A 69360-nucleotide genomic window follows, 5' to 3' on the forward strand; every position below is an offset into this window, starting at 1 on the left:
TTTAGGCTTTCTATGTCAGTTCTTTCGCCCAGAGACATGGGATTTTCCTTACAGCCTTGCAAGCAGCTTATGCTTCTATCATTTCCACCTCACCCCAAGTTCCAGGGCAGAGCAAAGGAGGGCACACGGGTGATGCCACGGGCACACTGAGTTTGTGCCAAAGCCGAAGAACTTAGTTAGCACAGGCAGCCTCAGTCTTTCCTAGCGGCCTCTGCGCAAATCTGACCAAGACTTGCCTTAGAGGGAGACGGGATCTTTACAATACTGGACAGCAAGCAAACCTGCCTTTCTGCTCTGGAGAGAGATGCAGTCTCTGTCTTCTAAGGCTGTTTGCTAAAAACCACCTTGAAGGGGTAATTCAGAACAAAAATATCATCAATGCCTCCGCTGGAAGGACATGCAAAAATGCAAAGGTGCCAAGAACTGTGTGCCAACAGGGACCCCAACCCAAGTTGGGAATGTTTTTGGAAGAGGGCAGGGGCGGTACAGGGAGGCGGTAATGCCTGTATCCCAGCCAGCAAGATGGGTTTTGCACCATGGTAATAACAACAACACGTATTTATTGAGGGACTACTACATTCCACATCCTGTTTTAATGCTTTAGCTGTTTTAACTCTTTTGGTCCCTCATACGTGAGAGGATCTAACAGGTAATCAACAGACCCCATTGCTTTCAGAATACTATGGATGTATGTACGCAGATAGATCAATATATATGGAGACATATCTGTCTACATAACATTTGGGGGGAGGGAGATCTCTGCGTGTATTTTGAGACGAGTTCAAACCAAGGGCCCTTGTTGATAAAATACAAAACCCTTGGGTTGAAAATAATGAAAGCAGCTGCTCTTAGCTAAATGTGTTTCCTTCCCTTTTTTTTTTTTTTTGAGGGAGGGCAGTTATGAGACGAGTTTCCTCTAATTCGATAGGATAATTGTTTCTGAAAAACACTGTAAAGTAACATCACTGTTTGTAACTTTTAGCAACGTTTTGCTAAGTAGTTTTCTTTCATGCCCAGAATTCTGTGCCGCTTCCTCTCAAGTAGGAAGAGGAAATGGTGGGTGGTGTGGCGGTGATAGCAACTTGACCTCAAGCAAAGCTGAATTTCGTCAGGAGGATGGAAGTGGTGAGGGGCCTCGTTGAGAGATCTTCTGGGTGACAAGCACCGGGGAGCCGTGTTTCTGGTTTGGGGGCAACTATCCTTTTTTTTTTTTTTTTAAATAAAACATCTCTTTAAAATTTCATATTCTCCCCAAGGATCCACCCAGGTCTCCAAATCTGTCCATTTACAAAGGTTGTCCATTTGTGTAGGTGGTTCGCTAATGCCCTTTTCCTTTCTTTTATTCATTGAACAAATATTTATTGTGCCTCTCCTATCCACCAGGCCTCTACTGATCACTAGAGCTGCTACAGGGGACAAACCAAAGCTTCTGCACATTCCAGCCTTCATTCCAGCTGAGGGGGATGGGAAACCAGGGCCAGGGAGAGGTGGGGTGAGTGAGGCACTCTCCTTGAATACAAAATATAAGGAGGCCACCAAAACCTTCTTAATCAAGATACATTGTATTTCGAGGCAATGTTTTAAAAAATCACAACCAGTGCAAAGAAGTCCAGGTTGAAGAAGATGCCAAAATTTAGGTTTATAACATGAGGTCAGAAAAAAAAAATAAAATAACATGAGGTCAGTGGCATAAGTGCAATGAAGAAATTCAACCACGGTGGTGGTAGTGGATGGAGGAATGGGGGGGGGTGCTCTTTTACTGGGAGAGGTCAGGGAAGAAGCTCTACGGAGACGCCCCCCACCCCTCCTGCCTGGAGCAGATGCTGAGTCACTCAAGGGAGGCAATCTGGAAACCAGTGGGAAAAGAGTGTTCCTGGAGATGGGGCGCCTGGGTGGCTCAGTGGATTAAGCCGCTGCCTTCGGCTCAGGTCATGATCTCAGGGTCCTGGGATCGAGCCCCGCATCGGGCTCTCTGCTCTGCAGGGAGCCTGCTTCCTCCTCTCTCTCTGCCTGCCTCTCTGCCTACTTGTGACCTCTCTCTCTGTCAAATAAATAAATAAAATCTTTAAAAAAAAAAAAAAAAAAAGAGTGTTCCTGGAGAAGCAACAGCAAGGCAAGTACCCAGAAGTGGAAATGAACCTGGAGCTCTCAAGGGAGAGTAGGGGCCAATGTGGCTGGAACCAAGAGAGGAAAGGGAACATGGGTGATGTCAGCTGGGATGGGTAGCCAAAGGCCAGTTCATGAAAGGCCTGTGTATTCCTGAAATACGTTTAATGTTCCCCTAAACCTGAAAATCAAAAGTAATTGCCTTTGGTCTTGAATTATGTCAGGGTGAACTACTTCAAGCTTTCCACTTTATTTGACTTTAACCCTCTTTGGGACATCCTCAGAAGTGTAACTGTACGTGATGGTTGTGATACTCTCGAAGAATCTTAACACACAGCCTTTTGTCATTTTTTCATGCTAACTCTTAAAATGAATCTGCTTGTCTGTCTTGTCCAGACAGAATCGTAAACTCCAGCTATGGGAGAGCACATGGGCGCACTCACCAGAAATCAAACCCTCAAGGTTCAGGAGACTGAAACATTTGGGAAAGATTGTAACAGGCAGTGAGAACGCTTAAAGTACTTGTTCTTAGCCTGAGCCTCAGCAGGGAAAGCATGAAATACACAGATGTGTGAACTGTAGCAAAATTTTCTATGCACTACTGGGTATTTATGCACTACAGAGTATTACTCTAGAGAGTAAGTCCCAAGTTTTCATCAAATTCTCTATCAGGTCCAATGACACCAAAGAGGTTAAGAAATACTGGTTTTTGCCAGAGGATGATGGTTTTCTCTTTCCTGGTTTTAGTCCTCTCCTGTCCTTTAAATCCACAGTTCGACTGGGGTGAAGTTATCACCAAAGATCCTTGCAAGGGAATATCCTGCATCAGTTCATTCTGCAAAAACAGTGGAAAGTAACAGCAGCTAATGACATCAGTGTGTCTACCATGCCTGGAACAAAACAGCTCAAGTCACGGAGCTGACACTCAGCCAGCTCTCGACACAAATTAGTTGCTGTTGATGATATTAACTCTACAAACCTTAAGCTGTTGTATTGTCTGCAGCACAGAGTAGCCTAAAAACCAATACTCTAAATGAGGACACCAAGAAGGAAGAGAAAAAAAATTCCAGCTGCCCAAGCTTCAGCATCCACCCAGCTGGCCCTGCGGGGCATCACAGAAGCTTTTGAGGAGAGGGTAAGGATTGTGGCATAGTCACAAGGGCCTCATCTGAGAAGCCCTCCCAACCTGCACTCCTTTTACTCAACTGCTGTGTGCCCCTGACCCAAGACTGTACACCTCAGTCTCAGGTTTGTCATTTGGGAAATGGAAGGCGTTATATCCCCTATGTCCTAAATTACAAAGACAGAGGAAACAGTGCCTCCATATCGCCCAGTGGAGTCATGGTTTAATAAAGAGTAGTTATTTGGGGCGCCTGGGTGGCTCAGTGGGTTAAAGCCTCTGCCTTCAGCTCAGGTCATGATACCAGGGTCCTGGGATCGAGCCCCGCATCGGGCTCTCTGCTCCACGGGGAGCCTGCTTCCTCCTCTCTCTCTGCCTGCCTCTCTGCCTACTTGTGATTTCTCTCTGTTAAATAAATAAAATATAAAAAAATTAAAAAAATAAAGAGTAGTTATTTTTATTTTAATTTCTCCAAATGAACTTGGTGAGGGGAAGATTAAGTCGCCAGAAAAGAGTACTGGTTTGAGAGTCTGTCTAAAGATCTTTGCATTTGTGCTATTCTATAACCTGATTTTCTGTCCTTCGGGGACAGAGGGGAGAAAACTAATCTTGTAACCCAGTCCCAGCTCTCCCTCTTACTAGCTGTGGGACCTTGGGTAAGTCCCTTGATCATTCCTGGCTTCTATTTCCTTACCTATAAATGGATTCTCATAGCACTTACACCAGATTTAGGGGCTGCCAAAACTGGACTTGTCACCCTCCCTGAATGTGTCTGTACTTCCTTTTGGTTTACTGAGGAAATGAATATTAAGTGTGCCAAAGGTTCCACTCACTGAGGACACAATGGAGACTAAAGCTTAGTCCTTACGCTCACAGAGTTTACAATTTCTGTGAGTGGCATAAAAATAAATCATAAGGCAATGAGAGACGAACTGATTAAAGGATTTATATTGTTTTAATTCTCATTCATTGCAGTAACAGATAACCCAATGTTACAATCCGTGAAGTTTTTATATCCACATATTTTCTGCTCCCAACTGGGGAATATCTTCAGATTTTTTCTTTTTCTTATGTCTCACTTTGGTCAGCAAGGTGACATCCAATTATGTAGGTACACCTTGCTCGCCGTGGTTAGACTTTCCCAAATATTCCTAATAATCAAGGAACCACTGGAACGATAGTCAAGAGGATAGACACAGACAGTCGTGGATTTTAGTGGGGGTTTTGCAAGGGATTTGTGTTCTCTTTCAGACGCAGCGTCTCATGCTGGTGAGGATGCGGAGAAAGGGGAACCCTCCTACACTGTTGGTGGGAATGCAAGCTGGTGCAACCACTCTGGAAAACAGCATGGAGGTCAAAATGTTAAAAATAGAGCTACCCTATGACCCAGCAATTGCACTACTGGGTATTTGCCCTAAAGATACAAACGTAGTGATCCGAAGGGGCACGTGCACCCGAATGTTTATAGCAGCAATGTCCACAGTAGCCAAACTATGGAAAGAACCTAGATGTCCATCAAGAGATGAATGGATAAAGAAGGTGTGGCGTATATACACAATGGAATACTATGCAGCCATCAAAAGAAATGAAATCTTGCCATTTGCCACGACGTGGATGGAACTAGAGGGTATCATGCTTAGTGAAATAAGTCAATTGGAGAAAGACAACTATCATATGATCTCCCTGATATGAGGACATGGAGATGCAACATGGGGAGTTAGGGGGATACGAGAAGAATAAATGAAACAAGATGGAATTGGGAGGGAGACAAACCATAAATGACCCTTAATCTCACAAAACAAACTGAGGGTTGCTGGGGGGAGGTGGATCAGGAGAGGGTGGTGGGGTTATGGACATTGGGGAGGGTATGTGCTATGGTGAGTGCTGTGAAGTGTGTAAACCTGGCGATTCACAGACCTGTACCCCTGGGGATAAAAATACATTATATGTTTATAAAAAAATAAGAAATAAATAAAAAATTTAAAGAAAAAAGACGCAGCGTCTCTGGGGAAAGGCAGGTAAACATCAGTGTGGCTTTTACACCGGCCTCTGTTCACTGTACCTGATTATTAGTAAATAAATACAGGAGGCTATACAGACTCTTTGCAACTTTCCCCCAGAGGCCGTTTGCACCGCACGTCAAAGCTCCGGGCCTCAGAGGATCGTACGTCCCCAGAATCTCCTTCACCTCCACGTCGCAGATTTGCTGCGAGCGCTCAAGCCACCGCGGCGCTCCGTGCAAAGTGCTCGTTCAACCCCCCGGCGCCATTCACCGGCTTCGTAGTTGCATTAACAAAATGCAGACCCTTCCGTCGCGGCGCTCCCGCCCCAGGACGCGCCAGACCCGCAGTCAGACACGCTAGGGTGGGCCGAGGCGTAAGCAAGGGGGGGGGGGGGGTGCTCCCGAGTCATCCCCGCCCCCGAAGCGCGGCGCGCGATCGCCAGGGTGCAGCAGAAACCCTGCACCCACCGGAAGGAGGGAGGAACGGGCCGCGCGCGGAGATGGGGCGCTCCGCCTGCCCCTGAGCCGGCGAGGACCCGCTCGCGTTCAGGCAGCCCTAGCCGCACCGCCTCGCCCAGCGCCTAGCGACGCTCTCCATGGCAACTGGGGCTCCGCGGCGGATCCGCCCCCTGCGGCGCGGCCGGCGTGTTGCGTCATTCCAGCGCGCCGGAAGTGACTGCAGCCGTCGCCAGGGGCCCCCGGAAGTGGTCGCTGCGGAGTCTATCTGCTGACTCTGACTCCTGGTTTGCGATGGGTTGCGACGGAGGAACAATCCCCAAAAGACACGAGCTGGTGAAGGGGCCGAAGAAGGTTGAGAAGGTCAGAGACTTGGGTCCGGTGGGGATCAGCGGTAGTGGGGTCCGCAGGGAGTGGGGGCGGGGAGCTAGTGGGGTAGCTGACGCCGCCGTGCTCATTGATCTCGCTTGGAGAATTCCGAATTAGCAACAGTATTAGGATCAGACTCTTACTGAGTGCTTGCTGTTGCCATTCGCCTGGCGGCGTGCTTAGTATGGGGTAGCTCGTACGGTTCTCACAACAGCCCTGTGGGCACGTATTGTCATGATCCTCGCTTTTCAGACATTGAAATTGAGGGCCAAGAGGACAAAATTGCAACGCTGGTAAGTGGCAGGGCCAGGATTTAAAGCTTATCTGCGCCGTCAGTTACAGTGATACAAACGGCCGCTGTTTATTGAGCTTTGTACACACGTCACTTCACTTTCTCCGGGAATTCGTCCCAAAGGTTCTTTTATCCACATGTGATCAGGTCCTTCTCTTATCTTACCACCCTGCACAGGGCCTTCATGGCTGATTAGTGTCAGTCACAGACAAAAATAAGCTCCCTTTGCCACAGTCTTGCCTTTCCCCTGTACAGCTAGCACAATTCCTGGCCCAGTAAATACAGTGATTAAATGAATGAGTGGATAGTTCTTTTTTTTTTTTTTTTAAGATTTCTTTATTTATTTGATAGGCAGAGATCACAAGTAGGCAGAAGGCAGGCAGAGGGTGGCGGGGAAGCAGGCTTCCTGCTGAGCAGAGAGGCCGGTGCAGGGTTTGATCCCAGGACACCTGAGCCAAAGACAGAGGCTTAATCCACTGAGCTACCCAGGCGCCCCATGAGTGGGTAATTCTTAATTCTCACAGGTTACTGAGAAAAAATGTATATAGTGATTTTCATGCTACTAACAGGAAAATTGAGTTAGTAACATGACCAAAATCTCACAACTGATAGGTAATGAAGCCAGGACTTCCAGCCATTTATTCAGGAATTCAAAGTTAGCACTGATAATTATTTTACTTTTTTAAGCCTTCATTTTTAAAATAATCTCTGTGCCCATTGTGGGGCTTGAACTCATGACCTCGAGATAAAGAGTCAAGTGGTCTACCAGTTAAGCAGGTGCCCCACATGGTACTTTTTTCCCCTAAGATTTTATTTATTTACTTAACAGAGAGAGAGAGAGAGAGAGAGAGAGAGAGAAAGCACAGGCAGGGGAGCAGGAGGGAGAGGGAGAGGGAGAAGTAGGATCCCTGCTGAGCAAGCAGCCCAATATGCGGCTCCATCCCAAGATCCTGGGATCATGACCCGAGCCGAAGGCAGCCTGAGCTACTCAGGCGCCCCAGTCATTATTTTTACTAACAGGGGCCACGTAAAGCAGCCAGCAGAGCGTGGCACACGTGGATGCTGCACGTCCTCTCCAGCAGCTAGAAAATCTTTACGAAAGGTGAATCTCCTGCATCGCTACTCTATTTCAAATCCTCCAGCAGCTTTTTGTCATATTCAGAGCAAAATCATACAAGGTCCTGTATGATCAGATGCCTTGCCTCTCCACCTCAGCTTCTCCCCTCTCCAGCTCTTTGTTTCAGCCATACCGGCCTCTGTTTCTCCGCCTGGAGTGTAAGTTCCATAACCTGATAATGCTCTTCACTGAGATGTTCACATCATTTGTTTCTTTACTACGAACATTCAGCTCTTTCCTGAGATGTCATCTCAGTTCCCTGTTGCCAGCATACATCTTGCTTCCATCGCTGTCTGCCCTCTTTTGTTGCTTTATAGTGGTTATCGCTATTCTCGTTTGTGTATTGTCTGTCTGTCTCGGACATGAATGGAGATTTTGTGTCTTACCTTTGTCTACCACACAGTAGACACCTGGTAAATGTGTTGAATTTGAGAACGAAAGAACTCTTAAGAGGATGGAGTGTGTCTTCTCCTCACACCTACAGATGCACAGACCAATGGCAGGTCGTTAGCATTCATGAGAGCTTTTGCCAAAAAAGTATTCAGCTAGTTTTGTTAACTTGTGGCCAGGGCTGAAGAGGAGTAGCTTAATGCAAAGCTTGGCAAGGTGTCAGAAGGGGATAGAAAAGAAGAAAGCATGATCGAGACCACCAGAGTCCTCAGGCAGGATGGATTTTTGTTATCCTTATTTATTCTACGAATACTTTATTTAATGCTTATCATAGACACCATCCTAGGCCCTGGGGACGCAGCAGCGAACAGAGTTCAGCCTTTGCATTGCTTACGTTTCATATAGATGTATAATTAGTATTTTTGATCACTCATATGGTATGTTTGGTCTGGCCAAACCATTGTTGTAATTTAAGACCTTGCCCTGAAAAGAAGAGAGACCCTGGTTTTTAATTAAAAAAAAAAAAAAGGGTTTCCAAAGTTTCGGCAGGTTATCAGCCTGGGTAAGGATCAGTTTGTCACTTTGCTTCTTGTCCGCAGCTCTTCCTCTTGTTTCTTGAATCAGCAGAGGACTGTGGGTAAAGCAGGCGAGGGATTCCGGAAAGGAGATCTTGGATTTGCTGGACATGGGTTTTTTGACTCTGCAAAGGCTGTAGTAAATCGACTTCACTGGTGACAGGTTTCTCTTGGGGCTCCGCTACACTGTGAATTTTGATAAAAGTTATTTAAGGCACCAAAGTATAGCCCTTGGGTCTGGGGTGTGGATAGAATAACAGTTGCCATAGTGTGGGTTTTGTTTTTATTTTGTTCTATTTGAAATAATAGAAAAGCAGTAGAAAGTAGTGATTAAAAGCGTGGTTTCTGGGGCACCTGGGTGGCAGAGTCGGGTGAGTGTCTCATTCTTGGTTTTGGCTCAGGTCATGATCTCAGAGTCACGGGATCGAGCCCTCTTTGGCCTCCGCACTCAACGGGGAGTCTGAGACTCCCTGACCATGTCCCTCCCCCGTTCTCTCGCAAATAAATAAAATCTAAAAAAAGAAAAGAAAAGAAAACCAACACAAAAACATGGTTTCTGGAGCCAGCCTGCTTGGGTTCTTAGCTTCTTCATCTACTTGCTCTGCGACCTTGGACGTGTAACCTAACCTCTTGGTACCTCCATCTCCTCAGTAACAGAGTAAAAAGTACTAAGTTTGGGGGTTTTTATAAGGGCTAAAAGATTAAGTCACAGAAACTGCTTAAATAGCACTTGGTACACAGTAAACAAGCAGTTGTTACTGCAAAAAGTATATTTAAGGGAATTTTTCTGTATTTTTTTCTCTTCCTACTTTCTCCCACTTGTGCCCTTCTGTTTCATTATTCAGATTTGGCATTTTAGGAGGGGAAAAGAGTGGGCCATGGAATATTATATAGGTGAAATATCATTTGAGGGCAATAGAAGTTCTTGTGTTTGGATTTTCAGAGTGCGGGTAAGGATTTGAGATGCCCCCTAATGAACAAGTTAAATTGGTGATTTTTATAAAGAATTATAGTCTTTGTGCTGAACTTTAAAAAAAAAACAACCTATATTATAAATTCGTAGTCTTTAAATTCAGCTAAAACTTTATAGCCTTTCTCATTGATAGAAATTAACCTGTATTGCTTATTTTTCCTGTATGACTTTTCTTTTTTTTTTTTTAAGATTTTATTTATTTATTTGACAAATCACAAGTAGGCAGAGAGGCAGGCAGAGAGAGAGAGAAGGAAGCAGTCTCCCCGCTGAGCAGAGAGCCCGATGCGGGGCTCGATCCCAGGACCCTGGGATCATGACCTGAGCCGAAGGCAGAGGCTTTAACCCACTGAGCCACCAGGCGCCCCGTATGACTTTTCTAACTTACCGTTAAGGTACCAATGCTAGGGGACGCCTGGTTGGCTCAGTTGGAAGAGCACGTGACTCTTGATCTCAGGGTCATGAGTTCAAGCCCCACAGTAAGTGTAGAGATTACTAAAAAAACAAATAAACTTTAAAAAATAGATGTAAATACTCATATACAGCTTAATGTGAACTCTTTTTTTGTACGTGTCCTGTTTAGTGCGAACTTGATTTGACATGGTATTAGTTACATGGACTTTTTTTTTTTTTTAAAAAAGATTTTATTATTTGACACAGAGAGACACAGCGAGAGAGGGAACACAAGCACGGGGAGTAAGAGAGGGAGAAGCAGGCATCCCGCCAAGCAGGGAGCCCAATGCAGGGCTCGATCCCAGAACGCCGGGATCATGACCTGAGCCGAAGGCAGACACCCAGTGACTGAGCCCCGCAGGCGCCCAAGTGACTTGGACTTTTTAAGTCCCAGCTTCATGTGTCACTGTCTTTGATTTAAAGGACAAAAAAGTTATCACACGTACGATGTATTTAGTAGACTAAACAAGCCTTCCTATGTAGAACTGTGGCCCATATTATCTTTCAGAGGTAAAAGTTCATTGAAAGGTTTTTTTTATTTCTTTTCTCAGGTTGACAAAGATGCCGAATTAGTGGCCCAATGGAACTATTGTACTCTAAGTCAAGAAATATTAAGGCGACCAATAGTTGCCTGTGAACTTGGCAGGTACGATTCCTTTTACTTAATTGAGATGAGTTTTTATTAACTAATTTTTAAGAGAATTTTAATGTGGAAAAAAATAAAAGAATTTTAAGGTGTAAATGTAGTTCTTGATTCTTGAAATGTGAATCATCTCAAACAAATTCGTGAAGCCTAGGTTACCATTCCCTGTCTCAAAACATACGTCTGCATTTTTCTATTCAGTTTGGTTTATTAAATCTGTAATCTAAAAATTCAGGGGCCAGTAGGAGCTCATTTATAAACAGAAATGCATGAAGGAGCTCTGTGGGGTAGTAGGGAATGGTGGGGACTAGAGGAAACTAGAGAGTTCGTGTCCTTTCTGGAAGGGGAGCTGCTGCTCATTGCCAGCCAGATGTTGCGGTTCAAGAATGTGGGCCTAGTGATTCTAGAACTTCATTTTTCCCAGGAAAAGTTGAAAATGCACTTTTATATTAAACTTCCCGATTTTTAAGATCCTGTTCAGATCATATTCAGCCCTCAGACTGCCAGTTTGCAACCCTTGGTTTAAACTAGTTCTTTCTTTGTATACTCTGGAAATAGTTGAGACAGGATTTAATTTACTTTTTTAATAATGCAGGGCATTCCTATTATCAGATGTAAATGACTTTGGATTGTACTGAATTTCATCTTACTCCTTTGTGTGGAGGTTGATTGTTGCTAGAATGTTCTGACTCATCCTTACCGTTGCAGACTTTATAACAAAGATGCCGTCATTGAGTTTCTATTGGACAAGTCTTCCGAAAAGGCTCTTGGGAAGGCAGCATCTCACATTAAAAGCATTAAGGTAAGATCAGTGATTCTGAAGTTCTCCAGGGGTCTTGGTGGTTAACATTTATTTTAAAGAATTCATGTACATTATAGACTGAACTCAGAAATTTGGAATTACAGTCCCACCCAGCCACCTAATGAAAGTGTGATTTGGGGCAGGTCCTTTAAAGGTCAAGCCAGGAGTTGCCATGCCTATCCTTCCTGCCTTATAAATCTGTTATAATTTAATACATGCAAAAGAACTTTGAAAACTCTTAATGTGATGTATAAATGTTTGGAGACATCGCTTTTGTAGTTAAAACTCAGCTACTTGAAGTTTTGATTTGGAAGACACTAATAGAATTGGAAAATTTTATAGGTAGATCACTATTAAGTCAGTGCGGTATCTCCTGCAAATAGATGTTCTGATTGGCAGTTAAAATGCTTTTATAAAATGGAAAAATAAGTTTTTTAGTAAAGGAAGTTGAGAGGACAAAATCTTACAAATCCAGTCAATGGGAGAAAAATCAGGAAAGTGGTAGAGAATTTGAGGGTCATTGGCTTTGGCAGACACGTCATCTCACAGGTGAGAATATGGACTGTCCTTGACTTCTTGAGACCGCATAGCTAATGAGGTACCTAACCCAGAACCAGAGTCCCTACTTCCCCATATAAGGCGTTGGGTTTTTTCTCCTCTTTTCTTGTAAATTTTTATTATATTAGGCCTTTTGTTTGAATTCTTGGAGTGATTATAGGATATATGCTATTTATAGACAAATCAGCAATTCTGGAATGTAGGTAAAGTAGTGCTTTAGAAATAACCATGCCGATTTTTATCACCTTTTATTTGGGAAAGAGAATTCATTCTTAAAAAACCCATCATAATGATAATTATTTTTGATATAATTATCTTATCTAAAAAATGTGATTATCTTTGAAGTTAATTTATACAGTTCTATATTTAAAATAATATTCACGGTACGTGATTGAATTTTGAATTTTAATACAAAAAAAAAAAAAAAAGACTTCCAAGAAATCAGAACTGTAATGGCAGAAGGGTTCAAATAAAACAGTGCAAACATGCAAGGTAGTCATAACCGTCAGTGGATAGCCCAGACGCACTCTTGAGCGGAGAGCTGGGTGAGACACAGGAAGCTGACTGTACGGACGGTACACGTGGTGGCTTTCCTTTCGGGGCGCTCCGGTGCTGTCCGGAGTGCTGACTTCAGGGCGGCACAGCTGAGTGTCAAGAATGCCCAAGTGCTGAAGTGGTGCCATGGCATCAGTCCTTGTGCGGGCGGGCTTCTGCAACCCCGAACGGCCAGCTCTTGGGATACGGTGGTATTCCCTGGCTAATGTTTTACGCTGGACTCACTGGACTGTGGCCTCATAGATGTTATTGTCTGTCCAGTTACTAAATAAACCTGGGCCACCAGGAATATGGAGCAGCCTCAGCGAGGATTGGCAGGGAAAGAAAATGTTGCTTTCTGGATGAAACCGATCCAGAGCTTTCTCTTAGTGGAGTCATTTTTCATGTCCGAAGTTACTTTTCCTTAAATAGCAAAACATTTGTAAAATAGAAGCTAACTAATTCACTTGCCAGTCAGTGAATTTTAGAAGTCTTGTTTTCTGTTGTAATTTATGATTTAATCTTTTTACCCATGTTACAGTTGACAGCCGAAGGAAAGGAGCTAGGAGGAAGAGGTTTGGATGGGAAAGGTCTGGAAAAACAGTTTCTCGATTTAGGTGGTTATTGAGGCTAAGAATGATCCGTTTATCACACGAATTCTTAAACTATGGATGGTTTCTCACAGAATGTGACAGAACTGAGGCTTTCTGATAATCCCGCCTGGGAAGGGGACAGAGGAAACACCAAAGGTGACAAACACGATGACCTCCAGCGGGCACGTTTCATCTGCCCCGTTGTGGGCTTGGAGATGAATGGCCGGCACAGGTCAGTACGGGCCGTGGGGCAGATGGTGTGGAGTCTGGTTAGATAGTGTTGCCGTGGCCATATTACCACACAGTCCTCTGTAAGGGGTCCTTTGGTTTGGGTGGCGTCTTAGAGGTGGCGGTACTGCCATAGGACCTCGTTCCTTCCCTCACAGCTGTTTATAACGTGATGTCCCCCCAAGTGCCTCAACTTCGCTGTCTGTGCTTTCTGTTCTTGAAAGTAGGAGCACCTCAAGAGGGATTTTAAAAAGCTCTCACGGGACGGAAGACTAGAGTTGGATTATTTGGTCTTTTCTTACGGGAAGAAAGCAAAGGGCAAATGTTGCCCATCAGACAACTCCCATTTCCTTATAATTTCTGAAAACTATGCGGTGGAAAACGGTCACCGAATATGTGGTCGGTCAGTCACCTGAAGACCTAGCTGATGATTATAGCTTGGGCTGAATTTGTAGCAAACAGATCCTCTGACTAGAGCACCAGAAATCTAAGGTCGAGAGTTCTGTAGCAAACATAAGAGAATGTGTATATTTCTGCCTTAAAAAAATATGAGTGTTGAATGGTTAATCGGTGCCTTTTTGTAGGATGGCTCAGCAAGCCAAAGCTTTCAGCTCTTTCCTACCATTTAGAAATACCTTTATTAACTGGTGGTCTCATCCGCCATCTGGAATCTTCCATTTAAGATATTACTTGTTGAAAGATAGTATCTTTTTACTATTTTCATTCAGGAAACAGGTTGGGGCTGAGGTAGGGGGAGAATCTCAAGTAAGTAAAAACTTTGAGCTATAGACGACCACATTGGATCTGGAGCATTCTGGCGCATTCGTACACATCCGTTTAACAGATGTGTGTGCACTGTGCGTGCCAGACTGCGTCAGAGAGCATGACCACCATGCCCTGAAATGGTGTAACCTGTGGCTTTGTAGATTTGGGGAGAAGTAAAATTTGAGGCCCAAGGAGCTTTTAAAGATTATAGTCTTTAGATAGTTGACTTTATTAAGCCTCTCAAAGTTTACCATTTAGTGGTGATGGGTATGTTAATTGGCTTGATAGTGATGGTCATTTCACGGTGTGTACATGTCTCACATCGTCAAGCTGTGCACCCTAAGTATTGACAGTTGTGTTTGTCAGTCGTACCTAAATAAAGCCAAAAGAAAGAAAAAGTAATGAATTAATTAAAAAGCTCAAGTTCTAGGGAAGCAGACTCACGTACCTCGCCTCATCCCACTTTTGTGTGTGGTTTCGTATGTGGTGTCCAACACATTTCCAGGTTAAAGCTGTAACATCAAAGTGACCATTTTCGGTGCGTGTTTCAGAGGTGTTCGGTACAAGCATAGCGCTGTGCGGCACCAGCCTCTGTCTCCTTCCGTTTGCCTCCATTTCCCTCACCCCACAGGAAAGCTCCGTAGCCATGCGGCAGCCCCTCCGCATCCCCCCGGCCGCCACCCCAGCCCCTGGCCACCGCCGGTCTGCTCTGTCTTCATGGATTTGCCTGTTTTGGAGATTTCCTATACGTGGAATCACTCAGCATTTGACCTTTTGTGTCTGGCTTCCCACTTCTTTTTAGGAAAACCGTGGTTCACCCCAAAAGAGGAACTTGGCAGAAAGACTCAACTCTGGGGTCTTGAGCAGGGGTTATCTGTAACCTGTTGCTCTGATTATGGGTTCCCTGGTTTTCCCCTTTTTTTTAACTAGTCTCCTCTCCTCTCTTTTCCCAGTTAATTGAGCTTTGCCTGTTTTGACTTTGCCCTCCTGCTATTAATAGGGCCTCCACAGTAGAAAATTGATTTGGGGGGCACCTGGGTGGCTCAGTGGGTTAAACCTCTGCCTTCGGCTCAGGGCGTGATCTCAGGGTCCTGGGATCGAGCCCCACATTGGGCTCTCTGCTCAGCGAGAGCCTGCTTTCCCTTCCTCTCTCTCTACCTGCCTCTCTGCCTATTTGTGCTCTCTCTGTCTCTCTGTTAAATAAATAAATATATATAAAAAAAAAAGAAAATTGATTTGGGGGGTGACTTCATACGTTTATTAAGGCTTATATAATAAAGATTTAAATACAGAGAAAAATAGAAGTAAATGACTTAATGTAATGAAAACTTTGAGCTTTTGTTTAAAGAAAAATAATTTTCTAAATTACTAATAATTAGTAAGGATCCATAAAAAAAGATTTTTTTTTTGCCCCAAACACAGTAAATGAATGTAGTACAATGTTACTAATTGGGTTTTTGTTAAGGTAATCTGTAGCCACTATAATCCCTAGAGAATTAGAGAGAGACTTTTTTTTTTTTTAAGATTTTATTTATTTAGGGGCGCCTGGGTGGCTCAGTGGGTTGAGGCCTCTGCCTTCGGCTCAGGTCATGATCCCAGGATCCTGGGATCGAGCCCCACATCGGGCTGTCTGCTCCGCAGGGAGCCTGCTTCCTCCTCTTTCTCTCTGCCTACTTGTGATCTCTGTCTGTCAAATAAATAAATAAAAAATCTTAAAAAAAAAAAAGATTTTATTTATTTATCTGACAGAGAGAGCACAAGTAGAGCGGCAGGCAGAGGAAGGGGGAGAAGCAGGCTCCCTGCTGAGCAGGGAGCCCCGTGGGGCTCGATCCCAGGACCACCCAAGCTAAAGGCAGTCATTTAACTGACTGAGTCTCCCAGGCGCCCCTTGGAGAGACTTTCTGTTGTGGTGTTTTTAGAGGACTGTGTGAAGTAAAATGTGTCCATGACTTTCCCTTTTCCCCAGTCTCCACCTCCCATGTCATGTTCTTAGTTGTTTGGAGTTTCACTCCCCCCTGCAGACCTGCCCAGCACCAACACACATACTCTGTACTTCCTTACACCCCTGCCATTGGAAGTAGAAATAACTGTGTATTCTTTTCCAGTCGTGGGAACGTGGTATACGCATCTTGTCACCTTTCTTTCATACTTCTCTAATGTGAGCGTGTTTCCATGGCCTTGCACACAGATTGACCCGCTCCTTTAATAGCCGTGTGAGTGTTCGTAATTTATGTAACCGTTCCTCTGTTGATGAACATCTAGGTGCTTTCCTTTTTCCTTGTAAGAGTGGCACTGTCCTGGGGCGCCTGGGTGGCTCAGTGGGTTGAGCCTCTGCCTTCGGCTCGGGTCATGATCTCAGGGTCTTGGGATCGAGCCCCGCATCAGGCTCTCTGCTTGGCGGGGAGCCTGCTTCCCCCTCTCTCTCTCCCTGCCTCTCTGCCTACTTGTGATCTCTCTCTCTGTAAAATAAAATAAAATAAAATCTTAAAAAAAAAAAAAGGAGTGGCACTGTCCTATACAACTTCATAAATACATATTTGTGCATTTGCACACTTGTGAGCATGTTTCTATAGGAGATGCTCTGAAAAGTGATTCTTCGCTCGATACTGACACATTGTCCTTCCAAGACGCACAGTGCTGTGCCCACCACCGGCGGACGCGCCTGTTTCCTCCCTTTCCAGCAGGGTAACTTCAGTCTCTCTCGCTACTGCCGGATACGTAAAACTTGGCAGATCGTTATTTTGCTGCGAGTTTCTTCAATTAGCAGTTGAGTTAAGCATCTTTTATGTGTTCTGACCATTTATATTTCTCCCATGAATCGCATGTTAATGCCTTTGCCCATTTTTCTAATACATTGTTTATTTTTGCTTTTTGAGACCATGGTGAATATTCATAAAACACTGAATCTCATATGTATTTAAAATAGTCTCTCCCAATCTTCCTATTCTGTCTTTTGACTTTTTATGTTTGTGGGGGTTTTTTTAAATATATTTATTGTTTTTTTGTAGGAGAGACTTTATTCTAAAGGATTATTACAAGGGACCAGGAATGGGACTATGGCCTATATTTCTGGTCTATATATAAAGTAGTATATAAGTAGATATATATGAGATATACTAATTTCTTTTTCCTTAATGGGATTAAATGTGACCATTTTTCTCTTTGCAGTTCCTGACCTATGTACAAACTGAACAAATGTTAACTGATAACCTAGGCGATCATTTTTAAATTATTATTGAAGTCATTCTCCATTTTGGATTATTTCTCCAGGTTTTGCTTCCTGCGGTGCTGTGGTTGTGTGTTTTCTGAGCGAGCCTTGAAAGAGATAAAAGCAGAAGTTTGTCACACAGTGAGTAGTTGACATACATCATTTGTTCCGTCTTGGTAGCTCAGGAAATCAGATGGTTTAGGGTCCCTCCCTTCATGTGGCATTTCATCATCCTTCACTTCTTTCCAAAATACAGATCTAATTCATTGTTTCTCTCCTTAAAACCCTTCCGTGGTTCATCCTGGCTGGATGTGGATTCAGACCGCCTTTTGTGACGTGTCCCTGACTGTCTGACCAGCTCAGGCTGAGCTCAGGCCACTGCCTGACCACCTCCCATGTGTGCCTTTGTTCCCTCTGCCCTGACCTGCCCAGCCTGGGGAGGTCACGCCCCCTGTGAACCTTAGCTGCAGAGCGATTGCTTCCTCTGTGAACCCTTGCTGCCAAGCCTCCTTCCCCATTCCCCGAGCACCTTATTATCCCTCTGATCTCATCAAAATGTAATTGGTAGTTACGTTGTGGTTTCCCCACTGGACTGGGACAGTTGTTTTTTTCCCTTTTTATTTCCTATAAGACTTTATTTATTTAGAGTAGTTTTCATAGTGAAATTAAGAGGAAAGTAAGGGATTTCCTCTGTTCATTCTACCCTCCTCCCCCCAACACATAGTTTCTCCCATTATCAATGTCCCCCCTCGCGGGGGGTACTGATGAACCTCCGTCAGTACACCGTCACCCCAGACCTTGTCACGTTCCGTTGGTGGCGAACGTTCTGTGGGTTCGGACAAATGGGTAATGACGTGTATCCGCCATCACGGTGTCATGCAGAGTATTTTCACCGCCCTCACGGTCCTCTGCTCCCCCTGGAAGTGTGTGAGAGCAAGGAGCAAGGCGTGTCCGTCTGGCACCCGCAGAGCGCGTCCGCGTCCTCAGTGCGCGCTCACAGGGGAGCGGATACTTGATGTCGGAGCTGCCCGTGCAGCTCACGTGCCGGAAGTGCCGGAAGTGCCGGTGGCCCTGCGTTCCCGCTGTCGCTGGCGCAGACCAGACATCTGTGTCTCTGGTGTTCCGCTGGCCATGGGAGACTGTTTCGTTTCATGACGTGGATGCCAGCAGCTCCTGATGGTGTTTTCACCCACATTAACCCTGCGTGGCTTTCACCGGGCCGCTTGTCCTGCTTCTCCCTGCTGGGAATGTTCTTTCATTCAGCGGCTTTCACCGAATGCCTGTGAGGGGCCAGCCTCTGTCCGAAGCACGGTACGGTGGGGTAGCCTGGTGGATAAGATTGCTACAGGCCCTGCCTTCACGGGACCCCCAGTCCCGTTGGAAAGGGGGGCTCGGATTGCTGAGCACGGCAGTAGGGATCGTGACGGCTGCTGGGAAGGAAACAGAGCTGATGTCCCCGAGGGAGACGGGCTGGTGCAGTGGCAGGGGCTGCCGCTTTGCTGTGTATGGCAGGAGCGTAAAGCTAGCGTTCGGAGTAAATTTAAGTCTAGTTAGAAATGACGGGCATGTGTACGGAAATCCATCAAGACACTGATGGTACATCAGCCCCTGCTGAAGCCGGAAGCTGTGGGACAGGTGGCAGGTGGTGGCGCAGGGCGTGGGCGGGGCCCTGGGAAGAGGTGGAGGCTGTCAGGAAGCCGAGGGAGAGGCGCCGCCGCCCTCTCAGAAGGAGAAAGCGGCCCCGGGAGCCCACAGAGCCGGAGGTGCAGTGTGAGGTGTCATCCCCACGTGGGCAGGGCGGGGTGCGCGGGCCAGGAGAGAGGCCTGGGAAGGGGGTCGGACCGGGTGGTGGAAAGTTTGAGGCCAGCACAAGGAGCAGCTGCGCGTGCAGTGTGGCGCTGTGGATGCCTGTGGGAGCATAACTGTAGGCCTGTGCAGGGCGCGCAGAGGGTGCCGGCCGACCAGGGGACAAACTGGGCAGCAGGTGTGCGCGGGGCTCCCGTGGGGGAGGCCTCGTGGGCGCCGGCACGCGGCTGGCCTGGGGCTCCCTCGGGCAGGAGGGGAGGAGTTCTGTACACTTTGTGTGCAGGAAGGTTTGTTTCCCCACGTAGCATGGAAGGTGTCGTTTCTGTGTCGGACACGTGCAAGTACCAGAAGTGCGCCGGAGGAGATGGGAAATGCTGAAACGTGTTAGAGAAGCCAAATCCGCTAAATCCGTTTAAATCCGCTAAAACCAGGCCGCACCGTAGAGTCTCCGCAGTAGTGTCGGTTCCCGTCCCCCATTTCAGCCACTAAATCTGGATCTTCACAGTTGGGGAAGAACCCCGCGGAGTTCTGCTTTTACTAGAGTTCCCAGAATGATTCCAGTGGGCAGCCAGGCCCGGGGGCGGGGGGTGGGGGGTACTGGCTGATCCAGACCTTATTTCCTTCTACGCGTAACGGTACCCATCCCTCGGATGGCCCGAAGCTGCCCTTTGCGTGGGCCGACCTCGCACATCCATCAGTGGCCACGTTAACGAGCTTGTAGCGAAACAGGACTGTCTGCGCAGAGCTTCACAGAGAAGCTGATTTTTATGTCATGGAAATACAACATTGCAGGGCAAGTCTGAGACCTTTCTTGGTACTTGAGAAGTTTTACTGGGCGCTAGTGAGCTTTTAAACGTCAGCACGTTGGGTACTTCAAGGGAAGGGAAGGAAGCAGGTGGAAAGGGGAACTGAGGGCGTCAGGGGTTGCACAAGGGGGGCAGGGGCAGGTGAGCACCAGGAGCGCGGGCTCTTCCTCTCTCATGAGGGCGGCTGCCATGGCTGTCGAAGCCTCGGACAGACAAGACAGGGCGCTGGCTACCCTCCAGGAAGCCCTCGGGGAGAGAACTTTCAGGAAAATAAATCTGTTGCCAGAACAGTACGATAACGAGCGCTTTCTCACTTCCGGATCCACATAAAAAATTGCCTTCGCAGAGCCAGATGGAGTACGGGTCTGCTCATTCTGGCTTCCGCGGCAAGGCGCCAGACACTGGGGAGCTCCCCAGAAGTTCACTCACAGCTCTTGAGGTGTGAAGTCTGCGATCACAGTATGGGCAGGGCTGGTTCCTTCTGAGGGCTCTGAGGTGGCCATCTTCTCCCCGCGTGTCTTCCTGTGGTTTTCTCCCTGTGTCCAGATTTCCCTTCGCAAGGACAGCCGGTCATCCGCTTAGGCCCACCGCAGTAACTGCATCTTAACGGCGTCTCCAGCGACCTGATTTCCAAAGAAGGTCACATTCGCAAATACTGCGGGCTAGGACTTCAGCTTTTTGTGGGGGCCACATTCAGTGTATAACACTGTGCAATCTAGAAAATCATAGAGCGTGGGACCGTCAGTGGCCCCCTTCAGTGGGAGTCGTTCGTCCACATAACCAGCACAGAGAGCCTGGTACAGGTCAGCTTTGGGTCGCACCCCAGCGCTAGCTTGAGACTGTCTCTTCTCTGGGCTTCAGATTCTAATACGTAAAATGAAAGTTTACAGTAAATTCTTAGACAGCTTTCCTTTTAGATCCAGATTCCAAACAGTAACGTTTTAAAATAATAAATTACAAATGTATATCCTGCTATCAGGACTCGAACTCCGGCTTCTCATTGAAAGTCTCTCAAGTGTAGGAGAACTAAACGTATCAGCAAGGTTGGCCAACTGCTCCGACCCACAGCCCGCACATTCCAGCGGCTAACGCAGGGACAGTTCCTGGGTGGGCGGCTTTCTTCCACGGGAAACTCAAGGACTCAGGCTCCTGCTGCCTTACGGCTCAGACCTCCCCCGGGGTTTGGAGTACTCTGCCCCCAGCTGACTGATGGGAACAGGGCAGGGAGCATACAACGTGGGAGATTTTTATGGCCCAGGCCGGGAAGTGGTCATCACTTCCATTGTCCATCAGTCCCACGGCCACACGGCACGGAAGCCTGGGGAAGGTGCTAGAGCCGGATGCCCAGGAAGGAGCGAGCACCAGCCTTTTCTGCCGAAGCTGCCAAAAAGAAGAGTCATGTGCAGCTCCAGGAGCTGCAGCGCATCAGGGAAATGTCAGTGAAGGGAGCTGAAGCCACAGTATCGACGTCTAAAGTATATTTTCATTTTTTTAAGTAACATCTACAATCTAGAGAAACGAGGGGTGCCTAGGTGGCTCAGTGGGTTAAAGCCTCTGCCTTCGGCTCGGGGATCGAGCCCCGCGTCGGGCTCTCTGCTCAGCGGGGAGCCTGCTTCCTCCTCTCTCTCTGCCTGCCTCTCTGCCTACTTGTGATCTCTGTCTGTCAAATAAATAAAATCTTTAAAAAAAAAAAAAATCTAGAGAAACAAGTGTCGTAAGAATGACTCCTGAGCTCAGGGATGTTTAGGGTATACATTTTCTCTACTTTTCACTCTAGTTCCGTACGCATTTGGGTTTGCAGTTCACTAGAAGAGATTCCGGCTTTGAGATCACTCCGGCTGTGTGTTCTGAAACACACGGCACGCACACTTCATTTCTGTGAACAGGGTCCTAGGAGATGTGGTTGTTAGGTTTGTGTGTATGTTTGTTTTCACTATAAACAAGTCACTAGCCAAAAACTATGGTATTCCCCACTGCCGTCTTCCCTTCTTGTAATAACGGAAATACATTGGAGTAATGATTAGTTTGCCAAATGAGCTTGTCACTCTCAGAGAATGATCTATGGTCCTGCCATATTGGCGTCACCTGGGACTTTTTCTCTTTTTAAGAAATGCAGACTCCTGGGTCCCTCTCCAGACTTGTGGAATCAAAACCTGCATTTTAACAAGATGCCCCCGCCCCGAGGATCTGTGTGCACTATAATGTTTGAGAATCCCTGATATCGATGTTAGAGTGATCTAAATCCCTGATTGAGAGTTAGGTGTGACTTTCCACTGACTTTATTTATTGAATAGGGTGTGCGGATATTTTAAAGTCAGACGTGAAACAAAAATTTACATTCATGCTGGGTTTTGTTTTGTTTTGTTTTTAAGTAATCTGTAAACCTAATACAGGGATTGAACTCACCACCTCAGGATCAAGAGTGGCATGCTGCACTGACCAAGCCGGCCAGGCACTGCTCTTCTGCCGTCTTTTCGTGGGGAGGTGGAATGGAAAGGGGAGAAAATGTTAGAGAAAGGGGTATCTTCAGAAGGGGTCTGTGAATGATGATTTTTTTTTTTTCATGCTCTGACCTTCTTTGGGCAATTTTAGCTTTCTTGCCATCATTATGGTCTTTGGAAGTATTAAGCCTCAGGGAACTGCATAACCTGCAGCACAGGCAGCCTTGACCTTTTTCACGTGTTAGAGAAAACCAGTAGGAAAATTGAACAGTAGAGTCTGCGTTGTAAGCAAGGAGGTTCTGCTCCCCAAAAGGGAAATTATCTCAAGATCTGATACATGTATCACCTTAAAGATACATTCTGTAGCGGAATATTTCAGACATTCTCTTTGCATGCGATTTACTTTTGTTTTTACAAATGAACACAGGGAGAGTCTGACTCTGCATAGAGTAAAGGCTGGACTCTGGAGCCAGGTTGCCTGCTTAGGTCCAAATCCCAACTCCTCCTGCTTAGCCCTGTGGTCCTGGAAAGTCCCACTGCTGCCCTGGCTGAGTTTCCTCATCTGTGAGATGAGTCAGACATCATTCTAAGTGCTTCATCCTCACGGCAAATCTGTTAAGTAGAGGCCCAGTTTGGACCCTTCCATAGTAATGTGACTATTGGATTGACGCTGAAATGAAGTATGAAATGAAATGACAATTGAAATGAAATATTTGGTTGACATGGAAACAAAGTGAAGGCAGGTTTGTGTTTCAAGTAACTTGAAAAGATACAAGCTTGCTTTTTTCTCCTTTTTTTAATGGGTTTTGCCCTTAAGTTGCTAGTGAGCTGTTATAAAATGCAGCCACGGTGGGTTCAAGCTTTCTGAACATAGCCAGTTGGCATCATCCGCGAGCACTGTGCTGGCCTGCAAGACTGTGTAGAAAAGTAGAGTTCTGCCATTGTGGGGCCCTTGCCTTCTGCTCTTTGGCAGTCTTAACATTTTCAGTGTGTGCTTTCCTTGGAATCAGGTGTCCAGGTGGGAGAAATGCTTGTTGAGACGGGGATTTTAATGTTCTGGGGTTTCTTACATTTGATTCGTGGCACCTGCTTTCAGAGCCTCTTTTCCTTCTGTTTAGCGTTGTGCGTTCCAGGGGCTCTTGGCCTTGACAAAGTTGATTTGATTTCATTTCACCGCAAAGCTTCAGTTCCCGGAGGCTTTAGACTCTGCTTTTGAATCACGTGTTTATTTCTTTCGTGTCTTCTCCTGTGGTTCCGGCTTTGTCTTTATTTTGGTGGTTCTGTGTCGTGCCACTTTATACTTGGACATTTTCAATCTTGTACGATGCCACGGACTATTTCAGAGAAGGAGAATATAGAGGAAAGTCGTCAACAGAATGATGAGAAAGCCGTGCACTGTTGAGAGACCCAGATCTGCGAGTGGAGAGCGTTAAGGTCATTCCTGCTTTTGGCCAGTGCTGTTCAGTATGGTAACCACCAGCCACACGTGACGATTTAAATTTCCAGTTGATTAAATTTTTTTAAAAATAAAGATGAAAATGGACTTAGTCACACTGTCTACATTTCAAATGCCCCAAAGCCCCCTGTGGTTGTGGCCGTGGCTGTGGTCATCGGTATGGGACGGCTCAGACGTAGCATGGAGCCTTCGGGGCAGACGGTGCCGTTAGCGCCGCGAGACTCCAGAGACGTAGGGCAGCCCTTTTAAGAAGGTGTGTTTGAACTCTGGATTAGTTTCATTTTACCCAAAGGAAGTAGACGCTTCTGTGTTTTTGTAGGATTAGTGGAACAAAGGTGCCTGGTTCGCAGCCAGAGAGCACCGTTGGAGACAAGCGGAGTCTCGTTTCCAGTGGGTTCGCTCTGCATTAGACCCTCATCCACAGCAGATCTCCGAGGTAATGTGTTCTTGTCTGACTTGAGTCAGGATCTCGTGTCGCAGCCACTGTTTACGGGAGCAGTCAGCCCTCCAGCTGGCGGGTCCGGGACCCCCAACAGTACCTTGAGTCACCTTTCTTCTCCTGATTTCCTCCTCAGAGCTGGGAAAGTGGCCTACGGCTAATAGGAACGGCTTGTCAACAGCACGTTGCTAAAGTCATCTAACGACTGGCTTGTATCAAGTCATCATTTCTCTTTCTTCCTTCTTTGGCTGGAAGTTCTCTTACTACGAGTCAGGAGCCCGGTGGTGGCAGTAAGAGCGCAGACACTCGGCAGCTCCCCGCTCAGCCGCTCAGTCTCCTGTTGAAGTGACTGTCCTGTGGGAAACGCCAGTGTGGCTCCACGGGAGCCTCTGCCTGTCGCAGCACCCGCAGCCGGTGCCACCGCTCCAGGCATGTCACCACCAGAGGGTCCGTCGAGTCGAATGTGCTGGCAAACAAAGAAGGTGACCGGGTGATCCACGGCAGGTCTCCCGGGCCATACACGCAGCTCTCGTGGACGTAGCGGCCTGCGGAAAGAAGCACAAAAACCTAGCTGCCTTTGTGTCCTCATCAGGTCACATTCACACACAAAAAGGGACACTTTTCCAAGGTCATCTGTAAAGGCCCCTGCTTCGTGGGAGCTCAGACCGAGTGTGATTTCCCAGCTCGCTCTCACGGGGCTTCTGTGTAGGATTTTGAGTCAGTGGGAACAAGGATGTTGCCGTTCTTTCTGTCTGTGATCTCTGGCATGTTTAACGGCTACTTAAAGGGAATGCTGTGGAAGGTTCGTGAGTCACGAACACATGAGGGAGGTTTAATAGCGCTCATTCGCCTGGCCCACTCTAAATTCTGTGTTAGGTCCCATGAACTTTGTTTTCCTTGGTTGTGGGTATTTCACAAGAATTGCCTTGGTGGCCACAGGCCCTTGCTACAGTCCATTCTTGCTCTTGCCTAGAGAGTGTGTGATGCAAATGGAAGGAATTAGAATTGGAATGGTAGAATCCAGTGCTCATTCCTTCGAGATGAACTCAGTAGCATGTTTCGTGCGCCTGACGCCGTGCTCAGCGCTTCCTTCTCTGTCCCCCGCGCACCAGCACTGTGAGGTTGGCTCCCGTTACCACCTCTGGTTCCCAGAGAAGCAGGAGCCCAGTTTGTGTGTGAGGGAAAGGTCTATCCATTTTGGAGACCTTCCTCTCTGCCCAGCTCCACCCAGCTTTCCTCTCCACACCAACCTTGTCGTCCTACTTCTAAAAACCTGTCTGAGAGAACGAGGGGAGAGGGGCAGAACTGCAAGCACAGAACCATCCAGTGTTGTTTGTGGGGCTGCAAGAAGGCAGAGAGAACCCTCCCCTGGGAGCAGGCGTTTAATCCAGGAAAAGGCCAAGCAGCTGGCACGCGGTGAGCGCTCTGGAAATGGCAACTGTCGTCATGATTGAAATCTTTCCAACTGATAGACGTTCCTGGTACAATGTCACAGAGTCGCCATGCAATGATACTTCACCATGTGAAAAGTCTGAATAGGGGCCCCTGGGTGGCTCAGTCTTTAAGCGTCTGCCTTTGGCTCAGGTCTTGATCGCAGGGTCCTGGGACCCAGCCCCACATCAGGCTCCCTGCGTTGCAGGAAGCCTGCTTCTCCCTCTCCCACTCCCCCTGCTTGTGTTCCCTCTCTCGCTGTGTCTCTGTGTCAAATAAATAAATAAAATCTTTAAAAAAAGAAAGAAAGGAAAGTCTGACTATGAAGACAAGCAGTCTGAAATACTTCGGACAGTGAAAAAAGAATGAGCAGCACCTTGATTGTGTTTGGATGATTCTGTCATTTGCATACACATGAGTTTGAGCCAGAAGGGAACACAAGCGAATGGAAAGTCCTCAGTCAGGTTCGTGCTACTTTGGTGATTACAGATAAACTCCTTGTTGCTGATAGCAGCGGGGTGACTGTCCCTCTCGGGGTGAGCTCATCCAGTGGAGGGGCACCAGGCAGCGGCACCTGGTTTGAGACCCAGCTCCACCATTTCCTGTGCCACTTCCTGTGACATGGGGAGTGACCCCACTTCTCAGAGCCTGGGGTTCCTCCTCTGTGAAGTGTGACTACGACAGTTAACAACGGAGAGTCGTTGTGAGGGGCGACTGCGGGCCCAGAGTCGGACCCCGGAAGGGGGCCGGTCTGCCATGTTCACTGCCAGTGCTCGGCCAAAGGCAGGGGCCATATTATTGCTTTACTTGTAGACGGTCTGCGCACTGAAGTGAGCAACGGCGAGAACTTTCTGAAGTGTTTACTTTGGAGCAGTGCTGATTTTTGTTAAGATTCACAGTAATTGGGCACCTGGGTGGCTCATGGGGTAAGCCTCTGTCTTTGGCTCAGGTCATGATCTCAGGGTCCTGGGATCAAGCCCCGCATCGGGCTCTCTGTTCAGCAGGGAGCCTGCCTCCCCCTCTCTCTCTGCCTGCCTCTCTGCCTGCTTGTGATCTCTGTCTGTCAAATAAAGAAAATCTTTAAAAAAAAAAAAAATTCACAGTAATTGGGCCTTTTTGCCAACATTGACGTATTCAAGTCGTCTCAAAGAATTCAAAATCATTATTATTGATAGCAACAGCCCTTCATGACTTTTTTAAAAAAGATTTTATTTATTTGTTTGACCGAGAGAGAGACAGTGAGAGAGGGAACACAAGCAGGGGGAGTAGGAGAGGGAGAAGCAGGGTTCCTGCTGAGCAGGAAGCCCGATGTGGGGTCCGATCCCAGGACCCTGGGATCATGCCTGAGCTGAAGGCAGACGCTTAACGACTGAGCCACCCAGGGGCCCTCCTTCATGACTTCTTATACTACGGGTGAATCATGTTTTCGGGAAGCATTTGAGCCTCTCAACCCCACCCGAGCATTTACTGACCAGGCGTGTTCACCCCACATCCGTGTAGTGGCAGCAAGCACCTGTTTTGTAAAGAAAGGTTGAGGTTGCTCCTTAGGTCCCTAATTGAATCCTGGCTAAAGTATTTATTAAAAATATCTAGGGGGGCCTGGGTGGCTCAGTGGGTTAAAGCCTCTGCCTTTGGCTCAGGTCATGTTCTCAGGGTTCTGGGATCGAGCCCCGCATCAGGCTCTCTGCTCAGTGGGGAGTCTGCTTCCCCCCCCCCGCCACTTGTGCTGTCTGTCAAATAAGTAAATAATTAAAATCTTTTAAAAAAAAAGGGGGGGGGCGCCTGGGTGGCTCAGTGGTTTAAGCCGCTGCCTTCAGCTCAGGTCATGATCTCAGGGTCCTGGGACAGAGTCCCGCATCGGGCTCTCTGCTCAGCAGGGAGCCTGCTTCCCTCGCACTCTCTCTGCCTGCCTCTCTGCCTGCTTGTGATCTCTCTCTGTCAAGTAAATAAATAAAATCTTAAAAAAAAAAAAAAAAGGAAGGGAAAACAAATATTTAAAAAAAAATCTGGAAAATTCGTCCAGCCCTTCCGACCCAGTTCTTGTCAGGAGGGCAGCTGCACACACAGGAGCAGGAATTCTTGTCTTCCACTTACTCTGGTGTTGAGTGTTGCACTTTCCATTTGTCTGCAACCGGTTTCTCTTAAACAGCTTGAAACCTGGGTGACCCCAGTTCTCTCTGGTCTACTGTAACTCAGGCCCGAGGACCACAGCCAAATGCCCACTGAGGGGAGATGGCTGTACCGCAGTGGCCCCCGCCGTGGCCGGGCAGCCGGATGCAGACAGAAAGGGGCGGCCGGGTCCCCGCAGACAGGGGCTGCTGTGCCCGGCCGCCCGCACGCACATCTGCTCCACTCTTCCGGCCTTCTCTGTCCCACACGTTGGCGGCCCCATAAAGGTCAGAGACCTCGTTTGCCTTTCCGTGCGGGCTCCCTGAGGGTTTGGGTCTCTCCCTGTGGGACCTGTGTATGTGGCACTGTGACCGCTGGCCTCCAGCTTGTCCCCAAGGTCATGTGCTCCTCGTGGGCAGCCGTCGTACCCTGGGCTCCGGGTGGGTGCGGAGAGCGGGTGCCTGAGACCCTGCTGGCAGCCGGTGCTTTTCCAGCCTGTTCGCCACCGAGGGACACCGCCCTCCCCACCCAAGCCGCGCTGTTCTGTATCGTCCTGGTAACTAAAACCTCGGGGACACCAGACAAGAATTCACAGGCCCCCAGGAGAGTCTCCTGAGGGCAAAAAGCAAAAAGACTTTCCTTCAGCAAGAACCACTTAAGAACCCACTCCAGCCCTTACCCCTCCCCTGTGTTACTGATCGTCTGTTCTGGTGGAGAGCCCGGGAGACACACAGCGTTTTCAAGTGACTGTTGAGTTTGAATTCTAGGAGCGGGCGGAAGAAACCCGCTGGCTTTTGTGTATTTTTATCTTAAAACGTTTAAAGTTGCAGCCGGGTTTTGGCTTCATTTTGTGAAAATGTGTCAACCCAAATACCTAGGATTTGTGCGCTCTTCTGTCTGGGTATTATAAGAAATTTTTAAAAAAACGGACCCCGTGGCCTGGGAAGCTCACTCATCCATCCCTGTTGTGCGCGCAGTCATCTGCGGCTCCCGATGGTACCCGGGCGGCAGCTGGAGAGTTTCCGTCAAACGGGAAGGCTGGCTTTTGGTTTGGTTCGATTTTTACCTTTACATCCGTCGTGAACACGTCCCTCCTCGTGTCTCCATTTCACAGCGCGAATACCTCCTTCCCAGCCGGCGTCCGGAGTGGCTCCCGGGGCATCTGGGGGGGAAGCAGAACAGGCATGGCCCCATGCGCGCGGGCAGTGCCTCGGCCCTTCCCCTTGCTCCCCGGGCAGGAGTCCAGGGGAGAGGCGGGGCACAGAGCAAGTCCAGCCTCGCTGCAAGGGCTCGGCTCTCCGCTGTCCTCTGACGAGGGGCTAAGGCTCTGGGGGCAGTGGAGGCGCTGGCCTCGTGTTCCTGCACTGTGCTCCGCTTTCATCCCTTCCTGCAGCCCCAAAGTCACTGACTGCGTACGCGTGCCCTGAGCCTGATGATCTTGGGTTTCTTGGGATAGTGTCTTCCCCGTGACAGCCCTCCGAGGGGATTCGGAAGTAGAATTTTCACTGGCTCTGAGAGATTAGAATACGATCCTAACTGGTTTCTACCGGATTCGGCGCTTGCACTGTCATCTGGACCGTTGAGCTTCGCTGTTCGAGCCTGAAGCTACATCGCCTGTAGGAGCCAGTCGGCTTTATGCAGAGAGAAAGTAAGTCACGTAAAGAAGGACATCAGCCCTCCCTCTGCCTCTCAGGGAACCTGAGGTATCCTGTCTGCCACCCCCAAAATTACTACTTTTAATATTTTCTGTTCTTTTTTTTAAAGATTTTATTTATTTATTTGAGAAAATGAGAGAGCAGAGGTCAGAGGGAGAAACAGACTCCCCACCGAGCAGGGAGCCTGATGTTGGACTTAATCCTGGGACCCCAGGATCATGATCTGAGGCAAAGTCAGTTGCTTAACCAGCTGAGCCACCCAGGCCCCCCAATATTTTCTATTCTTAAAGAGCCCCTAGCATTATGCCTGGCACTTAGTAGGTACACAGTAGTATTTAATGACTAAGTGAAGAAGTTTCTGAACACCTGCTCTGGTGCTGGTAGGACTTTCTAGAGAGGGAACAGGAGCAGCCGGGCTGGTGTGGGAACATGGCACGCTCCCAGCAAACTTGGGACCCCCTAAAACCAATGACCTTCCCATACTCAAGTGGAAGGTCTTGCAAAATGCAGAGCTCTTTACCAAGCCATAGAAAACAGTGAAATAGAGTTTTCACTCAAGAGTAAACTTGTCGTTGCCACTGATTTGAACAGACGCCACATGCCAGATTGTTCTTACCTCTCAGTCGGTTCAGAGTCACCCAATAATGTCGTTCTGGGCTCTGGATGTCTTTGGACCAACGAAGCATGTCTTTCGCGCGGGCATCAGTCAAGACAAACTCTACAAACTTCCTCGTTAGGACATAGTAAGCACTTCCAAAATAAATTGTTAAATTATGGGGCGGTGCGTCCTTGAATCTTTTATTTGGAGATAGGTAGATATTTCCTTCAGCGGTGGATTCAGGATGACTTTCACTTGTCTGCGATTTCACATTCAGTGGTTGGACTACTCCAGGAGTGATGTTTTTGTCATTCCATTTGCTTTTGATGTAGCGTATGATTTCTTTGTTGGTTTTGATTGGAAAATCCTGCCCGCACAGGTTGATGACGTAGTTCCATTGGAATTTGGAATGGACCAGGTCTTTCATACAGTTCATATCTGCCTGGAGTCTTGAAAAGCCGGTGTGGGCCACTCTTGCTGTCTTCGATGAAATAAAAATATTTTCAAAACAGTTCACCAGGGTTTGCACAGCAGTCTTGTACTTCTTCGGAGCCTTTTCACCGACGTGAACACAGTAAACGTTCTGAGGCACATAAATCGCTCTGAGAAGCTGTGCAAACATCGCCAGCCCCTTGTGAATTGTTATAATATATGCCAGAGAGAAATTGCCCTCTTCTGCAGACAAGGGTCTGGTTATGAAACGCAACTCCTGGGAAATCCTAGAGCAATTTCCTGGTGTGCGGAAATGAGCAAGAATTTGAGAACCGTGAGGGTTTTTACAAAATCTTGCGATCTGGAGGGCGGCCCCTTTCCCTTCAAGTAAAGCCGAACACAGTTCATCGGGATAAAAGCCGCACTCCTCTACTGCCGGATACGTGGGTCCCTCCGCTGCTTCCTCAGGGGTTGGGTTCCGTAAATAAAGAAAAACGGAGATGCACACGGCCGCGCACACGAGGAGCCCGGGCTTTGTGGCTCGCAGCTGGCTCATGCTTCCGGCCTTCTCAGCACCACGGTTTAAAGCGTTCTCCTTTAAGCTTCCTACGAGAAGGAGAGGGAGAGTTCAGTGTGTGGCAGCTCTCCCCCCGGCCCGCAGCATGACTGAGTGCACGCAATTAAGGTGTGTCCCGCACTAGCTCTTCCATACGGCCACGCCCGCAAAACCATCGCCACGATCACCATGGCAGGCATTCCCCTCACCCCTGAAAGTGCCCTTGGGCCCCTTTTACTCCCTCCTCCTTCCACCGTGTCTCCGGGCAGTTTCTGATGCTCTGTCTGTCACTGGATTTGCTGGCATGTTCTGTAGCTTTATGTAAATGGAGTCCTGCACTGTGTGCTTTTTGCCTGGCTTGTTTCACTTTGGATCTCATTCTGAGATTTTGTCCGCATCATTGCATTTATCACTGTCCCGGATTGCATCACATGGGCACCCCACAGTTTATCCGTTCATCTGTTGTGGACATTGAGCATGTTTCTAGTTTTAGGATATTACTAGACACTAGAAGCATTTATGCACATGTCTTTGGCCCTTTGTTTTTGTTTTTTTATTTCAGTAGCTTTATTGAAAGGTGTAGCCCTTAGCACCAAAACATGATGGTAAGTGGTTAGGTGACCTCTACCGACTCAGAATTAACACTTACGTGTTCAAATGATTGAAATATGTATCAGCCTTCGGGAAAACTGAAAAGCGATCCACAAATCATGTTTACCAAAGTATGAGATATTCTGTGGGTCTGTGGTTTATTTTCCGGGGCTTATTTACCCGTAACATTGGGTCAGAATTGGGCACAGCCATCCTGGGTGGACTCGGGCTGCACACTGCCCACAGTAGCCGGTGGCAACACTTGCAGTGCCGGAGGTCTCCTTCTGTCCCAGCAGAAAATCCTGATGGCGGCTTCGGCAAGCTTATAGTCGAGATGTTTCACATCTACTTAAGACTTTGTTTCGGAACAGAGGTAGATAGACACTGTCGTGTTCTGCATGGTTCAGAGTTCATTTTATGCTGTTACTCTGTATCATGTTATAACTCCTTCCAGTAAAGGAAGCAACATATCAAGAGAAGTTTTGTGATCACAGAATTTGACTTGTCGACATGAGTTTATGCTTATTTTTAGAGAACGGTTCAGTGATTAAAAACATGGTATCTTTATCTGATAAAAATGAATTGATAATGAGTTGCCTTTCTGGAATCCTACAGAAATGCATGAATAGGTTTAGTAGCAGGAACAAAGGGGACCAAAAGCATTTTGATTCATTATTAATGCATGAAGACGTCATCACCTTTGAAATTTAGGAAGAAAACTAATCGGGTAAAACATCTATGTAATAGTAATTACTTTTTTCTTGTTTATAAATCCTGACTCCTGGTTTCCATAAGAAGTCGTATCGTTGTTTGTTTAAAAAACCCATTTGCTTTTGAGTAGTGTTCTATGACCTGAGCCAAAGGCAGAGGCTTCAACCCACTGAGCCACCCAGGCACCCCCTGAGTAGTGTTCTAGCTCGCACTGACATTAGTCCCTTTCCCGTCTGCATCATGATTACAGATGCCATACGACAAAGCCTGGACTAGGCAGCCTTTGAGCTCTCCTTATGTTCTTAAACTATGAGCCAATAAAAGCTGTAAGTGCTGATTGTGGGTTGTGAATTTTAAAAATGTATTTATTTTCCTCTCATAGTTTCTTTTCATCCATCCCGCTTCAAAAATAAAAAGCAGTCACTGCCCAAATAAACCAAGTTACAGTGTTCTTTGCCAGGTCAGTAAACGCTTGTGGATAGCCCCAAACGTGAAACCTAATGGCATAATTTTAAAGACATTTTTATAAATTATGCAATACTTTTTATAAACACAAAAACTTGCTATAATGAACACACTTTCTGTCTGGTCTGTAAAATAAACAAAACCTAGAAATTCAGCAGGAAGGAAATACCTTCCTGAAATTAAAATAATAAATTTAGCTACTTTTATAGATGTTGGCTCCAGGGCACCCACGTACCGTAGTTCGTGGCACTGTGACAGCTGTAGTGTGGGGAGGTGGTTTGGGGGCTTGTCCGCTTGGGGGTAGTTTCTAGGCTCGGGTCAAAGTAAAAGGTTCTGGTGTCATGGTAGAACTGTTAGCCCGACTTCGCTGACAGGTCACACCCCATGGAAACTGTGGCTCCGCCCCAGGGAATTGGCTCATTTCAGTAGGCTGTAATAATTAAATGAGGACAAGTCCCGTGTGCAATCCGTTGTCCTTCCGGGCCATCCCTGAGCTAAGTGTTTTCCGTCCCTTCTGCAGCCGCGGGCATGTGAGCGGGGCTGCGTCCACCTGCCGCCTCTCTCCCCGGGGTCTGGCCGCGCGGAGCTCAGGCCTGTGCAGTCGCAGCTTCCCGCCCGGGTGGCCTCTCTGCGCTGCAGAAGCCGCTGTGCCCTCCAGTGCCCGGGGCGGTGGGGTGGAGCTTCGTTGTCCTTGCTTCACCGCGGGCTCTTCCCGGCAGGCCCGCCGTCCCACGAGTGTGGCTCTTGCCTGGCTTTCACGAGCCAGTGACACCCCAGTGACACCCCCGCGGTGTGTCATCTCTGGGCGGCTGCCGGCCAGTTCTCTTTAAATGGGGGGCGTGCCCCACCTTCGATTTTGCAAACGCTTCCTAGCCTTGATTCTCGTGACCTGTGGTGGTTTTGTCTGGGATGTCAACGTGGCTTTTGTTGCCATCATGAAAATGTGATCGTTAAACAGGTGACTTTCCTATCACTGAATTTAATTGCCAGACATGTCCGTGCTGTTTTTCAAGTGCGAGGGATAGGCAGCTCATTTAGAAGGGCAGGGAGACTGATTTTTGGACCCTTTTTTCCCCTCTGCAAAAACTGTATTTAAAATACTTATTTTAAAGGCCTTAGAAAGGGGTGCCTGGGTGGCTCAGTCAGTTAAGCATCTGCCTTTCGTCCAGGTCATAATCCCGGATTCCTGAGATTGAGGCCCATGTCCGGCTTCCCTGCTCAGTGAGGAGTCTGTTTCTCTCTCTGCAACCCCTCCCCGCATGCACGCACTCGCTTGCTCTCTATCACTTTCTCTCAAACACATAAAATCTTAAAAAATAGTAATAATAATAAAGGCTTTAGAAAGACTGGCAGTGGGGCGCCTGGGTGGCTCAGGGGGTTAAAGCCTCTGCCTTTGGCTCAGGTCAGGATCTCAGGGTCCAGGGATCGAGTTCCACATGGGGCTCTCTGCTCAGTGGGGAGCCTGCTTCCTCCTCTCTCTCTGCCTGCCTCTCTGCCAACGTGTGATCTCTGTCTGTCAAATAAATATAAAATCTTAAAAAAAAAAAAAAAGAGTGGCAGTTATCCTTGTGCTTTGTGGAGCGGATATGAAGATTGTTTGTCTGGACTAGACCCATTTTTTACTATTCCAGTATCTTCTTTCCTCACGTGTTACTGGAGTCACACATGGTTCCTAGAACTATGTATTATTTTGTGTGTGAGTGAGAGTATTCGAAGTCTCTTTTTATTTTATTGTCAGTTACTGAAATCACCTTTCCGGAGTCTTACATACCCTGATAATCTTTTAGTGCCTGATCCTGCAGTGTTTGGGAGACAGAGTCAGGGAATGTGTTCAGTGCGCAGATAGCTTCTAAACAATGAGCCATGTTTTGAAGATCATACATTCAGTTGACCAAAGACATGACATCCAAGAGATAGTCGAGAATCTCTTTCAGTAGAAATAACTACCAAAGTTGTGATTAAGGATGGGTTTAATTTTTTTCCTTTTTTATAGCATTAGAATCTATATAATAGCAGATTCTATATAATAACAGAAATGATTAATAGTTCTCAAAATGGGCTTGTTTTGCTTTTTATGTTTTTGCCCGAGCATATAATATTATCAAGGAGTTACTTCAAAACACGTTACTCCCCTACTTACTGGACTGAGTATGGTTTTCTTCCTCTTTCTTCTCCATCCAGGCACAGCTGCCCGCCCCCCTTCACCCACCACCTGCCCCCGCCCCCCACAACAAGCCTCAACAGCCAGAAACACAAATGGGCAGCATGGGTTCGGTACTGGGTGGTACCAGTAGAACACTTTCTTTAAGGGCAGTTGTTTTTCGTTTGTTAGGATGGTATTTATTGTAATGACTTTTTAGGGGAGTTGGCAATATCCTGTATAAGCGAACTCTTTTTGCTGACTCTTTTATACTTAGTTTTTGGTAGTATATGTGAGTAAACAGATAGTAAAGGGACATCTTTAAAGATGAACTTAAAATATTTTGCCACATGTTCTAGAATATTATTGTTTCGGACCATTAACATTAGCTTGCCCAGATTAAACATCGTAGTCTCCATTTCCTGGACCGAAGATGGGGCGTATGGTAGTACCTGCCCCATGGGAACGCCAGGACACGAGTCCGGGAGCAGGTGGGTGTGAGTTTCCTGCTGAGCCTCTCCGGGGATGGACACTCAGCTTGAGCAGGAGTGGGGTGCTTGGTGTTGACCCCCAAGATTGAATGTCGACAGTGTCATTTATTGTAGGTTTGTTCTAAAAAAAGTCACTCCAGCCACAGCAATGAAAATTTGACGCCTGTTATTTTTGTGGTCTCTGGGCTGAGAATGATACCCATAAGTTAAAAACATTTGGTTTTCTTGAACTTTCTGTTTATAACATGACACAAGTTTTGGGTTCAAATGCTGTCCCAACTGTCCAGCAAAACAGATGTCTTAGTCACAGTAGGTATACAGTTTTCAGCTCCAATATGAAGAGGAAAACTTCGTTTTAGGATATCCTACTCACAACCCCCGCAACAAAAATAGCATGTGTATGATTGGCATTAGTGAGGACTGAGGACACGGCCTTGATGCTGGCGTAGTTGTTATCTGCTGTGTGAGCAGCTGGTGGCGTTTTGAATTTAAAAATCTGACCACAGGGGCGCCTGGGGGGCTCAGTCGGGTAAGCATCTGCCCTCGGCTCGGGTTATAATCCCAGGTCCTAGGATCGAGCCCTGCATCAGGCTCTGCTCTGAGGGGACCCTGCTTCTCCCTCTCCCTCTGCTCCCCTTGCTTGTGCTTTCTCTCTGTCAAATAAATAAAAATCTTAAAAAAAAAACCTAATCTCAAACTTGAAAACATTCTACTTTTATTTTCTTTGGCCGAAACAAAGACCTGAGGGCTGGTTTTGAGAGAAAAAGATGCCTGCTCCATCTGCATTAAAAAATACTTCTCATCTCCCAGTGTCCTGTTTTACAACCGAAGGAGGCAAAGAAAAACATTTTATTTTCATAACTGTACCTGCTCAGCCTCTGCCGTTCATGACCCGGGCGAACTTAGTGAAGCACTTTCCAGAAGCTTCTCCTCAGATTCCGAGGGGTGGAATGCTAGCCGCGTCCGTGCCTGGTCTGGTTTTTCCTCCCATCGGTGCTTCTCTTCCCGTGGCTTCCACTCAGATCACATGAACGGAGTTGTTTGGCCGGTTTTGTTACCCTTTCATCCCTGGAGGATTTTGTTCTTGTTGGCTCTGACCTGAGGATTGAAAAACAGCGTCTGCTTCTCTGAGTGTTTCTCCAGGACCAGGTCACCGCCTTCCGAGCACGACGAGGGACGGCAGCCTGGCCCAGGCGGAGGGCAGCAGAGTGGTCTGGCGTTCTGAAGCCTGGACAAGATCCTGGCAGTCGAGGGGCAAATTCTATAAACGCTTTTAAAAATCGGAGGCCAGATGTGGTTATCTGAGCCTTTTTCATTAAAGGGGTAAATAATGAAAGTCCTTTAAAAATCTTTTTTTTGTTGTCGCTTCCTCAATAGCATTCAGCATAATCCAAGCGTTTCAGCGTGGCTCTCCAGAGGGCCTGAGTTCGGGGACGCAGGGGAGCTGTGCCCGGCCCGCTGCCTGGGGGCTCCGCCAGGGCGGGCGGGGCCCGGGCAGGGGCTGAGGGGGCCTCTCTGCGCCGCCGGTGCGGCTCTTCCCCTCTGTGTTCTGCGCGGCCGGATGCTTGTGCTCTTCCCTTTCCCTTCTCTGGCTTCAGAGCATCCCTCACTTGCTGTCTCCCAGGCTTCCCGCACACGGATCTGAGAAGAGCCGAGCCAAGAGGCGGGAGTCACACGCCTCCTCTTGAAGGCGTCCAGGGCCCTGAGCTTGACATTTAGTCAGGTGGGTCCTGATTCACTTTACCTGGTCGCAGGTGACTCGAGGTGCCTGTCGCTCTTCTGCAGAACAGGTGTCGCTGTTGCCATAGCAAAACTGCGTAATTGGGCCGATGAGGTCGAGTCTCTAAGCTCACGGGGCCGCAGCGTGGCTGTGTGTGGCAGGTGTACTTTCTGTACGGAAACAGATTTGTGCCACCTTTCGGTGGTGGTGAGACCTTGTATGTGTTTGTAGGGAGATCTTTGAGGCCAGGAGGGGAGGTTTTCGGGCAAGAATCGGGAAAGGAAAGGCCACCGGCCGCTGGTGCAGTGTCACGCAGCTGTGTCCCCGGTACCTTGAGTGCTTGTCGGAAAGGTCCTCCTGTGGGTGCTCGGGAACCGGGCGCTTCACAGTGGCCCATTCCGAGGGGATAAGGATCGGTGCTGGACTTCACCTGGGGCCTCACATTTTGAACCTGGAAGAGGGAAGATTCTCTAAGCAAAAAGCAAAAAACTGAGAACACAGAGTGGCCCGCATACAGCTTTATGCTTCCGTAGCTCGAAGGGAAATACAGAATGGAACCAAACACACGGGAGGAATTATTGTGATAAGTGGACCAAAGGTCAACAGGCCTAATGTATCCGTTTCTTACACAGATGGGCTCAAGTAAAAATTTTTTGGCTGAAGATCCTAATAAGTAGGGGCGCCTGGGCGGCTCAGTCGGTTAAGCATCTGCCTTTGGTGCAGGTCATGATCTTGGTGTCCTGGGATCAAGCCCCGCATGGGGCTCCCTGCTCTGCAGGAAGCCTGCTTCTTCCTCTCTTCCCACCCCCGCTCATGCTTGCTCTCACTCTCTCTCAAATAAATAAAGTCTTTATAAACATCGTAATAAATAAAGTGGACCTACAGCATATACACGTAATGCACGAGAGGCAGTAGGAATGCGGTGGGGATTTTTGTTTCTTAATCAAAGCCAAAAAGGAACTATCTTCTTTTACCTTTCAGATCAGTGTAAGCATTTTTGTTCCTTCTAATTACGTGGTGCGACGGGAAGTCTTACATGTGGTAGGACGTGTAAAGTTCATATGACTTTTCACGAGAACTGTTTGGCTTTAAAATTTTATTCCCTTTCATCCTGGTTTGAAGTATCTCTTTGGGTCGTGTTTTCATTTATGCATAGAGCGATTATTTCCTGGTGCCCACTGTGTGCAGGACTCGGCCACAGCTGAGGCAGGTAACGACCAGTCCATCCCTCTCGGGGCTTCCGGTGTGACAGAGGGAAGCACTGCTCTAACAGTCAGTACCCACGTACGGGACCACGTTCATTTACTGCGTGTCGCAAAACACTGTGTAGGAAACAGGCTTCGGTGATGGAGAATAAGTGAGTCCCACAGGTTGGGTTTTGGGGTCTGAGATGCATGCCGTTGGGTGTTCATTGCAAATATTATTTGTAAGAACAGTGATTGAGAATCCTCTTTTCCATTTGTGCAGGATACAAGTCTGCAGGCAGAATAGCAGAGTAGCGTATTATCATAATCCTACCCATTCTCTCGGCCCTTTTTTTACAGTTCTCTTGGCTGGCCTGTTTTCCCCTAGTGCTTAAAAAAAAAGTTAATATCCAGAGATCATGGATATATAATTTCTTTTTCTTTTAGCTTAATAAGCACTTTCTACATTGTCAAACTCTGAACTGACTATCTGCCTGCCCTTTTTAAGAATGTATTGTGATTTATTTCCCCCATCTTGGGAATGTCTAAGTTATAAGTGATAAAAGGAGGCTAATTTAAAATAAATACATGATCTCAGCTGTGCAGTAACAGTACACATAGAAAAATGCATTTGCAGGAAAATACGGGTGTTTTTCACTTATGATACGAATTACTTTATAATTAGAGAGGGTCCGTGCCTTTGGGTCAGCCGTGTCTCTGCTGCAGCCCTCCCTCACTTTCAGAAGCAGCCCTCCCTCACCTTTCAGTCCAGAGAGAAGAGCCCTAGGCTGGCAGTGGGCACTGTGGATGGGAAGCAGCTTCCTGCTCTGACTTCACTTGCTCCCAAGGAATGGGCCACTCACGCAGGTTCCTGGAGGCAGAAGCCTGCCAGGGTCAGGCACACCAAGCAGGACAGGGCCTGCTGCCAGTGGGAGCTCATGTGCCCAGGCTCTAGAGGGCAGCCCTGTTCAGGTCCCGGCAATTAAGGCCTCAAGAGGGTGGGTTTAGTATTAATAGATCTTTTGAATTTGGGGGAGAAAGCTAGATATCTCAATTTTTAGTATGAAAGGTGTTCCTGACTTTTTATGGTTAGTGCCTAATTCAGCTTTAAAACTAGAACTCTGGGCACGACACACCACAGCTGTAGGTAGAATGGGGTCCACAGTCCGATCTAGACAACTGAACAGTGACGTGTGGAGGGAGGGAGGGAGGCTGCTGACTGCCGACACTCCAGGAAGGGGTGCGGGGAACCGGTGGAAATGAGCCATGGAAACCCCGGGTGGGGAAGGAGGGGGGCAGGCTAGTGGAACAAATGGGGACTCCTTTCTGCCTCTTGGTTGTGTGCTCGGGAGGGTTATTGACGCCATTGCCCCAGCCCCCCTGGGGTATCTGCCACGTGATTCTGTTCCTGCAGATCCCTTTTCACTCCCTTCTCGAGGAGGTCCCCCAAGGGAAGGCTCTACCCAAATCTCCCCCAGCGTGGGGCTTCCCTGGGGGCCTCCTCCTGTAGAGCCTGGAGGCCTCTCTGCAGTGATGGCGACAAACAAGCTCCTTTTCTTCCAAGGCAGCCCCAGCGAGGTGCTAACACCCCCTCCTCTTGCTCGTAGGACTTCTCTGTGGCCCTGACCTCAGGCTGTGTGGGCCAGAGGGCCAGGGTGGGGGTTCTCTTCAGCTGTGACATCTTACCAGGTCCCTCCTAGGAAAGGAGGTGTCTTGGGTCTGTGCAGTGGGTTTTGGGGGTGAGAACCACAGTAAATAACCAAGCTAAGGCAGCCCCTTGGAGGGTCAGCCCGTGTCCAGTGGCTCTCCTGTGTGTTGGGAGGTGCTGGGAAGAACTTGGCAGCTTTTAAGAAGAGCACTTCCGTGTCTGTGCTGAGAATGTGTTGTAGAAAAGAGATCCTGGGTACAGTAGGTCTGTGGCTGTTCCTCTTCCGGGCAGCATAGGCTTTCGAGGCCTCCCTGGGGTCAGCACGTAGCTGTGCTCACGGCTCCCGCTTATCCCAGCAGGCTGATAGGGCTGCGTGGCCGATGGTAAGGGACTGCCCAGGTCTGTGAAAGGGCACAGAGACCCACTTTGTCCTCAAGACACATGCAGTCACGTGTGTGTGAGGTTTCTCCCAGGGAAGCTAGTTAGAAATGCAGAGATGTGTCCTGGAGACGGTGTATATCAGGTGTATATCGCGCTCCCTAAGCCGTCGCCCTGAATTCTCACCTCCTCCCGGCCGTGCTGGGAATTCCGTTTACTTCCCATTTAACAGATGTGGTAACTGAGGCCCAGAGAATGCACGGGTGTGTCCAGGCCTTGGGGCCCCCAGGAGGAGGAAGAACATAGAACAGAACAGATGTGGGCCCCAATCCTTCCCTCAGCGGGGTGGGCCCCCCAGGCGGGCCTTTGAAAATGCAGGACCCCCACCCCACCCCCACCCCCGTGGGAACAAGAGTGGACAGCGGCCCGGAGAGAGCTGAAGGGCAGCCCCTGCCTCCACACCGGTCCTTCCGGTGTCCTGCTGGGATGGAGCCCAGTTCCCCCAGTTGGCCATCTTCCCGGACGCTGGGCAGGGGTTCTCAAAGCAGGGTTCCCCCACAGGCAGCGTCCGCATCACCTGAGAACGCGGGAGAAATGCGGGTGACGGGGCCCCACCCCGGAGCTCCTGAACCGGACACCGGCCGAGGGTCCCCTCGCTCCCGGAGACCCTGACGCCAGGTCAGGCTGGCGATCGTCTGCTCTGTCTGGGACGGAGGCTCAGCCCGGGGCAGCGGGGTGCGGCGGGCACAGCAGGGCTCTCGGGGAGTGATCCTCCCGAGATGAACCAGCAGCAAGTGCTGACAGATGGGCCGGCGCTTGGCGCAGACGTGCCCTGCGTGCCCAGCAGCTGCCGGCGGCTGTGAATGGGGCCCTTCTCCTGCCCCTGGAGGTCGGGCCGCGGGGCACACCCGGATGGAAAGAAGCCCGATGCCGTCAGGAAATGGTGGGCCCCCTCCGGGTTCGCGGCCGCCAGTGTGGGGCTGGCCTCGCAGAGCCCCTCTCGGGCCTGCCACCCTGCCTGCGTACACAGAACTGGCCAGAGCAGGGCTCACACTCAAGCTGGCTCAGCCGAGACCCGGGCAGGAAGTTCCCGAGGGTTCGCAGAGCTGTGGTTGGGCTCGGGGAGCATCTGGGGGCGTAGCTGAGCGGCCCTCCGTGTGCTGATGGAGTCTCTCCTGTGTTCTGTCCTCTCCAGTGCGGGGCCGCCTTCCAGGACGACGACGTCATCGTGCTCAACGGCACCAAGGAGGACGTGGAAACGCTGAAGGGGAGGATGGAGGAGAGGAGGCTGAGGGCGAAGCTGGGGAAGGTAGCGGAGCCCTGGGGTCCACCCCCGTCCCCGGAGTCTTCAGCTGCCACCTGCCACCTCTGCGGGGGCCGTGGCAGACCCCGGGACTGCGCCGTGGGGGCCGGCTTTTGGGCGCGCAGTGATGGAGGCGCTTACGGCCTCTACAGGCCTGGGCTCACTGGGGGTGACACGGCGGTTCTGCCCTCCGTCACTCAGCTGCTTCATCTGTGACGTGGGGCTGGTGACAGCACCTGGTGGGGCGGGGTGCTCAGGAGCGTCACCAGGATCGGGCGGGTTGCAGCCTGGCGGGGAGGGGGTGTGGCCACCACCCACTGTGCGGTGCCGGCTTCAAGAGTGTGGGTGTGTAAGACTCGGACAGTAGGAGTGGACGGCACCTCGGAGAGCCTGTCCGCCCAGGTCTGAACGTCCTGCGAGTCCCCTGGAGATCTGGGGGGCCTGGGAGCCTGCGCCCCCCATCCACTGCTGAGGCGCCTCAGGTAGTGCGGGGCTGAGCAGCCTTTCCATGCCTGGGGGCCGCCGCCGGCCTTCCTGAGCCCCTGCCTGGCCTCTAGTTGCGAGGGCTGCCTCTGCTCTTTGAAGGGAGGCCAGTGCTGGGGACCCACGGCCACGACCAAAGCTCTGTGTGGACACAGGCATGGTGGGAGGACTTTGTTCTGTGGCCCTGGGCCTAGGAGTCCATAAGCGGTGGATTCGTCTCCTCCTGACTTGGCTAAGGACCAGGCTCAGAACAGTTATCAGCTAAGAAGCCCTTCTGTGTGCATCCTTTACTGGTCCAGCAGCAAATTTTGTTATTTCTTAAGTATTTACAAATGACCCGTGTGATTTTTGTGAACAGCAAATTTTTCATTCTTCAAACAAAACAAGTTAGGGCACCGGTCTGGCTCAGTCCAGAGAGCACAGAACTCTCGATCTCCAGGTTGTGAGTTCCAGCCCCACGATAGGTGTAGAGATTGTTAAAAGATAATAAATTTTTTAAAATAATCACAATTTTTAATTATAAGATTAAAAATACAAAAGAAGTTAGGTTCAGGGAAAATGTGGGAGAAATTTTGTGATCAGAACTAAGCCAGAGGAATGTTTTGAAGCATTAGGAAATGCATTTCAGTGTCCTGAGGACGATAAAGTAGTGGGGAAATTGCCTGCCTCTGTGGGGCATCCATGTATCCGTGATGTGATCATCAAAGATTTTTTGGAGTTGTGTTTTTCTGATCATCACAGAGGAAAGAACAGGACCCTATGCCCCCCCAGAATATAAGTGCACTCATTCTGTTGGTTTTGTGTGATTTTGTTACTGTATGAGCAAAAAAGAAAAAAGCTTGAGAGAGTTTTGACAGTTATCAAAAAGGATCTGCTGGTTCTTCCTTGCTGTCATTGATCAAACTCAGTTTTTAAAAAGCGCGAAAGGGGAAGAAAAGTGTTTCCGAGGCTCCTGGCATTTGTATCGTCATTAACGGAGCCGCTGCGGAGAGCGGGCTCCAGTCCCAGAGTTCCTGCTGAGGTGTTGAAAGCCCAGTGGGGCCAGCACACCCCTCTCCACAGCTTCTGGGAATGCCTCTTCGATACTGCTACCAGGATACCAAAATATTTCCCAAATACACTCTCAGCCGAGGACAGGACATGGCATTTCTTCTCCGACTTCTTACCGCTCTTGCTTTTATAAACCTCAGCTGTGAATGAAAGGTTCCAAAACCCCATTGTCTTTCCTTGAGGACTGGGTATCATCCTCACGGATTTGAATGTGTGCCTTGTATGTGTGAAGCAAACGGGAAGTTTCTATGTTGTGTAGAAGCGTTACAAGTCATTCTGCCTGTCTGTGTTACAGGTTCAAGGTCTGCTCCCCACATCTAGTGACGGCCGTTGGTCATAATTAGGCCGTGTCTCTTTAGCGCCACCTTTTGGATACTTAGGAAAGTGCATTTTAAAGTAAATTCTCTGAATAAACATCCTTCTGTTCCTGCTCTGAATCCATTCTGACACAGCTATGTGATTTTAGGAGGGTTAGTTTCGTTTCTTAAATTTTTGCTGACCAATGTCACTATTCTGAGTGACAGAATTCTAGTGCCTAGAAGTCTTAGCAGGAGTAATCCCGAGTTTAGGAGGATGGGCTCACGGGTCCTTTAGCATAGTTTCAGGTCTTTGTTCTTAGTAACCTCCACACCCAGCGTGGGGCTCGAACCCATGACCCCGTGATCAACAGCGGCGCGCTCTTAGACTGAGCCAGCCAGGTGTCCCTGGCCTCGGGTCTCTGTGGTGAGATAAACAAGTTTCAGAGCAGCTCGACCGCTCTGAACATGAGAGGCCGGCGTGGGTGAGGCTCGGTGCGTCTTAGACGGGCCGGCCTGCGGCGCCCATCCGTAACCTCGCGGCTCGTGGACTCGCTCTTTCGTGTGCGGTAGTCACCGCTGATGCAGGTACCACTGAAATCTGGTGCCTTCATTTAAGATTTTTGAGAATGTGGGTTTTGGAATATAAGTAGAGAACCACACAGATCTCTTCAGCTGTATTCCTGAGGGAGCAGAAAGGTGTAACCGGAAACACGTGCCAAGGGTCGGGGTTCAGGACTCTCGCGGTCAGAGTCGGCTCCAGAACAGCACCTCCCTCACACGGACCACGTCGGCCTGTCGGTGGGCTGTGGGGCGGCGGCGGTAGCCACGCTTCCGCTGAAGTAGAGTCCACGCACATCTCGGGTTCGCTCTTTCTCTTTACAGAAAGCAAAGAAACCCAAGGCGGCAGAGTCTGTCTCAAAGCCAGGTGTCGGAGAAGGTAAGACACTAAAAGAGGGCCATATTTCAGCAAAAATGAGGCTGTGGAGCTGTTTCTTTCAAAAATTCATGCTTTGGGGGCGCCTGGGTGGCTCAGTGGGTTACAGCCTCTGCCTTCGGCTCAGGTCGTGATCTCAGGGTCCTGGGATCGAGCCCCGCATCGGGCTCTCTGCTCAGCGGGGAGCCTGCTTCCTCCTCTTTCTCGGCCTGCCTCTCTGCCTACTTGTGATCTCTGTCTGTCAAATAAATAAAAAATCTTAAAAAAAAAAAATTCATGCTTTTGCTTTGTTTTTGTCTGCCTTACTTTTTTTATTTTTTAAACAGAATCTCCAGGGCCGTCAAAAATTAAGACAGGGAAGTCTGATGAAGCCAGCCTTGATTCTAGAGAGAAGAAAGCCAGCTCAGCTCCCCGGAGTGCAGGTGGGTCCTGCTGAGACAATAGCGGCGGCTGAGAGGGCTGCTGACCCCGGAGCCGATGTCCCATTTCGGAGCGAATCTGAAAGCTCGAGCTGGTCCTAAGTTGTGTTTCTTTTTTTTTTTTTTTTTTTTTTTTTTTTAAAGATTTTATTTATTTATTTGACACAGAGAGAGATCACAAGTAGGCAGAGAGGCAGGCAGAGAGAAAGGAGGAAGCAGGCTCCCTGCGGAGCAGAGAGCCCGATGCGGGGCTCGATCCCAGGACCCTAAGATCATGACCTGAGCTGAAGGCAGCGGCTTAATCCACTGAGCCACCCAGGCGCCCCTAAGTTGTGTTTCTAAGTAGTGCCTGAGCGCTCTGGGAGGCTGAGAGACAGCTGCTCTACCCCAAAGCCGGGTTGAAGGAGTCCGGCCACCGATGCTACTTGTTTTTCTGTTGAGTCCGTCTCTGGCACCAGGCTGCCCAGGCTGCCCAGGGAGCCGGACTCAGAAACTGGTTAGTGGCCCGAGGCTCGGGGCATGGGTGAGAACGTCCCCAATAAGGCTGCGGTTTTACGTGCACCACACCTGGCAGTCCACCAGCCTTCCCGTTACCTGCCTCTGGCCAAGTGTCAGAGGGACATTTGACGCATAGCCCAGAATCCAGTGCCTTTCTCCTCGCCACGTTTATCTTAAAGGAAAGAGAGATTTCACAAGAAGGAAACGCAGATTTATTGTTTGGCGAAAGAAGGTGTAATCCTGTGTCGTGAGTGGCACCCGCCACGGTTCACAGGTTCCAGCCTCCACCCTGCACAGCGTGGCCACTGGCCTGGGGGAGGGTGACCGGGCCTCCTGGCACTCGCGCACCCGCCGCTGTGAGGCAGGCTGGCGGCACTTCTCGTGGGGCGATGTGATCTACAGCTTTCACGGGCTGGCCGCGGAGCGCAGAGGATAGCGAACAGTCACTGGTGTGGTTTTCGGTGATAGACTTCGGTGTAGGAGCCTCATGTGTTTCCAGGAGTTGGCAGTTGAGATGATGTACTTTAGCATTTACCCCAAGAAAGGAAGAGGGAGATTCCTGAGATTAACAGACTTTTGTTTTCCCTTTTTAAGAAAGCGATATGTGGAGTGAGCTGTAGGCCCAACCTTAACGTATTTGGCTTTTCATTCTTCAGCAGCAAACGGGAGCTCTTCTGGAAAAGTCGGGAAGCCTCTGGGTGGACCCCCAAAGCGGTCCATTGCCGACAGCGAAGAGTCGGAAGCTTACAAGTCCCTTTTCACGACTCACAGCTCCGCCAAGCGCTCCAAGGAGGAGTCAGCCCACTGGGTCACCCACACGTCCTACTGCTTCTGAAGCGCGCGCTGCACCCCGTGCCACACGGGCCCGTCTGGTTTCCACCGGGGCAGGTGGCCGGGGCATGCCCGCGCCCTGTCCTCTGCTGGCTCTCCGTTTGCGCCGAGCTATAAAGTCGTCCTCCCAACCCCCAAAACTGGTGTAGTCTCCCCTGCTTGTGACGCGCGTGGATTCCCGTGGTGCCGTGCTGGGCCCTGCCCGCCCCCTCCCGCAGGCTCATGCTCTCCCCGCGGCCTGGAAAGAGGCATCCGCTGTACCTTTTATGGCTGAAACAAAGACTCCAGATTCCTTGGGGTGCGGGGGTGGCCCATTTTGCCTAAAATTCTAATGATTTTGCTGCCAGTAGTGAAACAGACCAGGTGGAATTGGACTTTAGAACGTGAGCTGCCGGCGTGTCTGTTGGCGGGCACCCCTCTACGCGCCCCCAGCGGAGCTGCGGCCTTCCCGGTCGAGTCTCGAGGGAGGTTCCTTTATTTTTATCACTTTCAAGTTGAAAGCCTTTTAGTTGGGCACCTGAAGGTTTGATATAAAAGATAAAGCAAGTCTGCCCTTTCTCTCATCTGTCTGTATTTTTTTTCCTCTCTTCCATGTTTAAGAAAATGACAGCCTCTCCATTGATGGCGATCAGAGCGTTTCCACATCATGAGTTCCCTTTTCTCGCAGATGATGAGGGCGATTCTGTGTAAAATCGGTGTTTCTTACCAGTCCATCCCGGGTGCTAACGTCAGGCATGGAAACGTCCCATGGGACTGATTCAGAGCCGGAAACACCCCACGTCAGCCCGGCTTTCTGGAGACGGTCGCACCGTGGACGGGCCTGGCCGGTTGCCATCAGCACGGAGAGACGGAGCCCGGGAGAAAGGCCAGAGGCCTGGGCGGGAGGACTGTATCCCCATGTCCTCTGTCTCCGAGGAATTGAAGCTCAGCCCTGAGGTGTCTCTGTTATGAACAGAGAATCATTTTAATGAGAATTCTATTCACATCAGTGGATTTTTGTGGTGGATGTTTCCAGAATAAAACTGAATTGCCCATTTTCTTTTCCTCACCCATTTCCTATATAGCCCTGTAAAACCATTTCCTAATTGTTGCATTTTTTTTTATGTTAACAGCCATTATTTCTGCCAACTTTAGTTTACCTCATTTTAGCCTTAATTTTATTTTGTGGGGATTAGTTTGTCTCCAGTTTTTCCCCGTGACCTGGTCACAGTGTCCCCAGCATCAAAACTTGAGCAGCTCAGGCCGCCCGCTTCCCCTCAAGGTTACCTCCAAGCTCTGAGTGTCCCCCTGCCCTGCCCTTCCGCCCCAGCCTCTGCCACACTCAGCAGCAACCCCCACCCCCGAGAGCACCACAGCCCCGGGGGAGAGCTTGCCGCGGGGACTCCTTCCAGCCTTTCATGTCCAGGAAGGCATTGAGTCCACAGAGGCCCGCGGAGCAGCACTTGTCCTTCCGGAGGTGGGGAACGGTCTGCCCGTGTCCCCCTGGGCCTGGCAGGGTGCCAGGGACACAGGAGAAGGAGAGCAAGGCAGTAATGGCTCAGAGCTATGTTGAGTGAAGCCTCAATGGGCCTTGTCTCCTGGGACTCGCCCACCACAGAGAGGGGCCGGTGACCACCTCACGTCTCGCATCGCACACACGTTCACAGCTCGTGTCCGGTCAGGATGCCACGCCGTCTCTCCCACGAAGACTTGCCAAGTGGGTCAGTCAGCGGAAGGGGGGGGGGCGAGGCTTCCACGCGGGGTGTCGAGAGCCCGCAAGCTCCCGCCGCCTCTGCCCACCCCGCAGGGCCCGAGCCACTCTGCCAGGCAGGAGGGACCCGGGAGGGCGAAAGCTCCAAACATAGGCTGTTTCAGTCTTTGATTTCCAAGAAATCTAACGAAAGTCTCCCCGCAATGAACTGAGAAGATTTACACTCCACACCGTGAACCTGTTCTTGGAGTTGGACCCAGAGAGCACTTTGGCTCAAAGATCTTTGCTTTGTACCTGCTTTTCCACTTGGCCTCATTCTCTTGAGAAGCGCTTTAGACTTTTGAACTCAGTATAAACCAAGACAGCGTGATTCCTGTCGTGGCGTCGATGTCGACATTTCCGAACAACAAAAATCAGGTGGGACGAGATTTCCTGAGCATTCCCGTGGTGTGGGGTCACCCATGCACGTGAAGTCTGTGCCCCTCACTGCATCGCACCATAACCGCCACATTTTAGAGCACTGTTGGGGTGACTTAAATTACAGGGTCCACACAGACATGGGGCCACCCCAAAACACCCTGCAGCCGTAGCTCGGCAACGGGGGTGACTCCCACAAGAGCCACATGAGGCTGCTCGGGAGAGTCAGGACCGAGCCTCAATTCCAAGGATGAGCCCCCGAGGGTCACCGGGGCACCCCCCTCTAGCACGTGGCTCGAGACACCAGCACCTGCTTCCCAAAGGAGCAGCTACAAAGTAGCCCCTTGGGAGGGCTTCTTTAACTGCCTACTTTCCAATCAGACCCTTGGATTTGCATCCCTGCCAGCCCCTCGCAGACCACCTCCTGCAGGAAGGCCCCCGCCTTTCCATGAGCCGTGCACATGCAGGAGCCGTCTCCCCTGTGGTTTCGAGCAGTCCTACGACACCTTGCTCTCTGCCCACGGCGCAACACGGTGCAAGGCACAGGGAGAGTTCCCAGTGGATCCTTAATGAAAGCAGAACGTTTCATTCCTGGGGACTAAGTCTGCGAATCAGAGAACACGGGGAAACAGGTACCAGCCGCCTTGTTTTCCATGAAGCGAGATTCTTTTGGTTTCTCACCATTTTAAAAACTGATGGTATTGAACACACTGGCCAGTGAGCCCTGGCTTTCCTTCCGGCATTGGCTTTGGTCGTCCTACAGGCGGGGTCCTTCTCCCTCTGGGTCCTCACGCCACGCAGATGCCAGCGCTTCCTCGTCACCCCTCAAATTACCCGAGTGTCTTTTTCGGGAGAGCCTCCCTGCACAACCTAACCTAGAGTGGTTGCTTTGTTCTAGTCTCCTAAAGTACTCTGGTCTAATCACAATTTTAATGAAGTAATTGATACCTTTAATTAACGCAGGCACCGCACACTCAGGGGCGATCAGTGAGTGGAGGTGGGAGGCAAGAGGGAGTGGTAGGGACTGCGGAGAGCGCGGCCACCCAGAGGGCCTGTTGCACTCCAGCAGAGAACAGCCCAGTGTGATCAGATCATCCCTATTTTCAAAAGAAGCCAAAAACCATGGTTTTAAAAGTCGAGTCCCTCCCAGCATCTAAAAATGGGCAAATCATCATGTTTAGGAGCAGCGCAGGCAAAACCAAACACAGCAGCGGCTCCCAGTCTGTGGCCTCTGTGTCATCTCTCCTCCACTCGGCTCTCGGTCCCACAGTGACGTGTGCTGGGGGACCTGCTCACCATCATGTCTGGATTCAACAAGCGAGAAACAGAACTAGGTGAGGGCCTCTCCCAGGGGTCAGAAAGAATGTTCTGGTAGGGAGCTGGCGTCCCACGGTGCCCGTCCTCCCGCTCTCACTGTCCACCTGACGTTTCTCCCCCGCCCTTTAAGCCTTGCTCCCAGACAACCACCCCTGGGAGCCTCCTCCTCTGACCGGAAGTCATCACAATGGGCTCTGTGACATCACCAATGGCCCGGCCCCTGGCTCCCAGTCTCCAGGTGCGCAGGCAAACAGACCCACCATGAGCAACTTGGTCCCCCATCTCGGCTCACCATGCGGACGCTAACATGGTTCTTGTTCTTGTCTCTGTGCCTCTGCTGCGGCTATGCCTTCGTGTTTTCTCCTCTGAGGGAGAAAGTCAAAGAACCCCTCGGGAAGGTGCCTTGCGGAGGGCACTTTCGGATGAGGCAGAATCTCCCAGAGCATGCCCAAGGCTGGCTTGGGAGCAAATGGCTCTGGCTCTTTTTCGTAGTTGTGCTGTATGCGATACTGAAGTTTCGAGGAGATAGTGAGAAGAGTAAGGTAAGGACGGCCCCATTTCCTCCCCTTTCCCCGTTCCTTCCATCTCAGATGGGTCAGGCTTGGCTTAGTCCTTACAGGCGGGGCCTCTCAGTAGAACGAAGTAGGCTTCGAGGCACCTGCCTGGTGGTCCTGCGACGCGTCAGCACATTCATTTCCTAGCGTGTCCTTAGGGAAGACAATGGTCCCCAGACCCTCAGGGGTCAGGGCTAGCGGTTGAAGACGACCTTCCACTTACTGGCTGATTAAAAGCTTGGCTTGATATCTATCTTTTTTTTTTTTAAGATTTTTATTTATCTATTTGACAGCTATAGAGAGAGAGCACAAGTAGGCAGAGAGGCAGGCAGAGGGAGAGGGAGAAGCAGGATCTCTGCTGAGCAGGGAGCCCAATGTGGGACTTGATTCTAGGACCCTGGGATCATGACCCGAGCCGAAGGCAGCCGCTTAACCAACTGAGCCACCTGGGCGCCCTGCTATTTATCCTAATAAATGAGATTTTTTCTAATGGAGAGATTTAAGAACTTGGTGTGTCTCAGGTCAACATTATTCAGAGACAGATTCACTGCCCCTGATTCTTAACTTCCCTAAAAGAAATTCTTTATTTCCTTATATTGTTGTTTTTTTTTTTAAATTCTTTATTTTTTACAAGTTGCCAAACTGATGGAAATGGTATCATTATTCCAGGTAAGGGAAAAGACCTGTCGTGAAGGGATAAACGTGTAAAGAAGTGCAGCTCCTCAAAGTGACTGAACAGTCCTCAGATGGGGAAAGGGGGAGAAATACGGCATGTTTTCTGCTAGACAGCCCAACACTTCATGACCCTGTGTCCAAACTGAGAGAGCAGGGGTTGGCAAGCCTTTCCTGGAAAGGACCAGAGAGTAGCTATTTTCAGCTTTGCAACACATACAGTCTCTGTTGCACGGACCCAACTCTGCCATTTTAGCCTGAAAGCAACCTTATGTAATGCGCAAATAAATGAGCAAGGCTGTGTTCCAATAAAACTTTATTTACAAAACAACTGGTGGGCCAGAGTGGGCCATAGCTTGCCAATCCCTGGGCTAGAGTGCAGTGGGAGAACCATCTTTTCTTAGGGGAGCCCGACTCTTGGAACTGTGTCTAAACCAACAAAGGCAACCATATTATTCACCCTGAGTAACTTTCTTGACAGGAGCAGAATCCTTCTGCCCTTCGAGGCTGTTCATTTCGCTCTCCACTAAAGAAAAATCAAAATGCTTCCCCCAACAAAGAATACGCGTTCAATACCTTAACCCAACTGGAGATGGACCTTGTGAAATTCGTGTCCAAGGTGCGGAATCTGAAAGTCGCCATGGTAACCGGCACTGGCCTCAAGCTTCAGAACTTGGAGGTCCCTGCAGACCCACACAATAACATCACCATCTATGAAATATGGGGCGAAGAAGACTCGGAATGAGTGGATTTGTGTGTCAGAGTGTTGACAAACCATATGCAAACCAATAAAACTATTCTGATGAAAAAGAATTCTCCAAGTTGGCACCTTTTTTTTCTTTTCTCCTTTTTTAAAATGGAAGAAAAAAAACAATACATGGGAGGCCAGTAACCACAGCAGTTACTCTCTTGTTTTTGCCTTCTTCACCAGCCCCAGCGCAGTGAGTGGTGAGGAGAGCACAGAGGGCAACACGGTCACAGAGGCAGCCTTCTCAGGGGTGACGCCCCGGCCCTGGGGGGCGATTAGGCTTAGGAAATTTGGGGTAAGATGTAGACACCATATTCACAGTAGTTACCTTTGTAGTAGCGGTTTGTGCAAAAGATGGAACCAATTTTTATCTTTATAATTTATTATAAAGGCCCACTTTCATTATAGGTTTAAAAGGAAATGATTGAATTAAGAGGGTGTGTGTGTGTGTGTGTGTGTGTGTGTGTGTGTGTGTGCATGCGTGCGTAAGTCAGAGAATGGTGGATTCTAGAAACATTTGATTTTCTTCTCACCAGAAAAGTCTTTTTATTCATTCTGTCTTGTGCATGAGATGTATGACTTTTTCTTCTACCAGATGTCTAGCTGGATTAAGAAATCGAGAATAGATCTGTATTTTCAATGGAATTTGGATACAGATGAGCTAACCAGGGTTTCCCAAAGTAGTCGATAAGAATGTTTATAACGCGTATTTAAACTGGGACATTTTTGCATGTTAGTGCGGCTGATGGGAACTACACTCGCCCTTAAATGAGCTGTACTGACCCCCAGTCTAGGTCAGCGGGCAGCCTTGCAGACCCGCAGGTGTGAGCCTGGAGAAGACACGGAAGATCCCTGTACCTACTTGAGTCCAACTTGTGCGTGACCGGCAGAGGAGTGCAGAATCTCCCTCCGTGAATTCCCCCTGTCTGGGCCAAGTCTTCAGGCTCCGTCCCATGTGTGTGTAGGAGTCAGACCTCAGACCATAGCCGCCGGCCCCTCTCTCCCCGTCTTGTTGCTCCTGAACACTTGACTCTTGGTCTTGACTTAACAGGATGGGGGAAATGGCAGGAGTTGAGTTGTGCCTTCAGTATTCTGAGTAGTTCAAGCAAATGGGACCGCGTGAATTGTCTTCCCAGTACGCTTGGAGGCACCAGCTACCGCGGCTGTCATCTCTGATCTCAACACGGTGTAGATGTTAGATGAATGGAGATCATCTAAAAGGCCAGGGAGGCGGCAAACCCAGCCCGCTGCCCATTTTTACACTTCCCACGAGCTAATAATGGCTTTTTTATTTTTAAGTGGTTGAGAAAAGAGGAGTAATATTCCATGACCTGAAAGTGACATGAAACTCAGACTTCAGAGTCCATAACGTTCGTTCATTGGCACCCGGCTGCTCGCATTCCCGTCCAGACTGCCTGTGGCTGCTAACGTGCTTGTGGGCAGGCTTGAGTTACTGCAACACAAACCCGACGGCCCACAGAGCTGAAACGTTGACTGACAGCCCTTTACGGGAAGTTTGCCAACCTAGTTTATGCTAATCTTATTTACACGCTAACAAGCGGGGAGAACGGTCAAGGGAATCAGATCTATTCAGCTGTAAATGTCACAAACCTCCCGCGTTTGTCTGCTAGCGAACATGGAATTTTATAAATCACAGCTTTTGTAGTCCGTCCTGGTCATGAGCAATAAAAGATGGGGTGGGGGAAGGGGGGCGTGTAAGAAAATGCAGAGAACCTCGCAATTTCCTTAGAGCAAGGTGACCGAGGCTATACATTAGAGCAAAATCTGTGCGTTTGGATGTAGCAATTTCTATAAAATTGTGTTCCTGAGTCTCGGCCTAGCCTCCTGCCGAGCTCTGCAGACCACAGTTTGGCCTGGAGAACAGTGTTTTCTGAACCCAGTCAATCACATGCAATGTTTTCCTGCAAAAATGCGTTCGATTCGCCATCTAGAGCTTAAACTACTGAACTCTGCTGTTCTAGCATAAATTCAGTTGCTCCTGTCACCACACTCCGTGGTTTCAGAAGAGCAGTTGACAGGCCAAGGGTAACCGCTGGCTCCCTGTGGTCCCCTGGGAGGCTGGGAGGAGGGGGCTCGCGGGGGGAGGGGCGCACACAGTGTTTGCTCCCTCCAGGCCAGCGGGAGGAGGAAGACCCCAGTCTCACAGGAGGGAGGGCGATCCAGGAGTGACCGCTCTCACACAGCTACTGGTTAGAAACAAGTCCCTCGGGGGTGGAGGTTCCTCCCAGTGTGAGCGCCCGGACTGGGGCCCACGCCAGACCCCGCAGCAGAGAAGGAGGCTGCTCTGCGGGAGGGTACAGGGACTAATGAAGAAGTGGGAGGCCCGTCGGTGCCCCCCTTGGCCCGGTCATCCGCAAGGCCTTTCTCCTGTATCTGGGCACAGGTGTGGGGGGTGCAGAACCCTGGGGGTCCCCGGGGGGCACCCAGCCCTGTATAGCCAATCTCTCTCTTGAATGACTGCGACGGAGCGGTCACTGCCATGTTCACAGCCCTAGCTGAGTCTTGGATTTCAGCCCCGACGCCCTGCCGCGTGCTCCCAGCCCACGGAAGCTGGGAGATAAGGAATGCGTGTTGCTTTAAGCCACTCAGTTTTTGGTAATTTATTGACAGAATTAGAAAACAGTAACATGGTGCGTGCACACACACACACACACACACACACGCCTGCCGGATCTCTCCACATGCTCCTTCCCGGGCCTGCATGACCTTCCCTCTGACCCAGGCACCGGCGTGGCCAACATTTTACAATGAGATTCCACATATTCTAGTGAGGGCCACGCAGTAAATCAAAGAGTCTGATGAAACAAACGTGAACGCAACAGGAGTTGTAGCAGTCCCGGACGCATCCCCTCTGGGCTGTCCCAACAGACTCCCAGGAGCATCCCACCCACTACCAAGCCCTGTGACCCAGCTCCTCCCAGCTATGCCATACCAAGCCTGTTTCTGCCTCAGGGCCTTTGCACATGGCCTCTCTCCCTATGGTCAGTTTTTCCACCAGGTGTCACAGTGCTGGTTGCCATGCTTATCATTCTGACCTTTGCCCAGAGGGTCCCCGGCTCAGAGGGGCCTTCACTGACCACCCAGTGACCCCCCCCCCGCCACCCTAGCCACCTCATCCACTTCTGTGTGACAGTATGCTTTTTATCGAGCCGTTTCGTCCTGGTGCCCTGGAACGTGAGCTCCGTGAGGTACAGGGATGGCGTCGGCTGTGGTGACTGGAGCGTCCTCAGTGTCTGGAACAGAGCTGGCATGTAATGGGTACTCCATCCAGATCTCCGAAAACCTACTTGGAACTCATTCCAGATTTAGAGAAAACGAGAGCACAGAGAGTTCTCCTACGCCCCTCCCCCAGCGTCCCCGAATGCTGGCCGCTCAGGTAACCGGGGTAGAATGTGACAACCCAAAGCTGTAACGTGGGGGCAACACTGTGACCTAACTACGTGGATTTCACTTCCTTCCTCTCTGTTCCAGGATCCCAGCCAGCGGCCCACGGAGCATGCAGCCACCCCTCATTGCGGAACAGTCCCCAGGCTCGCCTGTGACGCCCTTGGCAGTGGTGAGGATAGCGACCAGCTGTTCTGTGCAGTGTCCCTCCATCGGGGTTGAACGACGCTTGTTTCCTCGCGATGGGGATGAGGTTATACCTTCTGGGCAAGAGCACAGAGACTTGGTGTCCCGGTGCGTGCACCCCTGCACTCTTCATACTGACCTTCGTCGTTTGGGTAGAGAGGCCGCCTGCTGCTGCACTGTGAGCTGGAAACACCTCAGAGGACGCTCTGAGTCTACGCCCGCCGCCCCTCAAACTTTCACCCACTGCTGCGGGGTCCGTCCGCGGTCTTTTCTGCAATAATTACATCGGCATTTGCATCTTCTTCATTTATTAATTGGGAGACGACGGTAAGGGACTCCTGTCCTTTCTCCCCTGCTTATTTAATTATTTATCGACACCAATATAGACACATAGATATTTTATTTTCTTGTATTAAATTCCAGTATTTTAAAAAATATTTTATTTATCCATTTGAGAGAGAGAGGAGCGTGAGTGGGATGGAGGGCAGGGGAGGAGGAAGGGAGAAGCAGGCTACCCGCTGGGCAGGGAACCTGATGCGGGACCCGATCCCAGGACTCCGGGATCATGACCTGAGCGGGAGGGAGATGCTTAACAGACTGAGCCACCCAAGCGCCCCCAGATCCAATATTGTTATTTATTTTCTTGCTCACATCTGCTGGTTCCCTCAGGTGGGCTCCTGTGTACTTTGAACAAGCCCCATCCTCTTTTGAGAAATTTCTTACTTTCTGGCAAGTCCAGACCTTCCAGGACCATCCTGTCCAGTCCCTGCCTCAGAGTCAACCACTGCTCCAAAGAGCCCTCGTTCCTCACACTGGAGAACGGCGCTCGGCAACCAGGCGCAGGCAGCCAGCCGCGCTGGTCTGCACACGGCTGTCCCAGCTCTCGGCCTCTTCGGTGTCTTAGCTGTCCCCACCCCGGTCTCTATTTCTGTATCAGTGACCGTGACTTAGTCCTGGTGTCTCTGATTCCAGCCTAGCACCTGGGTTCATTCTAGCCACCACCCCACCCCCGCCCCTATAACTCTTTCCTCCTACAGGGACAAACCCAGCCCTCAAGATCTTATTTACGGATTTGTTCAGTTCTAGGACACACATAAGTAGTTCAAGATTTGTGCCCCGACCCCACGAGGAGCACATTTATGAACCAGACCACAGCCTGGCAGCGCCCTGTCCAGATGCTTCTTCCAGGGGCACCTGGGTGGCTCAGTGGGTTAAGTCTCTCCCTTTGGCTCAGGTCATGATTCCAGGGTCCGGGGATTGAGCCCCGCATCCGGCTCTGCTCAGCAGGGAGCCTGCTTCCCTTCTTCTCACTCTCTCTGCCTGCCTCTCTGCCTACTTGTCATCTCGGTCTGTCAAATAAACAAATAAAATCTTTAAATAAGTAAAAATAAAAATAAATAAATTATTAAAAAAAAAAAAAAGCGGGTTCTGGACATGGCTCCTCATTGGCTCGAAGAGAACTTCATTCTTTTACCCGCCCGTGGAGGACTCCATTGTGCGGACAGAACAAGGCTGAGAGGAGTTTGCTTCACCGTCCATGTGGGCATTCAAGTGGTTTCCAGTAGTTTGAAACGACAAATAATGACGCAATGAATAACCTTGTGTGTGAGTGTTTTTGTGTTGTCGGGGGGTTAGTATCTTCCGGGGGCTGCCTACACATGGGATTGCTGGGTAGAAGGGTAGTGCACATGTAGTTTTCTTGCCAAATTTCCCTCGGGGGCGGTGCCAGTGTGCATCCCGGCCAGAGATGCCCATGCAGAGATTTATAAGCAAATGTGGAGGGTTAACCCTAAAAGGCTCTCAGAGCCCGCGGGGAGGCCTGCAATTCCAGAGATGGCCACGAGGTGACAGACAACGCCCACCGCAGAGACTGCACCCCTCGCTGCCAAGATTTTATTTTCTAGGGCCCTGGACAGGAAGGAGGCAGGTGAAGTACGAGTAGTCATCATGCTTTTATTACCAACAGCAACTAGCGTTCACAGTACTAGTTTATATCAGAATGTCATAATTTTATTAACAATTGACATTTGCCGTTTGATTATTTACTCACTCAAGGATTTATTTGTTGTGTGCACTCTTGTAAGCTCTGGGGACAAGAAAGGGGAGAACAGCCCAGACAAATACCCTGCTTGGGGGAGAGAGGCCTTAAACACTCACAGAGAAGTCCAATATGTAGCCTGTCAGGTGCACACAGGTACTACGGAAACAGATAAGCAAGGGAAGGGGTATGTGTGAAGGTGTGGGGCGAGGGGGGCTGGCGAGGGGGGCTGGTGAGTGGTGAGGGTGGCTGGCTGGTTTACAGTCAAGCAGGAGGTCAGGGAAGGGTTCACTGAGGAGTAAACCATGAGGACAACCTAGCAGGAGAGTGTGCAGGACAGACGTGATGGGAAGTGCAAAGGCCCTGAGGCAGAAGCATGGCCAGCAGGATGGAGGGGCACTCAGTGTACTTGGGGTTGGGTGAGTGAGGAGATGATGTAGGATACAAGGAGCGTGGGGGATGCCAGTCATGGAGGCCTCACAGACCATCCACGGGACTTTGGACTTTTCCTCTGTAAGAGATGGGAGCCATGGGAGAGAAATCAGATCCCTAGAAGCCCGGAAAGAGGGCTCCCCACTCCCCGCTCCCTGAACCTGCAATTCATCCCTCATCAGAGAGCTACGGGCAGCCTCCCCAACCCATGGCACCTGGTCTCTTCTCAGGGGACTGTCACAACTTGGTGGGGGACAGCAGCAGGGACACCAGTCGGGGCAACCCCAGGACTCAGAGAGGTTAGGATCCCCCGGAGAAACAAGGCATCTTCCCGGGAGCCCTTCTGGTCTTCCAACTACTTAACAGTCCTGTCCACTCTGGAAAACGGATAATGGGCAAAGCATCCTTGTTCGCAAACACACAGAAGGATCGCATCGGGTGAGATGTGGTTTCATGCTGTCTGTGGCTGAGTCCCCGCTGTGTGCCCCTGCTCCGTCCTTCCAGGGGTCCCTCCAACAGGCTGGAGCGTCCGAAGGATCCCTGCCGAACTCATGAGCTGGAGAAGCTCTAACACACAATCGTCTGCCATTGTGAGAGCCAGGATTGTGCTCCTGACAGTCCCCTCCCCAAGCTCTGAGGGAGGGGGGGGGATGGCAGGTGCGGGAACCCACACACCTCCAGGGTCTGGCTCTGGGGGGTGAACTGGATTCACCTCCATGGGGAGGAGGGACCCCTCCGGCTTCCCCTTGTCCTTCCTCGCTCAGCACTGCAGTCCCTGCTCACCCTCCAGGGCTGAGTCTCTGTGAGACGGAGAGGACCCTGCCAAGTGCTGGCGCTCATGAAACAGCCCTGCCCTTGGTGGGCAAGTGGGTTTGGTCTTGGGAAGACCTCGGAAGGCTGAGGAGGGACTCCCACGCTCTGGAACTTGGGGCACCACGGGGCTGCTCGCTGCCCTCCCTGGCTGTGGATTTAGACGGCAGACGGACACACCTGGATCTCTTGCCTCTTGTTTGGACGCATGCCGCCTGTACACACACCGCCCCACTCCATCAGTCCAGAAATTCCATCATTTCCTCCCTCGTTCGGACATCCATCCGGTTGCCCTTCAGCTAACACCTGAGCACCGGTCCGCACGAGCTCGGTGGGGGTGTGTTGGTGTGGACGCGGAGAGATCGAACCCTTGTGCACCTGCCAGCGAGAACGTGCCATGGGCAATGGTGTGGAGGTTCCTCAAACACTTAGAAACACAATTACTGTGGGATCCAGCAACTCCTCTTCTGGGTAGAAACCCATGAGAGTCGAAAGCAGGATCTCGAAGAGACGTCTGCCCAACGATGCTCCGAGCTGCGGGAGTCGCGACAGCCAGGACAGGGCAGCAGCCAAGGGTCTGCAGGTGGATGGACGGGCAGACGCTGTGGTCGACGGGCACGCTGGAACATTTGTCTCCGAAGCCAGCACCGTGCGGCGTGGACCCTGGGAGCGCAGAGGTGGTCGAATCCTGCAATCGGATTGGAGGCCGTAGACAATTAAGGGAGAGCGACGCGGCAACAAACAGAGAGAAACAAACAACAGCGGTGGGTCAGGAGCCGGTAAATGCTGGGAAGGAAAACGCACCAGAGGGGAGGCATCCTGAGCCAGATGGTGAAGGCAGACCTTCAGGGCAACACCTTGGACTGTGGGAGGTGAGAGCATGGGGGAAGAGCCTCGGGCAGGTGGAACAGCAGGTGCAAAGGCCCTGAAGTTCTCCTCGAGAGCCACTCCTTCCTCTGGAGGACCTTTCATCCGTATTCAGACCTTCACTCCGCTGGAACTGGATCCCCGTGAAGACGACCAGGACATGCCTCGCACATACGCTGCTTTAGCATAAAGATTATTTCCAGCGGAAGGCATCTGAGGCAGAAACAGTTCTCGCTCTCCCCTTTTCTGCCTAAAAGCAGGACATAAATTTCCTGATGGGGAAGGTGTTTCCTCCTCCCTCATACCAGGGAAGGAAGGGTGACTCTTGCCACCGAAGATGGAAGTTGAAACCGGGATGAGTTTGCATAAACAGACCTTAACACGTGGTCCATCAGCCCTCCGGTACGTGCGAGCCACTTCCCGCAACTTACCCCTTGAGCCCAAAACCCTCTTTCTTTTGCTAAAATGGTATCTAAGCCTTGATTCTAACTGCTTCTTTGAATTTCCCTTCTTTTCTGCGGACTCCTATGCCCATAAGTATTAAGAAAAATTGTCTTTTCCCCTGTTATTCTGCCTTTTGTGGTTTAATTTACAACCCTCCGGTTACCCAACCTAAGAGGGTAAAGGGAAAGCTTGTCCTCTCCTACATTTCAGTTCTCTGCCCTCAACACATTTGGGCTCTTACTAGTCTAGAGTTCGGATGCACCATGATTTAACCATTTCCTAACTGAAGGGAGGTCTAGATTCTTCCCAGTGTTCTGTTACTACGAAGGCATATGGTAAGTTTTTCTCCAGCTTGGGCAGGACTCGGTGATCGTCACTTCAAATAGCACAACCACCATCTGCCGGCGTTCGGGTGGCTTCCACAGTCAGCAAACAGAGCTGCCCAGCCAGGCCGGGCACGGAAAACAAAAAGCCCAAAATGCCTTACACTTCACTAATCTTAGAATTCCCAAGTCCCGTTATATGATGACTCATCCCACTTAAACTCGAAGCTGTTTAATGGGCCATCTGGTTCATCAGAATATGAAAGACTTTGCCTAGCGACCTGGCACAGAAACCCCGAGGAAGCAATGGAGCGTTCTCAACCAGGACCGCGGAGGGTCAGTCCCGCGGAGGGGTCAGTCCCGCGGAGGGTCAGTCGCTGGGTGTCAGCTGAGTGTCAGCTCCTTGAGGACAGAGACGTGGTTGAATAAAGAAGCTGCCTTTCATCTGGGCCTATTTTCTGAAGATATTTCCTTTTTTTTTTCTGATCACGAAAGCAAAGCGACCCAAAGCGCAAGTAGCCAAAGAGAAACAGATCAAGTAAACTTTATCAAAATCAAAAACTTTTGAGCTTCAAAGGAAACAATAAGAAAGCACGAAGAGAACTCACAGAACAGAACACAGAACATTTGCAAGCCTTGTATCAGACCAGGGTCTAATATTAATATAGGAAGGCGGACGCCTGCGTGACTCATCTGGTGAAGCATCTGCCTTCGGCTCAGGTGCTGGGATCGAGCCCCAGGTCGGCCTCCCTGCTCCGCGGGGAGCCTGCTTCTCCCTCTGCCTGCTGCTCTCCCTGCTTGTGCTCTCTCTCTGACAAATAAATAAATAAAATCTTAAATATATTATACCTATATTAAGGGGCACCTGGGTGGCTCAGGCAGGCAAGAGTCAGACTCTTGATTTCAGCTCAGGTCATGATCTCAGGGTCCTGGGATCGAGCCCTGCCTCGGGCTCTCTGCTCAGTGGGGACCCTGCTCACTACCGCCGCCCCCACCCCCGCCTGCCTCTCTGCCTACCTGTGATCTCTCTCTCTGTCAAATAAATAAAATCTTAAAAAAAAAAAATAGGCAAAGGACATAAATAGACATTTCTTCACAGATGATGTACAAATAAGTACACGAAAAAGACACTCGGCACCATGAAGCCATCAAGTGCAAATCGAAGCCATGTATGCTCACTAGGACGGTTAAGATATATGTTTTTTTAAGACTTTATTTATTTGAGCAAGCAAGCGAGAGAGAGAGCACGAGTCGAGGGAGAAGCAGAGGGAGAAGGAGAAGCAGGTTCCCCACTGAGCAGGGAGCGCGACGTGGGGCTTGATCCCAGGACCCTGAGATCATGACCTGAGCCGAAGGCAGATGCTTCACCCACTGAGCCCCCCAGGCGCCCCGACAGTTAGGGTTAAAAAGGACAGACAGTAACAAGTGTCAGGGAAGAGGTAGAGATCTTGGAGTCCTCACACAATACTAGTGGAAATGTAAAATTTTGCAGTTGCTTTTGAAAAAATCTGGCATTTCTTCAAAGTGTTAAATATACAGTCACCACATGATCCAGCAATTCCACTCTTCGATGTTCATTGGCGAAAGAAGAAAGCATATGTCCACACAAAAACTTGTACATGGATGTTCACAGCACTGTTATTCATAATAGCCAAAAAGTAGAAATAGCTCAAACTTGTCCATTACACCCGACACTTGGATGAATGAAACGTGCTCTATCCATGCAATGGGACATTACTTAGCCATAAAAAGGAAGGCAGGCTGACCTATGCTAGCAAATGGATAGACCTTGAAAACCTTATGCTAAGTGACAGAAGCCAGGCACAAAAGACTGCCTACAATATATACGATCCCTCAAATTCTGGAGGGAAAATTTCTCTTCTACCCTCTTAGGCGCCAGCCATGGGGACCTGTGAATTAAACTAACAAAAGATCACTCAACAGGAGAAAAGGGTATGTGATTTTTTTTTTTAAGATTTTATTTATTTATTTGACAGACAGAGATCACAAGTAGGCAGAGAGGCAGGCAGAGAGAGAGGAAGGGAAGCAGGCTCCCCGCTGAGCAGAAAGCCTGATACAGGGCTCGATCCCAGGACCCTGGAATCATGACCTGAGCCAAAGAGAGAAGCTTTAACTCACCCAGGCCCCCAGGGCATGTGATTTTTATGAATATTCATGTACACAGGAGTTCCCAGGGAAAAAAAAAAGTGAAACTAAAGAAGTGGAAAAGTCACCCAGGTGGCTCAGTTGGTTAAGCGTCTGACTCTTGGTCTCAGCTCAGGTCTTGATCTCAAGGTTGTGAGTTCAAGCCCCACATTGGGCTCCACACTGGGCATCTGACCTACTTAGAATAAAAAATAAATTTAAAAAAGAAGCGATAGACTCACTAGGTCATTTGCTACTTTCACAAAGGACAGAGGGTCTGAGCTTCATCTTCCGCTGAAATGGAGGTGATGGGGAGGGGGCGAGAACCTGTCCTGTACCTTGCACCTGCTTTCATATCTTCACCTGCCCCCAAAGCATGTTGGCTCTGTGCTCAGGGGCTCAAGAGGTGACCAGCCCCAGCGCCCTGGCATTTCCAGTCCCCGGCTTGTCTGAGGAGCTCTGGGTCCTGGGGGTGGGAAGCCGGGTGATCTCCAAGGAGAAGCTTCACAAGCTCCTAGAGGGGGATTTCTAAGCCAGCAGCCCAAGGCTGCGAAGTCAAGACACAGCAATGAGGAAGGCGGAGGGCCACACGCTTTCCCTTCAGGTTTCTATCTCATCTGCAATTCCAATGACAATTTAAAAAACAAAAACAAAAAGGAGGCTCATTCCTTTCAGGCAGGACTGGCTGTGTCGTTCGAGGGCCTGGTGCAAAATAAAAAACTTGGGGCCTCGCCTCCAAAAATCGTGACTTGCAAGACAATTCCAGAAAAGCAAGGAATCAAGGGTGGGGCCTTTCTGAGCACAGGGTCCTATCTTCTGGGCTATCAGCTCGGTCCCTGGTGTCTTTCTGCTAGTCTAATCAGCATACTCCCTCCTGTTGTCAACAAGGATGGGTGAGCAGGACCATGTGGGGGCAGAGGCCAGAAGTCACTGGAAATGAGCGGGCAGGCGGGAGAAGCTGGGAGATGGGGATTGCCTTCTCCTGGGCACGCACTCCCCGCCGCCACCCTCCCAGTCCCCGGTACCTGCACTGGGTGCAGGGGTGGGAGGAGGGTTCTCAGAGAAGGGATGAGGCTGGAGAGACAGCCACTGTCCAGCGAGTGGCTCCGGACCCTCCCCTGCCCGCACCATGGACAGAAGATGATGGGCACCCAGCTCTCGGCTCCGGGCCGGCTTCTGAGAGGCACAAGCCTTTGTCACAGGATAGACAGGACGTGGGCCATTTGCTGTGTCGGGGGTGAGGGTGGACAGTGGTTAAGGGCATGGGAGTTGGCGTTTGGAAGTCCTACGTTCCTAAACCCAATGCTGCCTCTCCCCAGCTGTGCTCCCTTAAGCAATTTCCTTAACCTCTCTGAATCTCATTTGCAAAATGAGGTTTCCTGTGGGGGCCAAGGGGGTGGAACAGGGTCATTGCCAAGATTCAGTAGCAGAGCACCATGAAATCCTGACTATGATGTCTGGCACACAGTAGGCGCTCTACAATATTACATTATTGCTCCAGGGAAAAAAAAATGTGCTTTGGACAGCCCGGAGAAACAAAGTCTCTTGAAGAAAGGGTTAAAACATTTGAGTCTTAGGAGACGTGTCATATGTTTTTCTGCCTTTGGACCGAGTACACTGCACGTCTTTAACTGTTTTTGGTGACGCAGGGTAGTGGGGTTCAGCACCACTCCCCTGGAGCCCAGAGCTTGCCTGTCGTTAGAAATCAAACAATGGTCTTCATTCGGCAAACCAGCGTCACCCACTTGCCCCAACACTTGGTGTCTTGAGATGTGTGCGAGGCCGGGAGAGGGGTGCCTGGTAGCACCCGGAGAAACGAGGGCATGGCTCCAAGTGGCCACACCACCAGCACGTGGCTGTCTCTGGTCTGTGGCGGGGTACCCCCACAGAAGCCCCAGGCTGGGGGTCCGCCAGGGGGTTTCGATGGTGGAGGCCGACCAAAGGGCCGCAGGCTTACATGTGGAGCAGGTGAACGAGGCTTTGAACCAGAAGCTGATTCTGGGTTCCCGGAGCTTTCCACGGAGGGGTGCCGATTTAGCCAATACAAATCCAAGATGGTCTTTACGGGAACACGATGTGAAAGCCGAAGCCGTGGGGATCAGGGTCAGGTAGGAGGGGTCCGGATCCTGGGGGACCCAAGGGAGACAGGCCTGCAGCCCAGACGCAGCCGGGGTGAGGGCCGGCGCCCCGGTGGGAGTGAGGCCCAACCAGGGTCTGTCGGCCCCAGCTCTAGGCTTTTTCCCCCAAAGGAGCACCTGCCAGGACTCCCTGGCTTGGGTGTTAGTGGCTGCGAGGCTGGTGATTCCCCCTCCAATTCCACCTTCTCATCCTGGTAACGATGAGCGTAGGGACTCTCCAAGGAAGCCGCTTCTCCCGTCTTCCTTCCCCCACCTGGCTCCTAATCCAGCCCATAGAGTCCAAGAGCTACACACTTCTCCTGTAACGGCCGGAAACTGTAAATATTTGGGGCCCTGGGGGCCACATGGTCTCTGTCACAACGACTCAAGGTGCCGGTGCAGGGACAGCAGGCGCACTATTTACACGCTGCCCGCGGCGGCTTCTGAGACCATATGGACCGCAAAGTCGAAAATGTCTCTCTGGCGCTTAACAGAGTTTGCCGGCCCTGCCATGCGCTAGGAATATCTTTCAAGTCAGTAACTATCCTTCCTTACCTTTTTTAAGCTCTTTTATTTTATGGAGATGGAGCAGGGCAGAAGGAGAGGGAGAGAGAGAATCTTAAGGCAGTTTCCACACCCAGGGCGGAGCCTGATGCAGGGTGCCGTCCCACAGCCCTGAGATCATGACTTGAGCCAAAACCAAGTCGGGCGCTCAACCAGCTGAGCCACCCAGGCGCCCCCCCCAACACACACACCTTGCGATCCTTTTTTAAAAGATTGAGTGAGTGGTTGGTTGGTTGGCTGGTTGATTTGACAGAGATCACAAGTAGGCAGAGAGGCTGGCAGAGGGGGTGGGGGGAAGCAGGCTCCCTGCTGAGCAGAGAGCCGGATGCAGGACTGGATCCCAGGATCCTGGGATCATGACCCCGGCTGAAGAGAGAGGCTTTAACCCACTGAGCCACCCAGGCAGGCCACTATCCTTTTTCATGACTACATTTTGCTGCCCTTCCACTAGGGTTTCCAAAGCTGCTGTACTGAGGACATTCATTTCCCTGGTGAATGTTTTAGAAACCTGGTTTGCCATGGGAAGACGCCCTCTGAGTCTGGGAAGCAGTAAGTAATGTCTTCAAAGCCTCTCCCAGTCTAGCCGTGGTCTCTAAGCTCTGACTGGATGAAAAGGAGCATTTTCTAAGTCACTTCTCATGACCCATGGATACGATCGCCTGGATCTTTCTGCAAATTTGCAAGCCCATTGTTGGGTCCCCTGCTGAGGAAGCCCACTGACGCTATCCTCAGAGTCCAGGACAGTCCCTCTGTTCCCTGCAGCTAGGTCTCCTCATCAAGCTGTTCTCCAGCAGTTTACAAGGAGCTCCTTGAAATCTTTCTTCTCTTAATTCAATGTTGCCTTATTTGGAGCAAAGGATTCCTTGCTTGCTCGAGTCCACTGTACATCACGCTGGGCTGGGGGTCTTCCTGCTGGATCAATGGAGAGGATTGAAGGCAGAGGCTTGAACCCGTTCTTCGAGTTCCAGGGCACTCTCCAGATCCTTCTGTGGTTTAATTTCCTAAGGCAGAAACCTTACCTGGATTTGTGAATGACGTGAGGCTCTTTGTTGCTCTAGACCCCCCGGGAGCCCCTGAAGAGGACAGTTGTTTGGAAAGTGTTGCCTCTTATGCTTTTTCTTAAAAAATTTTTTTTTTTTATAAAAGAGGAATTATAGTCTTTGTACCCTATAGCCTTGGGTTTCTGCCAAGTTTCCTTAGTAGCATTTTCACTTGAAATATTTGAGCCTTTCTCCTCCTGAGCCAGGAGGGTGTTTCTTGTACCAATAGTGGAGTTTGAAAAACCAAAACTCTCAAGCCCGGGTTTATGGTGTCCGATACCCCAAATGTACACGTCACCTCCCAACCCACTTACAGAGAAGCTGGAAAAGCCAGAAAGACATAGGGGCAATCATTTTGCTCATTTTTCCAATTGATAGGATTGCTTTAAAAAAAAAAAGTTGGACTTGGGGGCGCCTGGGTGGCTCAGTGGGTTAAAGCCTCTGCCTTCGGCTCGGGTCATGGTCTCAGGGTCCTGAGATCAAGCCCCGCATGGGGCTCTCTGCTCAGTGGGGAGCCTGCTTCTCTCTCTCTCTCTGCCTACCTTTCTGCCTACTTGTGATTTCTGTCTGTCAAATAAATAAATAAAATCTTAAAAAAAAAAAGTTGGACTTGGAAGTTTATTTGAAATTTGTTTGAAGTTCTATTTTTTGTTATTATAAAACGACACGTGGTCATTAGAGAATTGGGAAATCTTAGACTGGGAAGATAAGCCGACCTTCGACCTTCGCCACCAGCCCACACTCAAGGAGGCGCACACAAACAACACTGTAGGACGGTCACGGGCACTGTGGGGTGTCGATGCAACATCTGTTCTCTTCGTTGTTCCTCAGAAACCCCCGATTCTGTGCCGCCATCCACTCTGGACAGGATTTTGAGATGAATTTGTCATGGTGGCCACTTTCCTCCCCGCAGGCGTCTCGGGCCGGAGCCTGGGATGGAATCACGGGTGATGAGGGAAGAAGGCGGTATCTGCTGCGGGACTCCTGGGGAAGGTTTCCTTCCTCCTACGTGAGCCGCCCAGAAGGAGATGCTCTTCTGCTCTTCTTTCCGGGGACAAGACCGAACACCTGGAACCACGATGACGCAATGAAGCAGATGTGGGGATGAAACTCGAGCCCGGAGAGCTGGAAATCGAGCAGAAGCCCAGCGCCAGCTCTGTTTCTGCTCTTCTTACGGGACAGAAGACGCTCCCACATGTTGAGACGGCTGGAGTCCTGATTCTGCTTCCGTAGTGAAAAGCATCAGAACTGAGTGGCGTGTGTGCGCGTCCACACGTGTGTGTCATGTTGTAGACGTCCGCCGGTCACATCGAATGAAGATGGGCTGATTTTGCTGCTGCTGCAAGCCCCCACCCACACCCCCCCACCAGGAGAGGAGCCCGAGGAGATTCCTGGAAAGGGGAGGATGCAGGGACCTGGAGTCTGTACCGGCTGCTTCTTGGGAGGGAAGTGAGAAACGGGCTAGTTCTGGATGCTGTTGAAAAGATGGGCCTTTTGGCAACTATCTTAAAGACGGAAGCAGATCCAGCTGGAGCGAAGCGGGATGGGAACCGACTCTGACGAGCTGGCGGTCACTCCTGTGAGAAGACAGGGCTGTTGCATCATTTTTAGGGTTGCCGTGTGGCCTCGTTGGCCACCTGCTCCCAACAGTTTCTGTTCTGTTGGAAATGTTGTGTCTGGTTGTCAGCGAGGCTCATTTCACTTTCTCTGGTTGTGAGAGAAATATAAATATATATATATATCCCGAATACAACGATGCCCCCCTGCCCCCCGTTGTCCATTCTCCATGCAACGTGACATTCAAAGACAGTCTCCCAGAGCCATTAAAAACAGCTGACATGCTCAGGGCACCTGGGTGGCTCAGTAGGTTAAAGCCTCTGCCTTCGGCTTGGGTCATGATCACAGGTTCCTGGGATTGAGCCCCGCATGGGGCTCTCTGCTCAGCGGGGAGCCTGCCCCCCCGCCCCCCCCCCCGCCTGCCTCTCGGCCTACTTGTGATCTCTGTTGGTCAAATAAATAAATAAAATGTTTTTGTTTTTTTTTAAAGAGGCAAAGGCAAATTAAAAGTCGGCTTCATTAGTATTAAGCCGGCTTTGGCAAAACTCGAAGGCAGGTTGTTCATAAATAGAGCCGTATCTCTTGGCTTGGCGGTGAAGATGGAGGGACAGGGTAGCCTTTTATCTCCTGCCAACCGCCGGTCCACTTCCACCTGGCCCCGGGACAAGAGACGACACAGCGAGGATGAGAACTCGAGGGTTAGAATGTGGGGTCAGAACTATCCTGGCCCTTCGGTAAATCGTACTCGGTGTCTTAGAATTTGGCCCAGATTCGTGTCTTCCTCTCTGAAGGATAGGAGGGAGGGACTACAAGACACCTCGTGGAAAAATCCCAGGGGAGGACTGCAAAGCGTCACGGGGAGCAGACAAGCAGAGGGAACCCCAATAGGCTCACCTGCCTGGAGAGTCTGTGGTACATAAACGACTCTTGCGAGTACCTCCGCACTCATTTCAGATGCTACGATATCATAAATACATATTTGGTCTCTGCCCCTCTGTCCTGCACGGAGCTCCGGCCATCCTTGGCGTCTCCATTGATGGGTCTTTGTGTAGGGTACTGAGATGACTGGAGAAGGGGGCGGCTCCCGGGTAGCCCTGGAGGGATGCTGGTTGCCGGGGTAACCAACCTCGTGCTGGGCGGGTCCGGCTTTCAGCCCCACCCCCCCGACCCTTCGGGAGCGGAGAGGGGCTGGCGTTGGAGCCAATCACACTAAAGGCCAGTGATTTACTCGGTCCTGCCTAAGGAATGACATTTCTGCAAAAAGTCCCCAACCACAGGCTTCGGGGAGCTTCCAGGTCGGTGAACTTTGCGGCGGTGCCGGGGTGTGGGGGTGTGGAGAGGACGCGGGAGCTCGGGCCCTTTCCCCCACACTCTGCCCTAGACACCGCTGCTACCTGGCTGCCCCAGAGTCGCATCCTTCGCAAGAAACTAGTCGTCTAGCAACTACACGATTTCCCTGAGTTCTGTGAGCCTTCTGGCAAATGACTGAGCCCCAAGGGCAGGTCACGGAAACCCTAATTTACAGCCAGGGGGTCAGAGGTTCTGGACGCCCGGCCTCTGAAGTGGGGGACAGACTTGCAGGTTGAGCCCTTAACCTGGGGGGGGGCGGCGGCGTCTGCTCTAAGGCTGGGAATTAGCGTCACAATGGAATTCAATCCCGGCACGGGGCACCCAACTGATGTCTGGGAGTTGGAGAACTGGTTGGGAGCCCTTCCCCCATACATCAGGTGTGAGCAGAGTGTAGTAGTAGGAAAGAAACACGGTTTTCTCCTTTGGGATGCTCTCACTTTTCCTCCTTTAAATGTATTAAAGCTTTTATTTTATCTTAAAATTTTTTAGAAGATTTTATTTATTTATTTGACAGACAGAGATCACAAGTAGGCAGAGAGGCAGGCAGGGCGGGGCGGGGGGGGGGCAGGCTCCCCGCTGAGCAGAGAGCCCCATGCGGGGCTCAATCCCAGAACCCCAAGATCATGACC

The 69360-nt window shown here is 49.9% G+C and overlaps 3 protein-coding genes across 4 annotated transcripts; 2 read left to right on the forward strand and 1 right to left on the reverse strand.

The window, feature by feature from the left end:
- Nucleotides 1-5921: 5921 nt before the first annotated feature.
- Nucleotides 5922-46613, forward strand: RTF2 (replication termination factor 2). Of its 2 annotated transcripts, none has more exons than XM_045981357.1 (9): nucleotides 5922-6047; nucleotides 10402-10496; nucleotides 11202-11295; nucleotides 13073-13212; nucleotides 17244-17322; nucleotides 41434-41547; nucleotides 44256-44310; nucleotides 44634-44729; nucleotides 45881-46613. In XM_045981357.1, the coding sequence occupies exons 1-9, from the start codon at nucleotides 5979-5981 to the stop codon at nucleotides 46057-46059; spliced, it is 921 nt and encodes a 306-aa protein (XP_045837313.1). In that variant the 5' UTR covers nucleotides 5922-5978; the 3' UTR covers nucleotides 46060-46613. The 2 variants fall into 2 exon arrangements, with proteins under 2 accessions (XP_045837313.1, XP_045837314.1); XM_045981358.1 differs by having other exon boundaries at nucleotides 45884-46613.
- Nucleotides 23769-31547, reverse strand: LOC123926956 (beta-1,3-galactosyl-O-glycosyl-glycoprotein beta-1,6-N-acetylglucosaminyltransferase 7-like). The gene is made up of 3 exons (XM_045981359.1): nucleotides 29941-31547; nucleotides 28736-28831; nucleotides 23769-24674 (listed from the first exon to the last, which is right to left on the reverse strand). Exons 1-3 carry the CDS (start codon nucleotides 30908-30910, stop codon nucleotides 24451-24453), a joined length of 1290 nt encoding a protein of 429 aa, XP_045837315.1. The 5' UTR covers nucleotides 30911-31547; the 3' UTR covers nucleotides 23769-24450.
- A 3073-nt stretch (nucleotides 46614-49686) lies between the features above and the next one.
- On the forward strand, nucleotides 49687-51453 carry LOC123927040 (protein FAM209A-like). Its single transcript, XM_045981516.1, has 2 exons — nucleotides 49687-50021; nucleotides 51187-51453. The coding sequence occupies exons 1-2, from the start codon at nucleotides 49773-49775 to the stop codon at nucleotides 51448-51450; spliced, it is 513 nt and encodes a 170-aa protein (XP_045837472.1). The 5' UTR covers nucleotides 49687-49772; the 3' UTR covers nucleotides 51451-51453.
- Nucleotides 51454-69360: the final 17907 nt, after the last annotated feature.

This window comes from Meles meles, chromosome 16 (assembly GCF_922984935.1).
Source record: "Meles meles chromosome 16, mMelMel3.1 paternal haplotype, whole genome shotgun sequence".
NCBI lineage: Eukaryota > Metazoa > Chordata > Mammalia > Carnivora > Mustelidae > Meles > Meles meles.

What these genes read in the sequence shown, in the direction of transcription:
- LOC123927040 (XM_045981516.1), top strand. Translation starts at nt 49,773, where the DNA reads ATGCGGACGCTAACATGGTTCTTGTTCTTGTCTCTGTGCCTCTGCTGC. An exon ending in GAGATAGTGAGAAGAGTAAG is followed by an intron (nt 50,022 to 51,186) that starts GTAAGGACGGCC and finishes CTTTCTTGACAG; the next exon opens with GAGCAGAATCCTTCTGCCCT.
- LOC123926956 (XM_045981359.1), bottom strand. Translation starts at nt 30,910, where the DNA reads ATGAGCCAGCTGCGAGCCACAAAGCCCGGGCTCCTCGTGTGCGCGGCC. An exon ending in GACTCTGAACCGACTGAGAG is followed by an intron (nt 28,832 to 29,940) that starts GTAAGAACAATC and finishes CTTCCCCCCCAG; the next exon opens with ATGCCCCGGGAGCCACTCCG. An exon ending in TGTTCACGACGGATGTAAAG is followed by an intron (nt 24,675 to 28,735) that starts GTAAAAATCGAA and finishes TTCTTTCCGCAG; the next exon opens with GCCGCTACGTCCACGAGAGC.
- RTF2 (XM_045981357.1), top strand. Translation starts at nt 5,979, where the DNA reads ATGGGTTGCGACGGAGGAACAATCCCCAAAAGACACGAGCTGGTGAAG. An exon ending in GTTGCCTGTGAACTTGGCAG is followed by an intron (nt 10,497 to 11,201) that starts GTACGATTCCTT and finishes TTACCGTTGCAG; the next exon opens with ACTTTATAACAAAGATGCCG. An exon ending in AAGCAGAAGTTTGTCACACA is followed by an intron (nt 17,323 to 41,433) that starts GTGAGTAGTTGA and finishes TGTCCTCTCCAG; the next exon opens with TGCGGGGCCGCCTTCCAGGA.